This window comes from Bos grunniens, chromosome 15, assembly GCF_055505025.1.
Source record: "Bos grunniens cultivar Pamir isolate PY7600 chromosome 15, Bosgru_T2T1.0, whole genome shotgun sequence".
In the NCBI taxonomy this organism is placed as follows: domain Eukaryota; kingdom Metazoa; phylum Chordata; class Mammalia; order Artiodactyla; family Bovidae; genus Bos; species Bos grunniens.
The window spans coordinates 83002108-83070000 of record NC_141179.1 but is presented as its reverse complement, the minus strand read 5'-3'; the positions used below and the strand labels follow the sequence as shown (position 1 = coordinate 83070000).

Sequence of the window (67893 nt, the reverse complement as noted above, 5' to 3'; positions counted from 1 at the left end):
AGGTGTCATATTTTCTGCCATCCTGGTGCTTTCTAAATGTTGGCTGAATACATTTACATTCTTTTCTTCACAGGAAAGAAACCTTTCAGAACATCTTCTTGAATGTCTTGCATGCAAGACTTGTGAATGAGCACTGGGAGTTGGGAAAAAACGAGAAGAGCTTGAAATATGTTGAATGCTGTCTCCAGAATTTTGAAGGATTTGGTGTTCTGAGTTCAGAAGGGAAATCCATCTCTTGGTTTCTGACAGAACAGTCCTGTGAGATAAGAATGGGTTACACTTTCCCCAAATACCGAGGCCAAGGCCACATGCGGCAAATGGGTTGCCACAGTATAGCATTTTTTTTTTCCAAAAAAAAAAAAAAAAATACCGTTTTATATCCATGTGGCAAAAGATAAAGAAAAAACTCAACAGATATTGCTCATTTTTGGGTTCAAAAATGTTCTTTGTGGCTGGCATCAGTGGAAATGCACCCCAAAGAAATATTGTTGATGGTACCATTGTCCATTTCAAGTGTTTCTTATCAGGGGGAAAAAAAAAACGTCAGTGCAAACGAATGTGGTAGTCTACGAGCAACAAAGCCATCCGCTTATCTGGGGCTCGGGCGCTGCTCAGGCCACACTGCTGTAATAGTTTTGTCTTCTTTCTCTTGTATATTACAAAACATTAGAAGCTGGGCTCCTTGCTGTCATGCTTTTCCTTTACGGTAAAAAATGTCTCAGAGCTGAAATTACCCAGTGTCAATCATTAGTGCTAACATATCCCATTTTCTTCTTTGAAGAAGACTTCTTTCAGGGAAGAATTTTGCTTTTTCATGCCTTTAACCTGAAAACAAAATGCCTCCTTGGAAGTCTCTTCTCTGGTGTTCTTCTCTTTTTCCTACAAAGTTTCCCAAAGGATCTTTCAAACTGCTTCAGCATCATTACTTTTGGTCTTGGGTACCCTTAAAAGTGCTTTGAGGTACTATACTGAATTCAATTATGTGGCCATCAGTGAAAGTTTGGTTTTCTGACTAGCTTTTTATTACAGAAATTTGGTTAAGTCGAGTTGTATAGCATAACTTCATATTTTCAATAAGATTTTAGATCTATGCTGTATTAGTTTCCTATTATTGTTGTAACAAATTACCACAAATTTAGTGACTGATGATCCAGTGACATGATCTACCATATGATCCATCAGTCCCACTCCTGGATATATATCCTGAAAAACAATAATTTAAAAAATATACATGCACCCCAATGTTCATTGCAGCACTACTTACAAGAGCCAAGACAGTGGAAACAGTGTCAGACTTTATTTTTTTGGGCTCCAAAATCACTGCAGATGGTGACTGCAGCCATGAAATTAAAAGACTCTTATTCCTTGGAAGAAAAGTTATGACCAACCTATAAAGCATACTCAAAAGCAGAGACATTACTTTGCCAACAAAGGTCCGTCTAGTCAGGGCTATGGTTTTTCCTGTGGTCATGTATGGATGTGAAAGTTGGACTGTGAAGAAAGCTGAGCACCGAAGAGTTGATGCTTTTGAACTGTGGTGTTGGAGAAGACTCTTGAGAGTCCCTTGGACTGCAAGAAGATCCAACCAGTCCATTCTGAAGGAGATGAGCCCTGGGATTTCTTTGGAAGGAATGATGCTAAAGCTGAAACTCCAGTTCTTTGGTCACCTCATGCAAAGAGTTGACTCATTGGAAAAGACTCTGATGCTGGGAGGGATTGGAGGAAGGAGGAGATGGGGACGACAGAGGATGAGATGGCTGGATGGCATCACTGACTTGATGGACGTGAGTCTGAGTGAACTCCGGGAATTGGTGATGGACGGGGAGGCCTGGCGTGCTGTGATTCATGGGATTGCAAAGAGTCGGACACGACTGAGTGACTTAACCGAACTGAAGACATGGGAGCAACCTAAATGTCCATCAACAGAGGAATGGATAAGGAAGATGTGGTAAAAATGTACAACAGTGTATTGCTCAGCCATAAAAAGAAAAATAATGCCATTTGCAACAAACTGGATGGATCTAAAGGTTGTCACACTGACTGAAGTAAGTCCCACACAGAAAAACAAATATCACATGATATATGTATATGTGAAATCTTAAAAAGGGATACAAGTGAACTTATCTACCAAACAAATAGAGTCACAGATACAGAAAGCAAGCTTATGGTCACCAGGGGATAAGGGAGGAGAAAGATAAATTGGGAGATTGGGGTTGAGGTATACACACTACTATATATAAAATAGATAACTAATAAGGATCTACTGTGGAGCACAGGGAACTCTACTTGACACTTTGTAATGGCCTACATGGGGAAAGAATCTGAGGAGAGTGGATATATGTAAACATATAGCAGAGTCACCTTGCTGTACACCTGAAACTAACCCAAAATTGTAAACCATGTAAATCAACTATAGTGCAATAAAAACTATTTTAAAACCTTAGTGACATAGAGCATCAATTATTACCTTATGTTTCTGGCATTCAGAAACATAAAATGGGTCTTGAAAGTGAAAGTGTGAAAACATTAGTTGCTCAGTCATGTCCAACTCTTTGTGACCCCATGGACAGTAGCCCTCCAGGTTCCTCGGTCCATAGAATCCTCCAGGCCAGAATACTGGAGTGGGTGGCCATTTCCTTCTCCAGGGGATCTTCCTGACCCAAGGATCAAACCCAAGTCTCCTTCATTGCAGGAGGATTCTTTGTTTTCTGAGCCACCAGGGAAGCCCTAAATGGGTCTTATGGGATAAAAATAAAAGTGTTGGCAAAGCCAGCTTCTGGAGTCTTTAGGGGAGAATCTATGTCCTTGCCTTTTAAGCTGAAGAGTTTTCCACATCCCTAGACTTGTGACCCTACATCACTTTACCTTTTCTCCTTACTTCCATCATCTTTACATAGTCTTCTCTTATGTATTCTAATTTCCTTCTGTGTCCCTCTTACAAGGACACTTGTCATTGCCCTTGCAGGGTATTTGGTCCTATCCAAGAAGTCCACAAGACATTTGGTCCATGCCAAATGCCTGGAGAAATATCAATAACCTCAAATATGCAGATGACACCACCCTTGTGGCAGAAAGTGAAGATGAACTAAAGAGCCTCTTGATGAAAGTGAAAGAGGAGAGGGAAAAGTTGGCTTAAAGCTCAACATTCAGAAAACTAAGATCCTGGCATCTGGTCCCATCACTTCATGGGAAATAGATGGGCAAACAGTGGAAACAGTGGCTGACTTTATTTTTTGAGGCTCCAAAATCACTGCAGATGGTGACTGCAGCCATGAAATTAAAAGACGCTTACTCCTTGGAAGGAAAGTTATGACCAACCTAGACAGCATATTAAAAAGCAGAGACATTACTTTGTCAACAAAGGGCCGTCTCGTCAAGGCTATGGCTTTTCCAGTAGTCATTTGTGGATGTGAGAGATGGACTATAAAGAAAGATGAGCATGGAAGAACTGATGCTTTTGAACTGTGGTGTTGGAGAAGACTCTTGAGAATCCCTTGGACTGCAAGGAGATCCAACCAGTCCATCGTAAAGGAGACCAATCCTGGGTGTTCACTGGAAGGATTGATGTTGAAGCTGAAACTCCAATACTTTGGCCACCTGATGCGAAGAGCTGACTCATTGGAAAAGACCCTGACACTGGGAAAGATTGAAGGTGGGAGGAGAAGGAGACGACGGAGGATGAAATGGTTGGATGGCATTAGTGACTCAAAGGACATGAGTTTGAGTAAACTCTGGGAGTTGGTGATGAACAGGGAAGCCTGGCATGGTGCAGTCCATGGGGTCGCAAAGAGTCAGACACGACTGAGCGGCTGAACAGAACTGCAGATCAGGGAAGTTGGAAGAAGACTCGAGGAGCTGTGGGGATTGCAGACATGTTTATTCACCCAGGAAGCAGCAGCAGCAGCGAGTCTTCAAAGACTGTTACTGCTGCTGCTAAGTTGCCAGAGTCCAGCCCTGGTGGATCCAGGGAATTCGAAGGGGAGACAGCTTCAGCGATCAGGATATGATAGAATTAAAGATATAAAGAGTGGTTAAATAAGAACAACTCAGCAAGAAAATTCAGTGGAGAAAAGAGGCTGAATAATTCAGCCAGAAGGTGAGAGAAAGAACGACATGGGGAGACCAAGCTTCGGTGAACAAGGCCCGCACTTTATTTTCCAAAGTAGTTTTTATACCTTAAGTTATGCATAGAGGATAATGGGGGAAGGGGTAGAGTCATGCAGTAAGCCAGGCTTTCTTCCTGCAATCTCATCATATGCAAAAGTTTAAGTGATTTGCATCATCTTCTAGCCCGGAGGCCTGTTAACATTTTAAGACCCTTTCTTCAGAAAACTTATTTTTCTCTCAAGGTGATTAGTCAGGCGCCACCCTCCAAAAGCATTAAAGTTGCATTCCTATAGGGCAAAGGTGTGGTGGGATACAACAAGAAAAAGAATTAACTCAAGGGTCCAAGGTTACAAACATTAAAGCTACTACTTACACCAATTATATTAATCAATACACTGCCAGGGACACAGCAGGTAAGGGATATGGAAACTTGGCAGCAAACAAGTGAGAAACCCTTCACCAATACAATTTCTAATCAATCTTTTAACTGCTCAAAGGAATCTGTATTTAGACAGTTTAGAACATCTCATGCCTCTCACAGTTGGGAGGCTCTGAACAATCACATGTGGCCGAAAAAACTTATTCAGGCAGGCTAGAGGACTTCCAAAGGAGTTTGTAGGTTGAAACACTGTCACACCCAGGAACTTTATCAACTGGAGCTGTAAGTTAACTCTTTTTTCAGAGAGAGGTAGTGGGGGACAGCCCCCCATAAAGTCAGAGGTGTAGGTGAGAGCACAAAGCAGAAAGTAGGCAGACTCTGGTTTTGGGGGTAGATGCTCGAGAATTTCCAGGGGGAATCCTGAGGCTCCATCCTGCCTTTGCGTATGCCAAACCTCCTTCCTCATGACCTTTGCCACAGGCGGAGTTCCTCATGCTGGCTCCTGGCACTAAGTCACTTCAGTTGTGTCCGACTCTGTGCAACCCCAGAGACGGCAGCCCATCAGGCTCCCCCGTCCCTGGGATTCTCCAGGCAAGAACACTGGAGTGGGTTGCCATTTCTTTCTCCAATGCATGAAAGTGAAAGTGAAGTCGCTCAGTCATATCCAACTCTTAGCGACCCCATGGACTGCAGCCTACCAGGCTCCTCCATCTATGGGACTTTCCAGGCAAGAGTACTGGAGTGGGTTGCCATTGCCTTCTCCGCTTCAAAGACTACTGATACACTAAGACAGACAAAAGTGGCCCATGGCCCAGTGCTCCCAAGGTCAGCAGTATTGCTGTTTACAGAACATAAACATGCAGTGTGAGGCTGTGTGACAGTGGGGCAGGAGGTCCTGACTGACTCCGTGTTGTCACTTCATTTCTCCACAACATTCTATCTTTAATTAATGTTATCCCATTTCACATCCAAGGTAAGACAATTCCATTTGCTCCCTTTTGTGCTATTGTTAAAGTTCATCTTCTGCATTTACTGTAGCTCTGTTATTATTATTATTTTATAATATATATAATAATATATATAATATAATTATTATAATATTATTATAATACTGTATACAGTTATTATGTTCTTATTGTTTAGTCTCTAAGTCGTGTGCAACCCTTTGGTGACCCCGTGAACTGTACCTGCCAGGCTTTTCAGTCCATGTGATTCTCCAGGCAAGAACACTGGACTGGGTTGCCATTTCCTATTCCAAGGGCTCTTCCTGACTCAGGGATCAAGCCTGTATCTTCTGCTTTGGCAGGTGGATTCTTTTACCTCTGAGTCACGTGGGAAACCCCACACAGTCACTATATTTGAATTTAAAATAGTCAATTGTTTGTAAAGAATTTAAGAAAAGAAAGAACCGTAGCTTTAAACCACTTATATTGTCAATAGTCTCTCTGACTGCAGTTCCAAAATATCATTGAATTTAATTTCCTTTTGGTTTACAGACTATGTTTTTCTTGTAGGGCAGATATGCCTTGTTTATCTGAAACTTTTTTTTGGTGTGTTTAGCAAGGGTATTTTGTTTGATATGAAATTTCAGGCTTTCAGCATTTTTAAAATGTCATTCCATTGTAATAGGGAAGAATGTTTGTAATCTGCAAGTTAATCAATAAAGGGATGTTGCATGTAAGCTTAAATTATACATAATGGCCCATCTCTGTGAACCCTGCCTCCCAGGTAGGGAGTGTTAAACTAAAATACCTTTGTTTAGCTCACAGGAAACATCCCCGACTAGGCCCATGGGTGAGTGGCTGCAGGAAGGAAGAAAGGAACACATCCCTTCTGAGTCTGATTGGAACCAGGAAATGGTTGACTTGACTCCCTTCCCTTCTAGTATGAAAACAGCCTGAATCCTAACTCAGGAAAGATGATTCTTCGGGGCCTGAGCCCATCATCTTTCTGGTCTGCTGGCTTTCTGAATAAAGTCATTCTTTCTTGTCCCAACAACTTGTTTCTCGATTTGTTGGCATACAGTGCTAATGAAGAAACAGAACAGGCTCCATCTTGAAAGCAGGACTCCATCCTGGGCCAGACTGTGGACTGTGAGCTATATGCCCAGTATCTACGGAAATGACACACCAACTGGAAAACCAAGAACCAGGAAGGAAGAGCCCCAGGGCTCACATCTAGACTGTCCGTTGCCTAAAAGAATACCCTAATTTTCTGTGTGACCGAATAGAATCATACATTCTATTATGCTTATTGGGGTATGACCACAGGCCTAATGATAATTGTCCAGTGTTAACTCCCTAGGCTTAAGGTATACCAGTTAACTGATTGTATCTTTCTTCTCCTTTGTTCAGGCTAGTTTCACAGAATTAGGGGAGATGGGTTTGGGCACATACACTTAGGGTATATAAGGTTTTCACAAAAACCGGTCGGGGTCCTTGGCTAAGAGGAGACTCTGCCTTGGGCCTGCCGGTGTAATAAACTGCACTCCACTATCTGCATTGTCCTGAGTGAGTTTCCCAGAACTCGTGGCTACAACACAGCAAGCAGTGCACGGCTGGACAAGGTAACAAATTTTGGGGAGCCAACCAGGGGCCTTGCTGCCTGTGGCTAGATGCCCCGGTCCCCTCACCACCCTGGGAGGTTTCTGGGTGAGACTCTTGGCAGCTACGGATACCTGTCATTGCTTCAAAATTCCCCAAGGTGGCACTGGCTGACCCAGCGCTTGGCAGTCAGAGGAAGGAATCAACGTTGGGGAGAGGACAAACTCCCTACAGTGGGGTAGGCAGCTCCAGTGTATACACCCAGACACTTCATTTCCTCTCTGTAGGGGTTTTTCTCCAGAATAAGTCAGTTTTTTGGATTCGAGGACGGGTACCCCGTGGGAAAGAGGAAACAGTGCTTGAACTTTCACCCAGTTCGTGAACCAGTTCTCTGTTTTCTTTCTAGCATTTGTCTGCCATTTGTGTTTTGTCGGTCTTGAATTTGGCTTTAAAAGGGGGGAATGTTTCACTACCCCTATAGAAGGTTCCCCCGGGCACACTTTGGGCAAGCGCTCTAATGAGGGCCATGAACCCCTGACTGAGAGGAAGATATTTTATTGTAAGAAGGCGTGGCCGCAGTATGTGTCAGGGTCTCTACAAGGGGTTTTAGGTGGGGTTAGCACGGGGCCCTGTGTACCACGTTCTGTCCACAGTGCCATGTTAACTACATAGTTCGTGCTCTCCGGTGTTGTTGGTATATGTAAAACCACAAGACCAGACTTGGAGATTTATCTAGGATTTTCTGTTTGTCCTTTAAGGGTTTTCATCTCTTCGTTTGGTGCTGTTGCTCCAGGGTTTCTTGGGTGGCTCAGTGGTGAAGAATCCGGCTGCCAATGCAGGAGATGCAGGTTCAGTCCCTGGGTTGGGAAGATGCCCTGGAGGAGGGCATGGCAACCCACTCCAGTACTCTTGCTCCTGGAGAATCCCATGGACAGAGGAGCATGGCCGGCTACAGTTCATGGGATTGCAAGAGAGTCAGACATGACTTAATGACCAAGCAACAGCAATTTTTTCTCCATTTACAGCCAAATCAATTTTGTGATATTCAAAACTTTTACTGATGTCAAATGGAGGAAAGAAACAGCAGGAACAAAGCTCCTCCTGTCCAACAGTGGGATAGTCCCAGGGAAAAGAGAAAGGTTCCATTTGGTTCTTATAATCACCAAAGCCCCATCCTAGAATTCCTCCCGGTGGCTTGGTACCAAAGCAAAAGTGTATCCTTTTAATGGTTAGAAAGAACCAATGGCTATTTACAGCTTTACAGAGCTTTCCCCCCTATGGCTCTTCTGTGAAGAAGCAAGGAAGAATGATGAGGTCCTTTATGTGCAAGCATGTGGGCTGTTACATCAGGGAAAGGAAGAAAACGAAGGAAGTGAGAGTGAGGATATGGTGCTTCAAACCTTAACTCCTGCGGCTGAACTAGATGTCTCAGCCACTCCTGCTGCTCTGCTAATACATCCACCCCTTCCACCACCTTCCCTTCCTAGCCTGCCCCAATTCCTGACACCAGGGCTCAGGACTTCCCCTCCTTCTAGGGACCGCTTAGAAAATCCTGTGTTAGTTTCTGGGGCACAGGGACTTGGCCTGGTATTACCATCTAACACCCAACAGGGGAGCCAGTTTGGGCCAAGAGCCACTCCTAGGGCAGGACTGTCTCCGTGGCTATCTCAGGTGTGCGTGCTACGTCACTTCAGTTGTGTCTGACTCTTTGCAACCCCATGGACTATAGCCTACCAGGTTCCTCCGTCCATGGGATTCTCCAGGCAAGAATACTGGAGTGGGGTGCCATTTCCTTCTCCAAGGGCTGTTATCTCATCAGTTCAATCATTCAGTCATGTCCGACTCTTTGTGACACTGAGAACCGCAGCACGCCACCAACCCCTGGAGCTTACTCAAACTCATGTCCATTGAGTCAGTGATGCCATCCAACCATCTTATCCTCTGTCGTCCCCTTCTTCTCCTGCCTTCAATCTTTCACAGCATCAGGGTCTTTTCCAATGAGTCAGCACTTCACATCAGGTGGCCAAAGTATGGGAGTTCCAGCTTCAACATCAGTCCTTCCAATGAACACTTAGAACTGATTTCCTTTAGGATGGACAGGTTGGATCTCCTTACAGCCCAAGATACTCTTGAGAGTCTTCTTGAACACCACGATTCACAAGCATCAATTCTTTGGTAGTCAGCTTACTTTATAGTCCAACTCTCACATCCATACATGACTACTGGAAAAACCATAGTGTTGACTAGATGGACCTTCGTCAGTAAAGTAGTGGCTCTGCTTTTTAATATGCTGTCTAGGTTGGTCCACACAATCAAATGCCTTGGCATAGTCAATAAAGCAGAAATAGATGTTTTTCTGGAACTCTTTTACTTTTTCCATGATCCAACAGATGTTGGCAATTTGATCTCTGGTTTCTCTGACTTTTCTAAAACCAGCTTGAACATCTGGAATTTCACAGTTCTCATACTGCTGAAGCCTGGCTTGGAAAATTTTGAGCATTACTTTACTAACATGTGAGATGAGTGCAATTGTGGGGTAGTTTGAGCATTCTTTGGCATTGCCTTTCTTTGGGATTGGAATGAAAACTGACCTTTTCCATTCTGTGGCCACTGCTGAGTTTTCCAAATATGCTGGCAAATTGAGTGCAGCACTTTCACAGCATCATTTTTCAGGATTTGAAATAGCTCAACTGGAATTCCATCACCTCCACTAGCTTTGTTTGTAGTGATGCTTTCTAAGACCCACTTGACTTCACATTCCAGGATGTCTGGCTCTAGGTGAGTGATCACATCATCGTGATTATCTGGGTCATGAAGACCTTTTTTGTACAGTTCTTCTGTGTATTCTTGCCACCTCTTCTTAATATCTTCTGCTTCTGTTAGGTCCATGCCATTTTTGTCCTTTATTGATCCCATCTTTGCAAGAAATATTCCGTTGGTATGTCTAATTTTCTTCAAGAGATCTCTAGTCTTTCCCATTCTGTTGTTTCCCTCTATGTCTTTGCATTGATCGCTGAGGAAGGCTTTCTTATCTCTCCTTGCTATTCTTTGGAACTCTGCATTCAGATGCTTATATCTTTCCTTTTCTCCTTTGCTTTTCGCTTCTCTTCTTTTCACAGCTATCTGTAAGGCCTCCCCAGACAGCCATTTTGCTTTTTTGCATTTCTTTTCCATTGGGATGGTCTTGATCCCTGTCTCCTCTACAGTGTCACGAACCTCTGTCCATGGTTCATCAGACACTATATCAGATCTAGTCCCTTAAATCTATTTCTCACTTCCACTGTATAATCATAAGGGACTTGATTTAGGTCAACTCATGGTTTTCCCACTTTCTTCAATTTCAGTCTGAATTTTGCAATAAGGAGTTCATGATCTGAGCCACAGTCACTCCTGGTCTTGTTTTTGCTGACTGTATAGAGCTTCTCCATCTTTGGCTGCAAAGAATATAATCAATCTGATTTCAGTGTTGACCATCTGGTGATGTCCATGTGTAGAGTCTTCTCTTGTGTTGTTGGAAGAGGGTGTTTGCTATGACCAGTGCATTCTCTTGGCAAAACTCTATTAGCCTTTGCCCTGCTTCATTCCGTGTTCAAAGGCCAAATTTGCCTGTTACTCCAGGTGTTTCTTGTGGAAAATTCTGAAAGAGATGGGAATATCAGACCACCTGACCTGCCTCTTGAGAAACCTATATGCAGGTCAGGAAAAAACAGTTAGAAATGGGCATGGACAAAAGACTGGTTCCAAATAGGAAAAGGAGTATGTCAAGGCTGTATATTGTCACCCTGCTTATTCAACTTATATGCAGAGTATATCATGAGAAACGCTGGGCTGAAAGAAGCACAAGCTGGAATCAAGATTGCCGGGAGAAATATCAATCACTTCAGATATGCAGATGCCACCACCCTTATGGCAGAAAGTGAAGAGGAACTCAAAAGCCTCTTGATGAAAGTGAAAGAGGAGAGTGAAAAAGTTGGCTTAAAGCTCAACATTCAGAAAAGGAAGATCATGGCATCTGGTCCCATCACTTCATGGGAAATACATAGGGGAACAGTGGAAAAAGTGACAGACTTTAATTTCTTGGGCTCCAAAACCACTGCAGATTGTGACTGCAGCCATTAAATTAAAAGACACTTGCTCCTTGGAAGAAAAGCTATGACCAACCTAGTTCAGTTCAGTTCAGTTCAGTTGCTCAGTCGTGTCCGACTCCTTGCAACCCCATGAATCACAGCACGCCAGGCCCCCCTGTCCATACCCACTCTCGGAGTTCAGTCAAACTCATGTCCATCGAGTTGGTGATGCCATCCAGCCATCTCATCCTCTGTCGTCCCCTTCTCCTCCTGCCCCCAATCCCTCCCAGCATCAGGGTCTTTTCCAATGAGTCAACTCTTCACATCAGGTGGCCAAAGTATCGGAGTTTCCGCTTTAGCATCAGTCCTTCCAATAAACACCCAGGACTGTCTCCTTTAGGATGGAGTGGTTGGATCTCCTTGCAGTCCAAGGGACTCTCAAGAGTCTTCTCCATCATTACAGTTCAAAAGCATCAATTCTTTGGCACTCAGCTTTCTTCACAGTCCAACTCACACATCCATACATGACTACTGGAAAAACCATAGCCTTGACTAGATGGACCTTTGTTGGCAAAGTAATGTCTCTGCTCTTTAATATGCTATCTAGGTTGGTCATAACTTTCCTTCCAAGGAGTAAGTGTCTTTTAATTTCATGGCTGCAATCACCATCTGCAGTGATTTTGGAGCCAACTTTTTCACTCTCCTCTTTCACTTTCAACATGGTGGACAGCTCTGACAAAACGTGGTCCACTGGAGAAGGCAATGGCAAACCACTTCAGTATTCTTGAGAACCCTGTGAATGTTATGCAGGAGGCTAAATGCAAATGGGCAGCCTGCTGGGTTTCTCAGGAGTCCGTAATTGGTGAGATCACAGCCATCCCTATAGGGAGGATCCTCGACACCTTGGGCGGGCTTGGCAGTAACCACAGCTGAACCACACTGGGACCTCATGAGGGAAGGCTGCCCTTATTAGGACACCACTTATTATGCCTCGGACAGGGCTTTGAAAAGGGAAACCAAGGCTAAAGAGTTTGAACAATATTCAGGAAATTCAGCAAAACAAATGAAGACCTCTCTCAAGTTTTAGAAAGGATTTATCAAGACTACAGGGCTTCCCTGGTGGCTCAGACAGTAAAAAATCTGCCTGCCAATGCAGGAGACACAGGTTTGATCCCTGGGTCAGGAAGATCCCCTGGAGAAAGAAATGGCAACCCACTCCAATATTCTTACGTGGAGACGCCCATGGACAGAGGATCCTGATGGGCTACAGTCCACGGGGTCGTAGAGAGTCAGACATGACCGGGTGACTAACACACACAGATGCCATACTAATGCAGACTCGGAAGCCCCTGAAAATATAGAATGGTAAATTTGACCTGTTTTTGAGCAAAGTACCTCGATCAGGAGGAAGTTGCAAAGATTAGGTATTACATTTAGAATGAATACTTCTCAGTTGGTTGGTGTTGCTTATGAAGTGTTCAACAGGGAACAGCAGAGGAAAGATGCAAGGCAAATGCCACTCTCCTGGGGGCAGCATTTAACATCTGAAAGGCAAGTAACCTGGAGACAGGTAAAGCACTATTGAGGAAGGAAAAATGCCCTTAACGGCAAGAAAGACAACACGAAGTGATTGCCCTAGGCCAAAACATAAGAAGAAAAATGATAAAAGATGAGAGCCTCTCATACGGTAGAGATGATCACAGTAAGGAAGGACAAGGCCCACGGCTCCCTTGGACTTGAGGTGCCTAATTCCCCCCAGGAGCCCAGGATAAAACGGTGCGGGATGAGCTGATCAACTTCCTGGCGATAGACCTCGTCCTGAAGTTTTTCACCAAGAGCTTGGGGTCAGAGTCCCATCAGACTGCACTTTAAGCCTATACAGATGGTGCTCATGGAAATCCCAGAAAAGGAGACAGAGGTCTTCCCCGCTTTACCAAACTCACTCCCTCCTGGGTCTGTGAAAAGATAGCCACTAATATTTGTGGACATTTTTTTCGGTGTGGGTGAAAGCATATCCCACTTGGACAGAACGTCTCTGAAGAGGATGCCTGGGTCTTGAACAAACTGAAAGCTGAACACAAGCAAAGTATCGCCATTGATATCTCCCTGTGGACATTTGAGACTAGCAAGTACCGTCACTGATACCCCAGGACACAGGGACCTTATCAGAAACGTGATCACGGGACATCAAAGACTGATGATGCTGACCTGATTGCTGTTGCTGCTGGGGAATGTGAAAGAGGCGTCTCCACGAATGGGCAGACCCTTGGGCATGCCCTTCTAGCTTCCACTCTCGGTGTGACACATCTAGTTGCTGGACATAATGACAGATCCCACTGAGCCGCTTTACAGCCAGGAGAGACGAGGACTTCGCTAAGAAATTCAGCACCTGCATGAAGAAAATTGGCTCCAACTCTGACACGGTAGCATCCGTGCAATTTCTGGCTAGAAAAGTGACAACATGATGGAGCCAAGTGCTCACATGCCTTGTTTCAAGCCTTGGAAAGTCATCCCTAGAGATGGTAACGCTGGTGGGACAAAGTGCTAAAGGGTTTTATCAGATTCAAACAGCTGTAGATAAAAAAGGAAAGAGGATTTTTACCACTGACTGAAGATTCTACAAAATATTCATCTCCCCATTTGGCAGGAAATGGCCAGAGTGGTCTTAATCCTTTCCCCGCAAGTTTGTGGAATGAACATTAACAGTGGAGAAACCTAACAGGGAAGAACCTTTGTATTCTACTACAAGTTACTCACTAAAACAGTACTACCTTTAAGCTTAAATTGTATCTCTGGGAATGAGAGATGGGTATTACGTATAATCTACATAATTCCCTATTATCTCTGCCTCCCAGATAAGGAGCTTCAAGCTAGCATACTTTTGTTAAGCTCACAGGAAACGTCCTGACCAGACCCACCTGCGAATCACTGTAGGAAGGAAGAAATGAACAGGTCCCATCCAGAGGCTGACCCAAACTAGGAAATGTTTGATTTTAATCCCTCCCCTTTAAGTAGAAAAGAAGCCTGAGTTCTAGGTCAGCCAAGACGGTTCTCTGGGACGCAAGCCAGCTGTCGTTTTGGCCTGTTGGCGTTTGAATAGTCACCGTTCCTTGCCAGGACTGTCGTCTCTTGATTTACTAGACTACCGAGCTGCAAGCAGTGTAAGACTGGACTCACTGACACCACTGTCTTCCCGACCTCGCGCACCTTCTGAAAGCCAGCCACTGTGTGCACCTCTGTTCCCTTACATGTCACACGTGCTTTTCCTGTGGCTTCCTTTAAGGTTATCTGTCTATCTGGGATTTTTAATCGTTTAATTATGATATGTCTGGGGAGTGGTTCTCCTTCTGTTTCTTCCATTTGAGGTTTACCGAACTTACCCTAAAGGTGAGGGTGGGGGGTGGGGTACTTTCTAGGCCCTTTAAGTCTTTCCAAGTTCGTAATTTCTTATGGTTAACAAAAGAGCTCTGATTCTCTACATCTCTGTTCAAACAGTCGCCCTCTCTTGCTTTGCGGCAGGTATTCATGAAAATGGAGAGAGCGCAGCAGGCATTGCCTGTAGAGATCCTGCCTCCAGGATCTCACAGTTCAGAGTTGCTGAGGACTGGGTGGATTGGAAGGACCTGTGGGATCAGAAAGCAGCTCAGACCTCTGGAAAAAAACGAGCCTCAGGGGGGCACTCTGCCAAACACGGGACCTGGGAGGAGGGACTCCCCACACCCAGCCACCGAAGCGCAGCTTGGTGTGTGGGTTCAGTTAAGACTCTCAGCTCAGCAGGTTGGGGATCAGACCAATAAGCACACTTTTCAAGACCACAGTAGCCAGAAGATACGTGTCATCTTCTGGAATGATCTTCTGCCTCTTGTTTCTGGTGGGGATCTCCACAGAGACTGAGTGGGAAGACATTGTTACAGGTGAAAGCCAAGGAGGATCACTGCTCTGAGACGCCTGGCTCCTGTCTCCTCACTGAAGCGGATGAACCAAAACGTTGGATGTGGATAAGAATTTCTGAGTGCTGAGAGTTATATCAGGTGAAAAGGAAGTGGTTGCCTTTGAGAAATCTGTATCAGGCATGTACCATGTACGGAGCAGTGTCCTGATTCTGTAAGAACTTTTCCCTGGATAAGGACAGGCTTTTGTTCTGAATTGGTGCGTAAATGTGGCGTGATTTGGAAACTTCTTGTTAACAGCTGGCGTGTCAGAAAAAGTAACAGCTTCTGGGAAGAAGTATGTGGGTTTGGGTGATATTTATGGAACAGTTTGTAGACATACCATGCAAACATGATCTTATTCAATTCCCTAGAAACGTTATATGGTAGTCAGATTCCCCCCCTCCCCTTGGATAAATGATGGCCAGGGAAATTAAGTGCCCTTCTTAAAGTTTCCAAAAGACGAGGTAGACTGTAGTCAACAGACTACAATCCAGATGAGATTAATATTAATTTAAAACCATAAAAAAGAAATGTAATTTTTAAAATCTCAGTTATAATGCTCCTATATAATTTGGTGTTTCCTTCTAAATTTTTATCGTCTGTGATTTATGTGAATATGCACACAAAAAGGCCTCTAGTTATTTTTGCAGTGTCATGTCCCTCTTTTCATGTTCATCTTGAAGACTTTCTCACATGGCAACATATAACCTTCATGTGAAAATGGGTTTTAGAGTAGTAAAAGAACGATAGATCATATTTACATGAATTATATGTATAACAGGACACTGAGATTGTGTCCTGTACATGCCTGTGAGTTAATATTGTATTGCTTTCAAACTTTTTCAGAGTATTTTTCCTCATTTGAACTGTCTTCTTTGGATAAATTCCCAGTACTGGAATGGATTTGCCAAAGGTTTCAAACTGTGCTTCCCAGGACTTTGGCTGTTATCAAGGCTGGCACCCCCCTAAAACGAATCTCCTCAGTTTTAGTCAACTGCATTTATTGAACATCACATTTGTGTTCGTTTTGTGTGTGTGTGTGTGCATATATGCGAGTGCAAAAAGTTTTCCCAAATGTACTTGTCAGAACTTTAGTATTCTATCCCAGTAATCTGGCATCAAATTCAACTTTTCTTATTCTCGTGCAGTCTTTTTGTGAAATACTCCTAGCTAATGTGTGAATGGGCTTCCCAGGTGGCACGAATGGTAAAGAGCCCTCTTGCTAATGCAGGAGACATAAGAGACAGGAGTTCAATCCCTGGATCAGGAAGATCCCCTGGGGGAGGGCATGGCAACCCACTCCAGTATTCTTGCTTAGAGAATCCCATGGACAGAGGAGCCTGGAGGGCTACAGTCCATAAGGGTTGCAAGAGTCGGACACAACTGAAGCAACTCAGCACACATGCAATGTCTGATTAATGTTTAGAAATGATACAGTTCTACTGTCTTCATATTTTCCAAGATATGGCACAGGTACTTCTATTCTGGTCTGAGCCTTTTTTCCAAAGAAACATCTGGTAGGAATGCCCAAGCCCAGAATGTAGTTGGTTCTTCTACTGACACCTGTTGAATGAAAGAATGAGTCTTTTCCCTTGGTAAGCAGAGTGATTAAAGAGATGATTGTGTTTATGCAAGCATGTCATACATTAAATCAATAAACATTGAGTTCTTACTGTGTGCACGACAGTTTAATAAACATTGAGAATAATAGAATAAATTATTTAAGATCCTGCCCAGAGGACTGATAACCTAGAGGGCTGTAACAAGTTTTGATTGAAATGTGTACATAATCTTTGGGGGGTACAGAAAAAAAGAGTGATCTGTTCCTTTGGGATTGAGGAACTAAAGGGAGTCAATAGAGAGGAAAGGGAAATTTGAGTAAGACTTTGAAATGGGAACAAAAGCTGGATTTTGAAGGTCTTCTGGAATTAGGGCCTAAATAAAATGAAGACAGTCCAGACTTGTTAAATCAGATACTGAGTTAAAGAAATATTCTGTGGTCTTGTGTGGAAAAGAAGGACAACAGAGGAGACTAGCAGACTTCACCTTGTAGTAAAGAAAATATATATTTACAGGACTTAAGTGATTCCTACCAGCCTCAGTGACTGCCCACAGCAGCTACAATCAAGATACAAAGACCACTTCAGAAAATTAACCTAGACTGGATTAAAGGCTTAAATGTATTAAGACCTGAAATCATAAAACTCCAAGAAGAAAACATGGTGTGGGTGGGTGGGAAACTTGACCGTGGTCTTGGCAATGATTTTTTTGGTTATGACAACAAAAGCTCAAGTATTGAAAGCAGAGAATAAACACGTGGGGCTATATCAAACTAAAAATTTCTGCACAGCAAAAGAATCAACAAAATGAACAATCTATGGAATAGGAGAAAACATTTGCAAACCATTAAGGGGTTAATATTCCCCTGTCCCAGGTGACAGACAGGCTGAAGGTAGACCCAGGGGACAGAGAAGCACTTCCAGCCCAGCTACTACCTTATATTTTGAGTTACTGTGCCACGTCCAACTTTGTGCAACCTGCCAGGCTCCTCTGTCCGTGGGATTTTCCTGCAGAAATACTGGAGTGGTTGCTATTTCCTCCTCCAAGGGATCTTCCTGACCCAGGGATCGAACCAACATCTCCTGAGTCTCCTGCATTAGCAGGTGGATTCTTTATCACTGAGCCACCTGGGAATCCCTGAGGTTAGCTGCAAAATGCCCGCTGCTTTAATTTTGCTCTCCGGGTTTTCTACTGGGAAATATTGAGGGCAGGAGGAAAAGGAGGCAACAGAGGATGAGCTGGTTGGATGGCATCACTGATTCAATGGACTTGAGTTTGAGCAAACTCCAGGAGATAGTGAGGGACAGGGAAGCCCGGCGTGCTGCAGTCCATTGGGTCACAAAGAGTCGGACACAACTGAGCAACTGAACAACAGCAACCAGGTTTTCCATAGGAATCTCTCCGTGCTGTGCTGTGCTTAGTCGCTCAGTCGTGTCCAAGTCTTTGTGACCCATGGACTGTAGCCTGCCAGGCACCTCTGTCTATGGGGATTCCCCAGGCAAGAATACTGGAGTGGGTTGCCATGCCTTCCTCCAGAGGATCTTCCCAACCCAGGGATCGAACCCAGGTCTCCTGCATTGCAGGTGGATTTGTTACCAACTGAGCCACCAGGGATGCCCAAGAATACTAGAGTGGGTAGTCTATCCCTTCTCCAGGGAATCTTCCCAACCCAGGAATCAAACTGGAGTCTCCTGCATTGCAGATGGATTCTTTATCAGCTGAGCTACCAGAGAATCTCTGTGGTCCACCCTAAGTGGAAACATAAAGGGAAGGGAATTCTGGGAAATGTAGTTCAGCCTAGCTGAGGTGACACCTCATTTGTTGAATACATTAAGTTCTCAATAAATATTAACACTTATTGAGTGATTGAATAAGTGAATGACTTATAGATAAATAAAGCAATACTTAGGTTTCCAGTCTAGTCACAAAAGTCTATTTAAATTATAATGAAACTATACCAAAATACCATCTAATAAAAAATCAAAGCCAGACTTTGGTAAGGAGAGACTTTATTTGAAAGGATTATTTCAAGAGGGAAAAGGAGTGCTGAAATAGGAAGAGGGTATTATTTCAACAGAAGAACTCTCAGATGGTAAGATCTACAAACATCTGAAAGGTCAGGCAGAAAGGGGTTGTTTCATGGAAAGGAGTCAGCAAAGTTTCATGGAGGATCATTCTGAATGCCAGTGTTGGCTTGGGCTGAGGGTGGATCACAGCCAGAGGACTGGGTGCAGGAGAGAAGACGTATTAACGTTTTGTCAAGCTTTAATCTTTGTTAAGCTGTTAGAACACTTTGTTGTGATTGTTAAGCTGGGATAAACCGTCCACCTAACCATGTAGGAAGGGAGAGTAAACAGAAAGAATCCAGTTATCTGCCCTTTTAATGGGATTGTTTGGCTTTTTGTTTGTTTGAAGTTTTTTTTATGTTGACTTCTATGAGCTGTTGAAGGTGGGGAGTTTGAAGGATTAGTACCTGGCCTTGTCACAGACAACGTGAGGGTCACGGTGAGTCTTAAGCTCAATGGGAGAAGGGCAGTTCCTTGCAGGAAGACACTCAGAAACACGAAGGGAGTGGCGGGTTTTTTGTTCTGTTTTGCTTTCTAACCATTGCTGTTTCCCAGGAAACAGGGACTTGGGCATCTTTGTGTGTCTTCCAGCACTTCTCATTCCTTGTCTGTCGATCCTCTCTTAGGTTAAGGGACCTGCCAAGATGTTCCATTTACAAGGCCCACAACTGCTGCAGATGTTAGAGAAATCCTTGAGGAAGAGTCTCCCTGAGTCCTTAAAGGTGAGAGTGGAGCATTCTTAAGGGGAAAGGGCTAGGGACAGCTTGAGGGAAGGCGGGAAAGAGAACAAGGAATCCCTGAGCACTACTCTGTGCCAAGCTCACCCACCTGGCTGCTCGTTTGGTTTACCTCACCTATCTGCAAGGCAGCTATGTCATGTCTGTAGAACCAAAGGAGAAAGGCAGGCTCAGTCATATGACCTGACCAAGATCATGCCGGTGGTGAGTGGCAGGGCTATGATTTGAACCCATTGTGATCTTTGTTGTGTGATGACGCCAAAGCTTTCCCTCGTGCCCTTCAGCTCATGTTATGTAACTCTGGAAGTTTGTTTTTTTTTTTTCCCAGAATTGGCAAAGTCAATGTTTATTCTTAGCAAACAATCAAGTGCCTGATGAAAAGTTATTCATTATGGTTCTTCTTTGTAATTAATAATTGGTCAAATTCTGTTTTTCGTCAAACCCCAAGGATTATGTTTAACTTTGAATGAGACAGAAATTGTGTTTAACGAATGATCTTGTACCGTAGAGAAGTGGAAGTGTTTTTCTTGCAATAATATATATTACAAAGGGAGTAGGCTATTACTAGAGATAAAGACTGCCACTATTATGATAAAGGAATCAATTCACAGAGAAGATGTAAGAAAACCTGAAATGCATACGCCTGGCAACAGAGGCTCAAAGGACACGAGACAGAAACTGAGAAAACTGAGAGAAGAAATCTGGAAGGACACAGGCGTGAAGAGCTCAGCACTTCTCGCTCAGTGATTTGTAGAATAAGCAGAAAACCTATAAATACATATGTGAACTTATTGTATATGAAATACTATGAGCCAACTTGAATAAACTGACATTTATAGAATACTTCCCACAACCATGGCAGGGTACATGCTATTTTCAAGTGCACATGGAATGTTTAGCAAAATAGACCATATTTTTTAAAATTTTAGAAGAATTGAAGTATAGCAAGTACGTTCTTGAGCAATATAGAATTAAACTTAAAAAAAAAGCCCTGAAAGATATCTGGAAAATACCTGAATTTCTAAAAGTATACAACACACTTCTAAATAAGTCATGTTTAAACTTACAAGGAAAATTAGAAAACATTTTAGTTGAATGAAAATAACAATACAAGGTATGAAAAGCTTTGGGATGCAACTAAAGCAGTTGATAACCGAGAAACAGATAGCATTAAGTGCTTATACTAAAAAAGAATAACAGTCTAGGGACTTCTCTGGCAGCCCAGTAGTTAAGACTTGGCACTTCCAGTGAGAACGATTTTCAATACTAAGTCCATACATTTCACTTTGTATATTCTGTGAAAAGCATGAATTACCAAAGGTCACTGAAGAAGAAATATGCAACCTGAATTGCCCTCTATCCATTGGAGAAATTGACTTTGTAGTTTAAAACCTTCCAACAAAGAAAATTCCATGCTCAGATATTGTCAGTGGCAATTTCTACCACACACGGAAGGAAAAAATATCACTTCCACAAAAACCCTTGCAGAATAGAGCAGAGGAGAAAACACTTCCCAAATCATTTTATGAGTCCAGAATTACCCTGACACCAAAACGAGAACTACAGAACAATACTCTTTGTGAACAGAGATATCCATTAACAAAATAATATCAAGTCAAATCCATCAACATATCAAAAGGATAATACATCATAACCAAGGGAAGTTCATCTTGGAAAGGCAAGGCAGATTCAACATTCAGAAATCAATCAGTTCAATTCACTGTTATCAACAGACTGGAGAAAAGCCATAGATCTTCTCTCAGTAGATGCAGAAAAATGTTTGACAGAATGTAATATTTCTGATAAAAATAAAACTCTCAGCAAACTCGAAATAGGAAGGAATTTCTTCAACCTGATAAAACGTGTACTGGAAAAATCTATGCCTAAGATTAATCTAAATAGTGAAAGATTTAGTATTCTTGCTAAGGTCAGTAGCAAGGGAAAGATATTCATTCCCACCACTCCCGGTGGGAATGGTACTAGATATCCTAATCAGCACAATAAGACAAGAAAAAGAAATAAGAGAAATACATATTGGAAAAAAATAAAATAGTGTTTATTCACAGATGGTATAATTGTCTAATGAGAAAAATCTTAAGGAATCTACCAAAATCCCAAAGCTCCTAGATGTACAACTAGGTTTAGCAAAGGCCTTAGGGTGAATACACAAAATACAAAAATTTGTTTTCTGTGTACTCGCAATGGACAATTGGAATTAAAAATCAATACAATTTATAAGATAGACAAAAATAATAGACAACAACAACAAAAACCCTTAAGTATAAACTCTGTTAGCATACAGGGCTTGTCTGGAAAATAAACGCTTTTCCTTTTAGTGATGAATCACAGCTCCAGACTTCTCAGGGCAGCATGAATATGATGTAGAATTTAGTAGAGTTAATTATACTGATCATGCTGATGGGAAACCTGAAAGGAATAGCATCATATTATATCCTTTTTTGGCCGGGGTTTGGGGGGAGCTTCCCTTGTGGCCCAGCTGGTAAAGAATCTGCCTGCAGTGCAGGAGACCTGGGTTCCATGCCTGGGTTGGGACAATCCCCTGGAGAAGGGAACGGCTACTCACTCCAGTATTCTGGCCTGGAGAATCCCATGAACTCTTTAGTCCACGGGGTGGCAAAGCGCCGAACGCGTTTTCTCCTTGGTGCCCTGTCACCTTGTCTAGGGGTCATGTGTAGGCTGTGCCACGGGCGCTTAGTGTAGCCAGAGGCACGCTACACTGAGGGGTAGGGCAGGGAGCTCTTGAGAGGAACAAGGTCAGGAGTCAGACGGCTTTGATCCCACAAATTCATTGTTTTCTGGGCAACACTGCAAAAATCTCAGTGCTCTTGCATGTAAAATGAGTAAAACCAGAAAGTAAATACTCTTGGTAGACACTCCTCAACCTTGAACAGGGTTGTGTGTGTGTGAGTCGCTCAGCCGTGTCTGACTCTTTGAGACCATGGACTGTAGCATGCCAGCCTCCGCTGTCCATGGGATTCTGCAGGCAAGAATACTGGAGTGGGTTGCCATTTCCTTCTCCAAGGAATCTTCCCAACCCAGGAATCAAACACAGGTCTCCCACTTTGCAGGCAGATATTTCATCAGTTGAAACACCAGGGAAGCCCTAAGCAGGGTTATCATTACCTTGCAGAGATGTTTGGAGGGTTAACTAAGATATGATAAAATTAATAGCCAATATTTCTTGCTGCTGCTGCTGCTGTTGCAAGTCGCTTCAGTCGTGTCTGACTCTGTGCGACCCCATAGACGGCCGCCCACCAGGCTCCCCAGTCTCTTGGATTCTCCAGGCAAGAACACTGGAGTGGGTTGCCATTTCCTTCTCCAATGCATGAAAGTGAAAAGTGAAGTCACTCAGTCGTGTCCGACTTTTAGTGACCCCATGGACTGCAGCCGACCAGGCTCCTCCGTCCATGGGATTTTCCAGGCAAGAGTACTGGAGTAGGGTGCCATAACACTTGCCAAATATCAGGAACTACACCATGTATTCAGTATAACCTCAAAAGTATTTTTTCAGGAGGAGGAGGAGAAGGAACTAAATCAGTTAGGTGCCTGAATAATTTTTGTCTTTACTGGAAAATTTTTCCAAGTCTACTTGGAAAATTTTTCAAGTTAATTGTTTTCTTTTCTGCTCTATGTCTGGGGTTTGAATTGTTATTTACTTTTTGTGTTAAGTGGATCTCAACTTTTTGGAGAAAATTCTTGGCACGACTAGTCTTAGCCCAACTCTACTGTAAGGCAAAGTAACTCTCAATATGAGATCCTCAGTTTTAATGAGGTTCTTTTCCTCTCTACTCACCTGATTCTTTGATGACATAGCTTTTTCCCCATAAGCAGAAATCTAGGATATCTGTAAAATTTATTCTTGTTACAAATGTATGACCTAAAACTCATTGACTAGTTGCTAATAAGTCTCAGGTGAGACAAAAATCTGAGTATTGCAGCCTGAAGGACTGCCCACCTATCTCCCAAGCAGAGGAAACTAAGTGGGTCTAGCTCACCTGTGAGCTTCAGTCCCTTCCATTTGCAGTGGCTGCCTGAGTCACTATGTTCCGGTTAAATGACACTATCATGGGCACAGAAATGTGTATATAAATGCCACTGGTTCCAAACGTCATGTGGAAAAGCATGTATTTTATTTTCCTTAAAACTGCATTTAATTTCTATATTGAGCATCTGCTAATGGCAGAAATTTAATTTATAAAAACTCAGTAAAGTCGAAGTTTGAAAAACAAAGTCAAAGTTTGCCTCTTCCTCTTTTGCCTTAGTCTGACATTAACATTTCATGGTAAGAGTAGGGAAGCATGGGGTGAGAGGTGGTCCTTTGTCACTGAAATAGTCACCATTTCCTTGGGCCCTGGTCTTTGGCATTCTTCCATGCCTTCTGCTAAGGCATCTTGTTTCAATGCATCTAGGTCCTAAGGTCCACCCTTGTATGGATTGCTGTTTTTCCTCTCCCCACAACCACGTGGCTCATTCCAGTTTGGACAATCTCTTTCTCAGCCTCTTCAATGTTTTGAGGGAACCAATGTTTGAACCGGTGGTTGCAAAGATTAAAAAAATTGCCCAATAAGTGTTGTCCTTGGACCTTGGCCACCAAAGCTTGTGTTGTTAACACCATGCTTTGTCTCTACTTTTTACATAGATGGGAATTCATTTAACCTTTATGGAAGGTGATTCAGAGATGTGTGCAAGAAAAATAAAATATTTAAACAACAGTTGGTGTTTGACCCAGAAATTCCCCTTCTAGAATTTGTAATATCAGACATATTTGCAAATATTGATGCAAAAGCAATGTTCATTGAAAAATAAACTGTTAAAAATAAGAAAACGCTGAAATGACCAGCAGTCAGACAGTAAAGTTGAAGTAGTCCTTCCATATAATGGATGTTATGCAGCCATTAAAAATGATTGTATAGATTTCTGTTTATTGATGTGGAAACAAGCTCATAGTACAGTGTGTATGTGTATGTGAGGGGGACAGATGTTAAGTTAATATGTATTAGGTAATTAATTTCATGTTTAAGAACTGTATGTGTGTGTGTTAGTCACTCAGTCGTGTCCAACTCTTTGTGACCTCATGGACTGTAGCCCACCAGGCTTCTCTGTCCATGGAATTTTCCAGGCAAGAATACTGGAGTGGGTTGCCATTCCCTTCTCCAGGGGATTTTCCTGACCCAGGGATTGAACCCAGGTCTCTTGCGTTGCAGGCAATTTCTTTAGTTTCCCTGACTGAGCCATCAGGGAACCCTGAAAACTATGTGTGTGTGTAAATAAATGGAATAAAATGGAAAGATATAACACTAAATTCTACAACGTGTTAGTAGATGATTTTAATTTATTCATTTTATTTACCTGGATTTTAAAATACACTAATAAAATTTTTGATCTTCCCTGGTGGCTCAGACAGTAAAGAATCTGCCTTCAAGGCAGAGATCTGGGTTCTATTCCTGGGTTGGGAAGATTCCCTGGAGAAGGAAATGGCAACCCACTCCAGTATTCTTGCCTGGAGAATCCCATGGACAGAGGAGCCTGGTGGGCTACAGTCCATGGGGTCAAAAACAGCTGGACACGACTGAGCGACTAACACACACGCACACAGTATAATGTTCTCACAGTTTGACCCCAAAGTCTATTTCCATTTGGAGTAGTAAAGTAGAACCTGAAGACCAAAATAAAGGTATACTAGGTACTTAACCTAATTTCATAGAAAGAAGCCTTGTCCTGATCAAACAGGGTGCTTCAACATCGCTTCCTGATAAGCTGACCCTCTCACTTTCTCGGGATACGGCAGGTTTACGGGACCGTCTTCCACATGAACCAGGGAAACCCATTCAATCTAAAGGCCCTGGTGGACAAGTGGCCTGATTTTAAGACCGTGGTCATCCGCCCTCAGGAGCAGGTAAGGGGCCAGGGGCAGACTGAATGTGCATCTGTGTTTGCATTTGCTATGCGCCCACCAGGTGCCTGGCAATGTGGAAGACCCTGTGGATACAGAAGCGAAATGCAGTGACAGCGAACAGGCCCCTGTGCTCAAGAGCCTCAGAGTCTGGAGGGAAGCAGACAAGTAAAGCAAATGCAGCGAGGTGTGACAAGGCACAGTAAATATCGGAGAAACAGGAGGAGCACTGGCCAAGAGACAGTTAGGCTACAGAGGTCAGGATGCGGGGCAAGGACCAGAGAGCTTTCACGGAAGACGTTTTGCCAAAAGGGAATTTTGAAGAGTAATAGGTTTTTAACAGGTTGACAAGAACAGAGGTTGCGTTCTAAGCAGAGAAAGGACCCCAACATGTGTGAAGGTAAACATGACAACACTGTGTGCGAAGCCGCTTCGGTCATGTCTGACTCTCTTCGACCCCATGGACAGCAGCCCACCGGGCTCCTCTGACCATGGGGTTCTCCAGGCAAGAACGCTGGAGTGGGTTGCCATTTCCTACTCCAATGATAACATTAGGGAAATAAAAAGAACAGATTATGATGCTTGTATTTGGGAATATATTTTCAGTACTAGACTTTTAAAAATCACTCAGACTAAGTTGTTAATCTGTTTCAAATATAAATATGTTATCATATCAGATCAGATGAGTCGCTCAGTCGTGTCCGACTCTTTGGGACCCCGTGAATCGCAGCATGCCAGGCCTCCCTGTCCATCACCAACTCCTGGAGTTCACTGAGACTGACATCCATCGAGTCAGTGATGCCATCCAGCCATCTCATCCTCTGTCTTCCCCTTCTCCTCTTGCCCCCAATCCCTCCCAGCATCAGAGTCTTTTCCAGTGAGTCAACTCTTCCCATGAGGTGGCCAAAGTACTGGAGTTTCAGTTTTAGCATCATTCCTTCCAAAGAAATCCCAGGGCTGACCTCCTTCAGAATGGACTGGTTGGATCTCCTTGCAGTCCAAGGGACTCTCAAGAGTCTTCTCCAACACCACAGTTCAAAAGCATCAATTCTTCGGTGCTCAGCCTTCTTCACAGTCCAACTCTCACATCCATACATGACCACAGGAAAAACCATAGCCTTGACTAGACGGACATTTGTTGGCAAAGTAATGTCTCTGCTTTTGAATATGCTATCGAGGTTGGTCGTAACTTTCCTTCTAAGCATATTGAAAATGAAGTATAAAAATTCCCACATCAAAAATATGTAACTGTATAATATCATTTGATGAATTATTTGGAAGTAAAATTTAAATGTATAGTGATTTTTTTAAAGTACCAAATTAAACAGAATACAAAAGTAAAGATAGTTTAATTATTGAAATCTAAAAAGGGGATAATATTCACTTTTTAATACAATCTTTAAAAACCAGATTGTTCGTGGTATTAATGGGAAGGGCATTTCTGGGCAACAATTTCCAGCTATTCTGCCCTTGTTGGGTAGTTGTTCTTTGATTTCTTCCTTCAGCTTCAAAATAATCTCATCATCTTTTATTTGTTAATGTTGAGACAATATTTTTGAGCAAATTTTGTTTTAGCTTTTTTGGAAATATGAATTATTTTTTAAACAGTGCTTTGCAGTTTACATTTTTAAGGCATCCTGGGTCTTCATTCTGCACAGCTTTATCACATGTGAGAATTCTAATGCAAGGTTACCTGTGTCCATTTCAATATTGTCTTCATAATCCATTTGTTCTAAGACTCTTTGAAACAGAGTAACATTTACTCTTGCAACTGAAGCTTGTCTTTAACAAGATTTCGTTCTTTCTCCTGAGGATTGTAAAATCACTGAAGAATGCACTCTAAACTGGTAAGTGCTTGGTTGATTTGAAATTGTCATGCAGCAGAAAAATACCTTCATCAAGCTTTTCTTACTTGTAAGTGGAATCATTCATTAAATCCATGACTTAGTCGTATGGTGAAAATGATTCAGAAATGATGATAGCACACCAAGAAGAACAGCGATATTTAGTTTGTCAAATAGCACTGTATACTGAAATACCAAACAAGTGTTCCAATCACTGCATATGATCAGTTTGATTTATTTATATTACCCAACCACACAGGAGATGGCAGATGACTTTGATCATTATACCAACACCTACCAAATCTATTCCAAGGATCTCAACAACTGTCAAGAGTCCCTTGCCACATCAGATGTCATCAACTGGAAACAACATTTGCAGATCCAAAGTACGTAAGAGATCTGGGATCTGCCCACTGAGGGGACTGCTCATATCTATACCTGGAGTGTCACTGTATCCTGAGTACATCCCCTACAATCAGTATTTCCTACTAGACCCCAGACACTCAGCTTGATGGTGACACCCTGTGTCAGCTAACACCATCTCTTCAGTGGAGTTGAATTCAAACATTGCAAACTAGAGGGTTCTTTTAAGAACATGTGAGAAATGTTAGTTCTTGTTAGATGAGGATTCCTGATGTTTTGCAGACATATTGAAGATCCCTTAGGGTGACTGGGTGTGAGAGCAGAGCTCACCCTCTGGCCTTCTTGCTGTTTGTTGTTTAGTTGCTAAACTGTGTCCAACTCTGCAACCTCAGGGACTGCAGCCTGCCAGGCTCCTCTGTCCATGAGATTTTCCAGGCAAGAATACTGGAGCGGGTTGCATTTCCTTCTCCAGGGGATCCTCCTGACCCAGGGATCGAACCTGCGGCTCTTGTGTCTCCTGCACTGGCAGGTGGGCTCTTTGCCACTGAGCCACAATTGGAATGATAAGTCCTTGTGCCATAGACACATCCCCAGTCACAGGAAAACCTGTCACTGTTGGAGTCAGACTCCCTTGGGTGACATCCCTGTTCCGCCTACTATTTGCTTCGTGATCTTGAGCAAGTAGTGTAACATCTATTTTTCAGTCCCCTCACATATAAACAATGAAGATAATAGCAGTACCTGAAACTTATGTCTGGCCTTCCCAAGGGGCACAGTGGTAGAGAAACCGCCTGCCGATGCAGGAGATGTGGGTTCGATCCCTGGGTTGGGAAGATCCCCCTGGAGGAGGCAACCCACTCCAGTAATCTTGCCTGGAGAATCCCATGTACAGAGGAGCCTGGCAGGCTGTGGTCCGTGTGGTTGCAAAGAGTTGCACATGACTGAGCATGCATGCAATACATATGGTTAATGTAAGGATTAAATGCGGTATTAGACCAACACCAGGGCATGTCGAAGGTTGGCTACTATTTTTTTTTAATTTATTTGGGTGGTGCTGGGTCTTTGTTGCTGCCCGCAGGCTTTCTCTAGTTGCAGCAAGTAGGGGCTGCTCTTCGTTGCGGTGTGTGGGCTTCTCGTTGCCATGGCTCCTCTTGTTGTGGACCACAAGTTCTAAGAAAGCGGGCTTCAGAAGCTGCACCACACAGGCTTAGGCCCTCCAAGGCATCTGCCCGGATCAGGGACCGAACCCATGACCTCTGCATTGGCAGGCGCATTCTTAACCACTGGACAACCAAGGAAGCCCACGTTTTGCTACGATTTTTTGAATGCCACGTGTCCTCGATTCCACAGTATTTCTAGTGTTATCTCTGTATTGGGTAAGAGCAAACAGGTTGAGGCAGTGATGAGGCCATGGTCACACGGTCGCTTGCAATACCAGAAACAAAGTTGCTGACTTTCAATCCTGGACGAGTTTGCTGGGAACCTTCCAGAAGCATCTACAAGGGCAGTTACTTCTCCCCTAACTTTACCCCTCTCTAGGTTCACAGTCCAGTCTGAATGAGGTGGTACAGAATCTTGCAGCCACTAAATTTGTTAAGGTCGAGCACACACAGTGCATTCTCTATGTGATGCCGGAGACAGCGAGGAAACTTCTTCCTTCCCTGCCAGAGACAAAGAACTTACCTGTTGGATATGGCGCACCCAAAGCCATGTGAGTTTGAAAAAAGATGCTCTTTCACCATTGCAGTAGCCTCCCAACTTCTCTCCCCATATTCACTCTTGGCTCCCCGCAATCCATTTCCAGAGCGATGCTTTTAGAGTGTGATGTGGATTACATCCATTCACCTGCCGAAGAGCCACTGAGGTTTCTCAGCTTGCTGTTCTTCAGTCGTTAAATCATGTCTGACTTTTTGCAACTCCACAGACTACATACAGCACGCCAGGCTTCCCTGTCCTTCACCATGCCCAGGAGTTTGCTCAAACTTATATCCATTGAGTCGGTGATGCTATCTAACCATTTCATCCTAGTTGTCCCCTTCTCTCCCTGCCCCCAATCTTTCCCAGCATCAGAGTCTTTTCCAATGAGTCAGCTCCTCACATTAAGTGGCCAAAGTACTGGAGTTTCAGCATCAGCCCCTCCAATGAATATTCAGGACTGCTTTCCTTTAGGATGGACTGATTGGATCTCCTTGCAATCCAAGGGACTCTCAAGAGTGTTCTCCAACACTACAGTTTAAAAGCATCAATTCTTCAGCACTCAGCTTTCTTTACAGTCCAACTCTCACATCCATATACGACTACTGGAAAAACCATAGCCTTGACTAGACGGACCTTTGTGAGGAAAGTGGTATCTGTGTTTTTTAATATGCTGTCTAGGTTTGTCATAGCTTTTCCTCCAATGAGAAAGATGGTTTTTTTTTGTTGTTGTTGTTTGTTTGTTTGTTTTGTGGCTGCAGTTACCATCTGTAGTGATTTTGGAGCCCAAGAAAATAAAATCAAAGTCAAACTCCTTTATGAACTTCCAAGGTCCCATAAGACCTGGAACTCATCACCTCTCGGACTTTATCCTGTCGCCCTTCCTCACTCCCACCAGCGGCTCTGACCCTCTTTATGCAACTTGATCCCATGCACCCACACATGGCTTTGGGCCATTGCATTTCCACTTTGTCTTCCCACAATGTCCTTCCCTCTGATCTTCATATACTTGCCTCTTTATTGTCATTCATACTCTCAAATGCCATTTCTTCAGAGATGCCCAGTCCTCTGCTCCTCTCTGCGTTAAAATGACTGGAAACGTTTTACTCACAGTATCATACATCACTGCCCATGGAGTTCTCCAGGAAAGAATACTAGAGTGGGTTGCCATTTCCTTCTCTAGTGGATCATGTTATATCAGAACTCTGTGCCATGTCCCGTTCATTTTGACTGGTTCTGCACAGCATGGCTCATAGGTTCATTGAGTTACATAAGCCCTTTCGCCATGACAAGGCTGTGATTCATGAAGGGGTGTAGGGGCGGCAGAGGATGAGATGGTTAGACAGCATCGCTGACTTAATGGACTTGAGTTTTAGCAAACTCCAGGAGACGGTGGAGGACGGAGGAGCCTGGCGTGCTACAGTCCATGGAGGCACTAAGGCGGTGGACATGACTTAGCGACTGAGCAACATCCCACGAACACCTGAAAATGCCTCCACATCTATAGTCTCATTTGATTCTGTTGTCCACCTCAGAGGTAGACAAGATTGGAGACATTATCCCTATTTTCCTGACAGAAACAGGCTTGGATGATGAAATAGCTTGTTCAGGTCACGTGGATAGTTAAGGGTGTGATGGGCTTGAGTACAGATCCCCTAGTTCCCCATCTCGAGACCCTTTCCAAAGCCCTTTACAGCCTGAAGACGACTTCAGGCTCAGTGTTCTGTGCTTCTGGGGCTCCTGCACTCCACATCACACCCCTTCTCTGGACTTCAGTTCCCATAGTGGCCAAGGACCCTCTGACAACAACATTCTACGGTTCCATGATTCCTAAGCTCTGGCTTTACCCACAGTTGCTAGCATGTGCTTTGGGGCACTCATCTATTTTCTGTTAACCTAGTTTTCTTATGGGTAAAATGCACTCTTGTCAATTCCCTCATTAAATGCTGAGTCGCTGCTTTGCCGACAGCAATCGTACTTAACTTTTAGATACTTCTGACTGGAGTAACAGGCAAATTTGGCCTTGGAATATGGAATGAAGCAGGGCAAAGGCTAATAGAGTTTTGCCAAGAGAATGCACTGGTCATAACACTCTCTTCCAACAACACAAGAGAAGACTCTATACATGGACATCACCAGATGGTCAACACCGAAATCAGACTGATTGTATTCTTTGCAGCCAAAGATGGAGAAGCTCTATACAGTCAGCAAAAACAAGACCAGGAGCTGACTGTGGCTCAGGCCATGAACTCAGTATTGCCAAATTCAGACTGAAATTGAAGAAAGTGGGGAAAACCACAAGACCATTCAGGTATGACCTAAATCAAATCCCTTATGATTATACAGTGGAAGTGAGAAATAGATTTAAGGGACTAGATCTGATAGGTAGAGTGCCTGATGAACAATGGATGGAGGTTCGTGACATTGTACCGGAGACAGGGATCAAGCCCATCCCTAAGGAAAAGAAATGCAAAAAAGCAAAATGGCTGTATGGGGAAGCCTTACAGATAGCTATGAAAAGAAGAGAAGTGAAAGGCAAAGGAGAAAAGGAAAGATATAAGTATCTGAATGCAGATGTCCAAAGAATAGCTAGAAGAGATAAGAAACCCTGCCTCAGCAATCAATACAAAGAAAAAGAGGAAAACAACAGAATGGGAAAGACTAGAGATCTCTTCAAAAAAAATTAGACATACCAAGGGAACATTTCATGCAAAATTGGGCTTGATAAAGGAGAGAAATGGTATGGACTTAACGGAAGCAGAAGATATTAAGAAGAGGTGGCAAGAATACACAGAAGAACTGTACAAAAAAGATCTTCATGACCAAGATAATCACGATGGTGTGATCACTCATCTAGAGCCAGACATCCTGGAATGTGAAGTCAAGTGGGCCTTAGAAAGCAACACTACGAACAAAGCTCGTGGAGGTGATGGAATTCCAGTTGAGCTATTTCAAATCCTGAAAGAGGATGCTGTGAAAGTGCTGCACTCAATATGCCAGCAAACTTGGAAAACTCAGCAGTGGCCACAGGACTGGAAAAGGTCGGTTTTCATTCCAATCCCAAAGAAAGGCAATACCAAAGAATGCTCAAACTACCCCACAATTGCCCTCATCTCACATGCTAGTAAAGTAATGCTCAAAATTCTCCAAGCCAGGCTTCAGCAGTACGTGAACCGTGAACTTCCAAATATTCAAGCTGGTTTTAGAAAAGGCAGAGGAACCAGAGATGAAATTGCCAACATCTGTTGGATCATGGAAAAAGCAAGAGAGTTCCAGAAAAACATCTATTTCTGCTTTTTTGACTATGCCAAAGCCTTTGACTGTGTGGGTCTCATCAACTGTGGAAAATTCTGAAAGAGAGAGGAATACCAGACCACCTGACCTGCCTCTTGAGAAACCTATATGCAGGTCAGGAAGCAACAGTTACAACTGGACATGGAACAACAGACTGGTTCCAAGTAGGAAAAGGAGTACATCAAGGCTGTATATTGTCACCCTGTTTATTTAACTTATACACAGAGTACATCATGAGAAACACTGGGCTGAAAGAAGCGCAAGTTAGAATCAAGATTGCCGGGAGAAATATCAATAACCTCAGATATGCAGATGACACCACCCTTATGGCAGAAAAGTGAAGAGCCTTCAAAAGCCTCTTGATGAAAGTGAAAGAGGAAAGTGAAAAAGTTGGCTTAAAGCTGAACATTCAGAAAACGAAGATCATGGCATCCGGTCCCATCACTTCATGGGAAATAGATGGGGAAACAGTGGAAAGAGTGTCAGACTTTATTTTTCTGGGCTCCAAAGTCACTGCAGATGGTGACTGCAGCCATGAAATGAAAAGACGCTTACTCCTTGGAAGGAAAGTTATGACCAACCTAGATAGTATATTCAAAAGCAGATACATTATTTTGCCAGCAAAGGTCCGTGTAGTCAAGGCTATGGTTTTTCCAGTGGTCATGTATGGATATGAGAGTTGAACTGTGAAGAAAGCTGAGCACTGAAGAATTGATGCTTTTGAACTGTGGTGTTGGAGAAAACTCTTGAGAGTCCCTTGAACTGCAAGGAGATCCAACCAGTCCATCCTAAAGGAGATCAGTTCTGGGTGTTCATTGGAAGGACTGATGCTGACGCTGAAACTCCAGTTCTTTGGCCACCTCATGAGAAGAGTTGACTCATTGGAAAAGACCCTGATGCTGGGATGGATTGGAGGCAGGAGGAGAAGGGGACAACAGAGGAAGAGATGCTTGGATGGCATCACCTACTCGATGAACGTGAGTTTGAGTGAACTCCGAGAGTTGGTGAGGGACAGAGAAGCCTGGTGTGCTGCAATTCATAGGGGCGCAAAGAGTCGGACATGACTGAACGACTGGACTGAACTGAACTGACTGCAGGTAGGCACAAGTCCTGGGTCCTTATGGTGTAATTGGTCTTATATCAGTTTCTGAGGAAGGTACGATTGATAAGTTCACTTTATAAAGGAAGGAGGCAGAGAGACAGCATGTTTCCTGTTTGAAATCACACAGCTTTTGAATTATGAATCTGGGTAGCCTTGTTGCAGAATCTGTGCCTTTCCCTGCACTCTCAAATGCATCATCTGAAGACAATTTGGGGGCAAACAATATGTATAATACTTCTCAGTATGTGTGACTTACGAGTTTTGTTTTTTTCCTTCTTGTCAATAGTAACCAGGAGATGTTTAAGCTCTCATCAATGGATCCTACCCATGCCACTTTGGTGAATAAATTCTGGCATTTTGGTGGCAACGAGAGGAGCCAGAGGTTCATCGAGCGCTGTATCCGGGCCTTCCCCACCTTCTGCCTTCTGGGGCCTGAGGGGACCCCTGCCTCCTGGTCCCTGATGGACCAGACGGGAGAGATCCGGATGGGGGCCACGCTGCCCGAGTACCGTGGCCACGGGCTCATCTCCCACATGCTGGCTGTCCACACCCGGGCTCTGGACCAGCTCGGCATCCCCGTGTATAACCACACGGACAAAGCCAACAAAATCGTGCAGAAAGTCAGTCACAACCTGCATCACATCGCCATCCCCCATGGGTGGAACCAGTGGAACTGTGAGCCCCTGTAAAGTGGGCCTCCACCTGAGACAGCACCGGGTGGGCTGGACATGTGGCCAGAGAGGCAGAGGGCTGGGTGGGAAGGAAGAATGAATCCTCATCAGCGGGGAAGCAGCGTGGGCTGTTTGGGGTGGGAGAGCGGTGAACGGTCAACAGAACCCCAGAGTCCCTGCTCACTGCTCACCCACGGACTTCCCTTTGGGTCTTGCACACCTTCCTGCTTCCTCCACATTCTAACCCTGGCACCCACCACGCTATTCTGTGCTTCTATGAGTTCAACTTTTTTTCTTTTTAAGACCCCCATGTATAAAGAGGGAGGTGATATATGTATAATTATGGCTGATTTGTGCTATTGTATAGCAGAAACCAACACAACTTTGTAAGGCAATTTTCCTCCAATTAAGAAATAAATTAGAAGAATAAAGTTAATGCTTTGAAGAAATATTTTTAAAAAATGTCTAAGTGATATCTGGCCGTATCCCTGTTCCTGTCTGGTTTATTTCACAGGTCCATAAGTTTCTTGTAACACTTATGGCTAGTAAGGAAGTGCCCATAATCGATAAAGGATGAATGCAACTCCCTATTCCAGTGTTCCCCTACTGTTTCCAGTACTGTCGAATTTCTCTCTATTTAGAGTATACGGGGCTCCCCCGGTGGCTCAGTGGTGAAGAACCCACCTGCCAATCCCTGGGTCGGGAAGATCCCCTGGAGGGAAAACGGCACCGCACTCCAGTGTTCTTGCCTGGAGAATTCCATGGACAGAGGAGCCTGGCGGGCTACAGTCCATGGGGTTGCAGAGAGTCAGACACAACTGAGCAACTAAGCACAGCACAGCACAAAACTTTAAGACAACAAGATGCTCACATCTCTAATGAATTAGTGTAACACGGGTATGATTATCGGAGAAGAGAGATACTGGGGATGGATGTATCAGTGGTAGAAAAAAAAAAATTCTCCAAGCCGATACATTGAGGAAGAAGTACTTCCTCATTTTAGGAAGATGAACTGAAACTGCTGATCTAAGACAGGATTTTTATATCACATCTGTGACCATCATCATATCACTGGAATTTCCTGAGTACTGAGAACATAAAACAGCACAGATTCCCGTAATAAAGTACATTAACTACTTACTTTGAAGGATATTTTCACTGAACGTAGAATTTTTTCAATGTTTTTCCTGAAGCCTTTTTTATGCTCTTGATGCACTTCTTTCTAACTTTGTAGTGATAAGAAGCCAAGGGCGATTGTTGTTGTTCCCTCAATGCAATATGTCCTTTTGTCTCTGACTGCTTTGTCCCCCTACTTTTAAATTTTATGTATTTATTTTCCTGTAGCTGAAAAATAGTATGAGATCTTAACAAATATTTCAGTGTATGGGACAGTGTTGTTATCTGTGAACACAGTATGGTAGAGAGGGCCTCTAGAACTTTTTCATCTTACACAGTGGATACTTTATACTCAATGATAAGCAGCTCATCCTGTTTCCCTCTCCTCCTAACTACCACTCCACTTTTTGTTTCCATGAGCAGCATTACTTTGGATACCTCAGGTAAGGGGAGTCATGTCCTTCTGGGACTAGCTTAGTTCACTCAGCATAAAGTCCTCAAGTTTCATCCACGTTGTCATATATTGCTGTGTTTCCTCCTTTTTCAAGGCTGAGTAATACTCCACTGTAGGTATGTACCACACTTTCTGTATCCATCATTCTGACATTTAGGTTGCTTCCTTATCTTGGCTATTGTAAAATAATGTTGTAACGAACATGGGAGTGAAGAGAGCTATTCCACGTCTTCTTCATTTCATCTGCCAATGGACATTTAGGTGGATTCTATGTCCTGGATATTGTAAATGGTGCTGCTATGAACACTGAGGTGAACGTATCCTTCTGAATTAGAGTTTTTGTCTTGTCCATGTATATGACCAAGAGTGGGATTGCAGGATCATATGGTCCGTCCATTAGTTTTTCTAAGGAACCTCCATACCATCCTCCATGGTGTCTGCACCAATTTACATTCCCACCAAAATGTAGGAGGGCTCCTTTTTCTCCACATTCTCTCCAACGTTTGTTATTTGTAGACTTTTTGATGATGGCCATTCTGAGACAAAAGCGCTTCCACAGCCTTTAACCTTGGAGGAAGACTAATGAATAATTTAGCAAACGTTAACCCTAGGAGACAAGATGGAGCAATAATATTCTAGGAAGGCAGAGGTAACCGTGTGTAAACTTGTGCTGTGCTGGTCTATGGACTGAAGGAGCGTACAAGCTTTTTTGACTTTCCAGACATTAATCACCCTTGTCCCTGCTCCTCTGATCAGAGTGACTCCTTCCTTCCATAAAGAAACTGCCCACTGACCCGTAAACAAGGATAAGAGTGATGAGGACAATGACCCAGATGATTCAAACGTCCTTCCTTGGTTGTTTCACCCAGTGGACTATCTTCTCTATGAACCCAACTTTCTTTTCTGAGGGTGGTAGGACAGGTGTTCACATGGGATCCAGGGTACTTTGGCATGAAAGGCTCTGGACTGAAATTCTGTCTAACTCAGCCACACTGAGCCTTAGTTTCCTTTTTGATAAAAGTGAAACTCAGGCCCAAGTTGCCCCATTGTGGAGATGTTTAACTGTAGCCTCAGAATGGACAGAGAAGAGAACACAGCTCATCCTAGGAAAAGGAGGATCCTGACAGCTTTAGGATTCTTGCAAATGATCTGCTCTGAATATACATAAAAAGGGAGATCAAATTATGCAAATCACACTGGAGCCCTATCTTTCCCAATATCTTACTCATTGCAGGTGCTTGAGAATGCGAAGTGCTTCCCTGGGGGTTCAGTGGTAAAGAATCCACCTGCCAATGCAGGAGATGAGGTTTGATCCTTGGGTGGGGAAGATCCCCTGACAAAGGGAATGGCAACCCACTCCAGTTCCTTGCCTGGACAGAAGAGCCTGGAGGGCTACAGTCCATGTGGTTGCAAAAGAGTTGGACACGAGTTAGCAACTAAACAACAGCAACAACAGAGACCAGGAAGGGGAGGAGGGAGGTACTGTCTACCAAGTGTGACCTGGGATCCAGCCTATTGGTTTCCTGCAGCTTGGATTTCAGAGTAACGGCAGGGCCTTTGGGCAAAGAGCAGCCTGGTGTTTCACAAAGAGGAGCTCACGTGCACACTGGCAGCCTCCCAACCTTTCAGAACCCGTTCCCGCAACACGAGACCCAGACGGCAAGGGCTGGATTTCATGAACACTGGCTCCTAACTGTTTGCCTCAGTGCAAGGTCCACATCGCAAGCCTCCGCTTAGCAATTTCTGCAGAAAGCACCCCTAAAGGCACTCAGCAAGACACCACCAAACTGACTGCATCAAAGAGAAATTTCATCATCTACAGAGGGCTCCTCTTCAGGTGTTCCCGCAAAGCTTGGTGTGAAGACAGCTTTCCAGGTAAGTACCCGTTCCAAAAAAAAGGATAATCATTGCTCTGTGACATCTTCTCCACTTACATAAGACAAATCAAAGTGCTCATATTGTCTTATGCTCAGAATACGATGATAAATATAAGAAAAAGGAATAGCTGGAACTTAAGAAAAGTGTATCCAGCACCTATTCTGGAAAACACAACTTGTTACGTACCATGAAAAAATCTTGCATTTTCCAGATCTGAACTAATAAAGGAATGAGGAAAGATCTGGACTTTTCCCAGAAGTGTGTGGGTAAAAGGAGCACTTCGCTATGGTTTTTCCTGTGGTCATGTGTGGATGTGAGATTTGGACTGTGAAGAAAGCTAAGTGCCTAAGACTTGATGCTTTTGAACTGTGGTGTTGGAGAAGACTCTTGAGAGTCCCTTGGAGTCCAACCAGTCCATCCTAAAGGAGGTCCAACCAGTCCATCCTAAAGGAGATCAGTCCTGGGTGTTCTTTGGAAGGAATGATGCTAAAGCTGAAACTCCAGTACTTTGGCCACCTCATGCAAAGAGTTGGCTCATTGGAAAAGACTCTGATGCCGGGAGGGATTCGGGGCAGGAGGAGAAGGGGACGACAGAGGATGAGATGGCTGGATGGCATCACTGACTCAATGGACATGAGTTTGAGTGAACTCCGGGAGTTGGTGATGGACAGGGAGGCCTGGAGTGCTGCAATTCATGGGGTCGCAAAGAGTCGGACACGACTGAGTGACTGAACTGAAATGAATTGAACTAAATACGTGAAGACGACACTCTAAACATCACCCTGTTTAATCCTTCTGGTCATATTTTAAGATAGGCAGCATTTTGTCTCTTTAATGATAAGAAAGTTGTTGTACTTTATGTTAGAGAGGAAATGAGCAGATGAGTAAGGACAAGAATACAGAACAGATCTGCTGTAATAAACTTGTTTTAAAGAATTCACTTATATTTCTACCACCACAATCCATCTTTTTGTGTTCTCTTTTGAATTTATGCCTACGTATGTGGTATATGGGGAAACAGTGGAAACAGTGTCAGACTTTATTTTTCTGGGCTCCAAAATCACTGCAGATAGTGACTGCAGCCATGAAATTAAAAGACGCTTACTCCTTGGAAGGAAAGTTATGACCATCCTAGATAGCATACTCAAAAGCAGAGAGATTACTTTGCCAACAAAGGTCCGTGTAGTCAAGGCTATGGTTTTTCCAGTGGTCGTGTATGGATGTGAGAGTTGGACTGTGAAGAAGGCTGAGCGCCGAAGAATTGATGCTTTTGAACTGTGGTGTTGGAGAAGACTCTTGAGAGTCCCTTGGACTGCAAGGAGATCCAACCAGTCCATTCTGAAGGAGATCAGCCCTGGGATTTCTTTGGAAGGAATGATGCTAAAGCTCCATTGATGCATCCAGTACTTTGGCCACCTCATGCGAAGAGTTGGCTCATTGGAAAAGACTCTGATGCTGGGAGGGATTGGGGGCAGGAGGAGAAAGGGACGACAGAAGATGAGATGGCCGGATGGCATCACTGACTCGATGGATGTGAGTCTGAGTGAACTCCGGGAGTTGGTGATGGACAGGGAGGCCTGGCGTGCTGCGATTCATGGGGTCGCAAGAAGTTGGACACGACTGAGCGACTGATCTGATCTGATCTGATTGGATCTGATGTGGTATATGAGCTTTTTCTCGCTCGTCCCTGTGTATGAAGAAGAGGTGACCATCATGGAGCTGTATCATAGTCCATATTTCCTTCCTCTTAGCTGCACACTGCGCTTTTGTTCAGTCCTTGCTTATTATGATCATGTAGCTTAATCAGTTTCTGCTGAGAGCGTTTTTGCTTCCTTTTGGATTGTTTTCTTTGGGTTAATTTCTTCTTCTGGGAATAACTAAGTCAAAGGTTTGGATTTCGCTCCCCAGGACGCTGCCTGTTACCCAGTTCTGCAGCTCAGGGTGAGCGTGTCCAAAGCCCTGTAGTCTGTCCAGATTCCTGTTTCGGTTGCTTTCAGTCTACTTGATTTATGAATCTCGAGCTCAGTTGTTTTCAGTCTACCCACCAAGCTTGGTTTTTGGTTCCTGTGTGCATCCATAAAGGATGGTTCTAAACCCTATGCTTTTCAGGAAATACGGTGATATTACACCCCACAGACTGTTTAAAACTTTGTTGAAGTATAGTTGACTTATAATGTTGTGTTAATTTCTGCTATACAACAAAATTCTCCAGTTACATATGTTGAACACATATATATTTTTATATATTCCTTTTGACTTTCCTTTCCACTATAGTTTATCACAGGATGTTGAGTATAGTGCCCTGTGCTGTATGGTAGATCTTTGCTCTTGACCCTAACATCCTATATGTAATAGCTCACATCTGCTAACCCCACACTCCCAATCCTTCCCTTCCCAACCACCATCCCCCTTGACAACCGCAAGTCAGTTCTCCACGTCTGTGAGTCGGTTTCTGACTCACACATATGTTCCCTCATGTCACATTTTAGATTTCACTTCCGGGTGATAACACACGGTATTTATCTTTCTCTTTCTGACTTCCTTTACTTGGTATGATAATTTCTTGATCCGTCCATGTTGCTTCAAATGGTATTATTTCATTCTGTCTTATGACTGAGTACTATTCCACTGTGTATATATATGTGTGCGTGTGTGTACATATATTGTGTCTTCCTTGTCCATTCTCTCAATGGGCGTTCAGGGTGTTTTCATGTCTTGGCTGGTGTAAACAGCGCTGCTGTGAACAAAAGGTGCATATATGTTCCTGAACTACAATTTTGTGTGAATATATGCCCATGAGTGGGATTGCTGGATCAAAGGGCAACCCTATTTTTAGTTTTTTGAGGAACGTCTATACTGCTTTCCATAGTGGCTACATCCATTTACATTCCTACCAGAAGTGGAAGAGGGTTCGCTTTTCTCCATAGCCTCTCCAACATTTATTATTCGTAGACTTTTTAATGATGGCTATTCTGACCTCACCCCACAGGGGTCATCTTATACTCGGGTAACTCCTTATGAGTTGCCTCGAGATGAAAGGTAAGATTAGCCTTCAGGAATGCTATCCTTTTTATAGTCCTAAGATGTTGAAATAGGGCTTCTCTGGTGGCTCAGTGGTAAAGATTCTGCATGCCAATGCAGGCGACATGGGTGTTACCCCTGTTCCTGGAAGATCCCCCATGCCATGGAGCAAGTAAGCCTGTGCACCACCGCCACTGAGCCTGTGCTCTGGAGCCCGGGGCCATGACTACTGAGCCCACGCGCCCTAGAAACCATGGTCTATGATAAGAGAAGCCACTGCAGTGGGAAGCCCAAGCACTGCAGTGAGAAACTAGCATGCTGCAGTGAGAAACTCCCGCGCTTAAATGAGAAGCCCGCGCACGGCAGTGAGAAACTCACGCTGGGCAGCGAGAAGCCCGCACACTGTACACACTGCAGGGAGAAACTGGCGCCTGACAGTGAGAGCCCACGCATGGCAGTGTGAAGCCCCCGCACTGCAGTGAGAAACTCCCGCACTGCAATGACAAGCCTGCACACGGCAGTGAGAAGCCTCCACACTGCAGGGAAAAACTCACTCACTGGAGGGAGAAACTCGTGCACTGCAACTCCAGAACAGCCCCGGCTCGCTGCAACTAGAGGAAAGCCTGAACAGCAAGGAAGACCCAATAAAACCAAAAGTAAATAGATAAAACAAATAAATTTAAAAAAAAATCCTCCAATACACAACAAGGCTCTGGACTTTTCTTTTTTTTTTTTTTTTTTCTTTTAAATTTTATTTTTAAACTTTACATAATTGTATTAGTTTTGCCAAATATCAAAATGAATCCGCCACAGGCATACATGTGTTCCCCATCCTGAACCCTCCTCCCTCCTCCCTCCCCACACCATCCCTCTGGGTCGTCCCAGTGGACCAGCCCCAAGCATCCAGTATCGCGCATAGAACCTGGACTGGCAACTCGTTTCTTACATGATATTCTACATGTTTCAATGTCACTCTCCCAAATCTTCCCACCCTCTCCCTCTCCCACAGAGTCCACAAGACTGTTCTATACATCAGTGTCTCTTTTGCTATCTCGTACACCAGGTTATTGTTACCATCTTTCTAAATTCCATATATATGCGTTAGTATACTTTATTTATGTTTTTCCTTCTGGCTTACTTCACTCTGTATAATAGGCTCCAGTTTCATCCACCTCATTAGAACTGATTCAAATGTATTCTTTTTAATGGCTGAGTAATACTCCATTGTGTATATGTACTACTGCTTTCTTATCCATTCATCTGCTGATGGGCATCTAGGTTGCTTCCATGTCCTGGCTATTATAAACAGTGCTGCGATGAACATTGGGGTACACGTGTCTCTTTTCCTTCTGGTTTCCTTGGTGTGTATGCCCAGCAGTGGGATTGCTGGATCATAAGGCAGTTCTATTTCCAGTTTTTTAAGGAATCTCCACACTGTTCTCCATAGTGGCTGTACTAGTTTGCATTCCCACCAACAGTGTAAGAGGGTTCCCTTTTCTCCACACCCTCTCCAGCATTTATTATTTGTAGACTTTTGGATCGCAGCCATTCTGACTGGTGTGAAATGGTACCTCAGAGTGGTTTTGATTTGCATTTCTCTGATAATGAGCGATGTTGAGCATCTTTTCATGTGTTTGTTAGCCATCTGTATGTCTTCTTTGGAGAAATGTCTATTTAGTTCTTTGGCCCATTTTTTGATTGGGTCATTTATTTTTCTGGAGTTGAGCTGTAGGAGTTGCTTGTATATTTTTGAGATTAGTTGTTTGTCAGTTGCTTCATTTGCAATTATTTTCTCCCATTCTGAAGGCTGTCTTTTCACCTTGCTAATAGTTTCCTTTGATGTGCAGAAGCTTTTAAGGTTAATTAGGTCCCATTTGTTTATTTTTGCTTTTATTTCCAATATTCTGGGAGGTGGGTCATAGAGGATCCTGCTGTGATGTATGTCAGAGAGTGTTTTGCCTATGTTCTCCTCTAGGAGTTTTATAGTTTCTGGTCTTACGTTTAGATCTTTAATCCATTTTGAGTTTATTTTTGTGTATGGTGTTAGAAAGTGGTCTAGTTTCATTCTTTTACAAGTGGTTGACCAGATTTCCCAGCACCACTTGTTAAAGAGATTGTCTTTAATCCATTGTATATTCTTGCCTCCTTTGTCAAAGATAAGGTGTCCATATGTGCGTGGATTTATCTCTGGCTTTCTATTTTGTTCCATTGATCTATATTTCTGTCTTTGTGCCAGTACCATACTGTCTTGATAACTGTGGCTTTGTAGTAGAGCCTGAAGTCAGGTAGGTTGATTCCTCCAGTTTCATTCTTCTTTCTCAAGATCGCTTTGGCTATTCGAGGTTTTTTGTTTTTCCATACAAATTGTGAAATTATTTGTTCTAGCTCTGTGAAGAATACTGTTGGTAGCTTGATAGGGATTGCGTTGAATCTATAAATTGCTTTGGGTAGTATACTCATTTTCACTATATTGATTCTTCCAATCCATGAACATGGTATATTTCTCCATCTATTAGTGTCCTCTTTGATTTCTTTCACCAGTGTTTTATAGTTTTCTATATATAGGTCTTTAGTTTCTTTAGGTAGATATATTCCTAAGTATTTTATTCTTTCCGTTGCAATGGTGAATGGAATTGTTTCCTTAATTTCTCTCTCTGTTTTCTCATTATTAGTGTATAGGAACGCAAGGGATTTCTGTGTGTTGATTTTATATCCTGCAACTTTACTATAGTCATTGATTATTTCTAGTAATTTTCTGGTGGAATCTTTAGGGTTTTCTATGTAGAGGATCATGTCATCTGCAAATAGTGAGAGTTTTACTTCTTCTTTTCCAATTTGGATTCCTTTTATTTCTTTTTCTGCTCTGATTGCTGTGGCCAAAACTTCCAAAACTATGTTGAATAGTAATGGCGAAAGTGGGCACCCTTGTCTTGTTCCTGACTTTAGAAGAAATGCTTCCAATTTTTCACCATTGAGGATAATGTTTGCTGTGGGTTTGTCATATATAGCTTTTATTATGTTGAGGTATGTTCCTTCTATTCCTGCTTTCTGGAGAGTTTTTATCATAAATGGATGTTGAATTTTGTCAAAGGCTTTCTCTGCATCTATTGAGATAATCATATGGTTTTTATTTTTCAATTTGTTAATGTGGTGTATTACATTGATTGATTTGTGGATATTGAAGAATCCTTGCATCCCTGGGATAAAGCCCACTTGATCATGGTGTATGATCTTTTTAATGTGTTGTTGGATTTGGATTGCTAGAATTTTGTTAAGGATTTTTGCATCTATGTTCATCAGTGATATTGGCCTGTAGTTTTCTTTTTTTGTGGCATCTTTGTCAGGTTTTGGTATTAGGGTGATGGTGGCCTCATAGAATGAGTTTGGAAGTTTACCTTCCTCTGCAATTTTTTGGAAGAGTTTGAGCAGGATAGGTGTCAGCTCTTCTCTAAATTTTTGGTAGAATTCAGCTGTGAAGCCGTCTGGACCGGGGCTTTTGTTTGCTGGAAGATTTTTGATTACAGTTTCAATTTCCTTGCTTGTGATTGGTCTGTTAAGATTTTCTATTTCTTCCTGGTCCAGTTTTGGAAAGTTGTACTTTTCTAAGAATTTGTCCATTTCTTCCACGTTGTCCATTTTATTGGCATATAATTGTTGATAGTAGTCTCTTATGATCCTTTGTATTTATGTGTTGTCTGTTGTGATCTCTCCATTTTCGTTTCTAATTTTGTTGATTTGATTTTTCTCCCTTTGTTTCTTGATGAGTCTGGCTAATGGTTTGTCAATTTTATTTATCCTTTCAAAGAACCAGCTTTTGGTTTTGTTGATTTTTGCTATGGTCTCTTTTGTTTCTTTTGCATTTATTTCTGCTCTAATTTTTAAGATTTCTTTCCTTCTACTAACCCTGGGGTTCTTCATTTCTTCCTTTTCTAGTTGCTTTAGGTGTAGAGTTAGGTTATTTATTTGACTTTTTTTCTTGTTTCTTGAGGTGTGCCTGTATTGCTATGAACTTTCCCCTTAGGACTGCTTTTACCATGTCCCACAGGTTTTGGGTTGTTGTGTTTTCATTTTCATTCGTTTCTATGCAAATTTTGATTTCTTTTTTGATTTCTTCTGTGATTTGTTGGTTATTCAGCAGCGTGTTGTTCAGCCTCCATATGTTGGATTTTTTAATAGTTTTTGTCCTGTAATTGAGATCTAATCTTACTGCATTGTGGTCAGAAAAAATGCTTGGGATTATTTCTATTTTTTTGAATTTACCAAGGCTAGCTTTGTGGCCCAGGATGTGATCTATCCCGGAGAAGGTTCCATGTGCGCTTGAGAAAAAGGTGAAATTCATTGTTTTGGGATGAAATGTCCTATAGATATCAATTAGGTCTAACTGGTCTATTGTATCGTTTAAAGTTTGTGTTTCCTTGTTAATTTTCTGTTTAGTTGATCTATCCATAGGTGTAAGCGGGGTATTAAAGTCTCCCACTATTATTGTGTTATTGTTAATTTCTCCTTTCATACTTGTTAGCATTTGTCTTACGTACTGTGGTGCTCCCGTGTTGGGTGCATATATATTTATAATTGTTATATCTTCTTCTTGGATTGATCCTTTGATCATTATGTAGTGACCTTCTTTGTCTCTTTTCACAGCCTTTGTTTTAAAGTCTATTTTATCTGATATGAGTATTGCTACTCCTGCTTTCTTTTGGTCCCTATTTGCATGGAAAATCTTTTTCCAGCCCTTCACTTTCAGTCTGTATGTATCCCGTGTTTTGAGGTGGGTCTCTTGTAGACAACATATGTAGGGGTCTTGTTTTTGTATCCATTCAGCCAGTCTTTGTCTTTTGGTTGGGGAATTCAACCCATTTACGTTTAAGGTAATTACTGATAAGTATGATCCCGTTGCCATTTACTTTATTGTTTTGGGTTCGAGTTTATACACTGTTTTTGTGTTTCCTGTCTAGAGAATATCCTTTAGTATTTGTTGGAGAGCTGGTTTGGTGGTGCAGAATTCTCTCAGCTTTTGCTTGTCTGAAAAGCTTTTGATTTCTCCTTCATACTTGAATGAGATCCTTGCTGGGTACAATAGTCTGGGCTGTAGGTTATTGTCTTTCATCATTTTAAGTATGTCTTGCCATTCCCTCCTGGCTTGAAGAGTTTCTATTGAAAGATCAGCTGTTATCCTTATGGGAATTCCCTTGTGTGTTATTTGTTGTTTTTCCCTTGCTGCTTTTACTATTTGTTCTTTGTGTTTGATCTTTGTTAATTTGATTAATATGTGTCTTGGGGTGTTTCTCCTTGGGTTTATCCTGTTTGGGACTCTCTGGGTTTCTTGGACTTGGGTGATTATTTCCTTCCCCATTTTAGGGAAGTTTTCCACTATTATCTCCTCAAGTACTTTCTCATGGTCTTTCTTTTTGTCTTCTTCTTCTGGAACCCCTATGATTCGAATGTTGTAGCGTTTAATATTGTCCTGGAGGTCTCTGAGATTGTCCTCATTTCTTTTAATTTGTTTTTCTTTTATCCTCTCTGATTCATTTATTTCTACCATTCTATCTTCTAATTCACTAATCCTATCTTCTGCCTCTGTTATTCTACTATTTCTTGCCTCCAGGGTGTTTTTAATTTCATTTATTGCATTATTCATTATATATTGACTCTTTTTTATTTCTTCTAGGTCCTTGTTAAACCTTTCTTGCATCTTCTCAATCCTTGTCTCCAGGCTATTTATCTGTGATTCCATTTTAGTTTCAAGATTTTGGATCAATTTCACTATCATTATTCGGAATTCTTTATCAGGTAGATTCCCTATCTCTTCCTCTTTTGTTTGGTTTGGTGGGCATTTATCCTGTTCCTTTATCTGCTGAGTATTCCTCTGTCTCTTCATCTTGTTTAAATTGCTGAGTTTGGGGTGTCCTTTATGTATTCTGGCAGTTTGTGGAGTTCTCTTTATTGTGGCGTTTCCTTGCTGTGTGTGGGTTTGTACAGGTGGCTTGTCAAGGTTTCCTGGTTAGGGAAGCTTGTGTCGGTGTTCTGGTGGGTGGAGCTGTATTTCTTCTCTCTGGAGTGCAATGAAATGTCCAGTAGTGAGTTATGAGATCTCTATAGTTTTTGGGTGACTTTGGGCAGCCTGTATCTTGAAGCTCAGGGCTGTGTTCCTTTGTTGCTGGAGAATTTGCTTGGTATGTCTTGCCCTGGAACTTATTGGCCCTTGTGTGGTGCTTGGTTTCAGTGTCGGAATGGAGGCATTTGATGAGCTCCTGTCAATTAATGTTCCTTGGAGTCAGGAGTTCCCTGGAGTCAGGGTTTGGACTTAAGTCTCCTGCTTCCGGTTATCGGTCTTATTTTTACAGTAGTTTCAAAACTTCTCCTTCTATACAGCACCATTGATAAAACATCTACATTAAAGATGAAAAGTTTCTCTACAATAAGGGTCACTCGGAGAGGTTCACAGGGTTACATGGAGAAGAGAAGAGGGAGGAGGGAGTTAGAGGTGACCCAAATGAGATGAGGTGAATCAATAATGGAGAGAGTGGGCTAGCCAGTAGTCACTTCCTTATGTGCACTCCACAACTGGACCACTCAGAGATGTTCACGGAGTTATACAGAGAAGAGAAGGAGGAGGAAGGTGACAGAGGTGGCCAGAAGGATAAAAGGGGGGAATGAAAAGGAGGGAGACAGATCCAGCCAGTAATCAGTTCCCTAAGTGTTCTCCACCGTCTGGAACACACAGAAATTCACAGAGTTGGGTAGAGTAGAGGGGTTAGGGAGGAGACACAGGGGAACTGGTGGAGAAAAAGGAGAGTCTAAAGGGAGAGAGAGCAGTCAAGCCAGTATTCTTGCTCCCTAGTGAAAAATGGGTCCTGAAGATTGGGTTCTTAAAGGTATAAAATTGGTAACAATTACATAAAAGCAAAAATTAAAAATCTAGAGTAGAGTTTGGAATTTCAAAAATACGATGTTAAAGAAAAGAAGAAGGAAAAGAAAGAGAGAAAAAACGAACAAACAAAAACAAACAAGGTCGCGAAAATTGTAAAGAAAGTACAGGTACAAAATTGATAACTAATACCAAAAAGCAAAAATTAAAAATCTAGAGTAGAGTTTGGAATTTCAAAAATAAAATGTTAAAAAAAAAAAAAAGAAGAAGAAGAAAAATAAAGAGAGAAAACAGACAAACAAAAACAAACAATGTCACAAAAATTATAAAGAAAATACAGGTACAAAATTGATATTATTCAGATATACAATGTTATATAGAAGAAGAAGAGAAAGAAACAGAGAAGAAGAAAAAAAGAAGTCACAGAAATTATATATAAAAAAACTATAGGTATAAAATTAATAACAAATACCAAAAAGCGAAAATTAAAAATCTAGAGTAGAGTTTGGAATTTCTAAAATACAATGTTAAAGAAAAGAAGAAAAAAAAAACAAAAAACAAAAAACAAGGTCAAAAAATTATAAAATATATATATATGAAGTTTGCTGAAGAAGAAAAAAATAGGGTCTTTTTTTTTTTTTGCAAAGTAATAGGTTATAAAAGTGAAAATTAAAGGAACAATAGAGGACTTAAAATTTTTTTTTAATTAAAAAAAAAGAAAGAATGATTGTAAAAATAATAAAAATATATCTAGGACTTTCTTGGTGTTGTTGTGGGTTCAGTTAATTTTTGGCTCGTTCCTTGGTCAGACTTATATTTCTCAAGATCTATAGGCCCCTTCCTATGTAGTCCGTAGTAACCACAGGGTTTTGGTCTATTGCCTGTAGCTTCCAAGGCGTTTCCCTCTGTTATATCTTCTTCTATTTGCTAGTCTCTTCAGTATCTGGTTTCCGCCCTGACACAAAGGGGACAGTGGAGGACACTTTTTTTTTTTTTTTTAGGCTTACTTGTTCAGTCGCGCTGTGGGGAGGGAGGGAGGAATGCTGCAAACAACACTGGCATGGGCTCGCAGTGCCTCAGCCACCCTGGGTCTGCCCCCGCTCACGGCGCATGTAGCCACCCTGCCCACACTGCTCGGGCTCTAGGTTGTTCCGCTGGGAACAATCCGAGGCTGGCCCTGGGTTGCATGCACCTCCCAGGTCCAAGCCGCTCAGGTTCAGGCACTCGGGTAGTCCTCAGAGGCGCAGACTCAGTTGGGCCTGCGTTTTGTGCTCTTCCCAGGTCCCAGCAGCTCAGGTGATGAGGTGTTTGGCAAGCGCCAATGCTGCGACTTAACGCCTCCCCGCCACTCGGTTATCTGGGTGTAAAACCGGCGCACCTTCTCAGGCAGATGTTGACCGTCCAGACCCCAAAGAAGTTTTAGTTAGCAAAGAAGCCTGCTTACAGTTTTATAGATAATGTCTCTCTGGGGCTGCGATTGCCCCCTTCCGGCTCTGGCTGCCCGTCACCGGAGGGGGAAGGTCTGCAGCCGGCTATCTCTGTTCAGTCCTTTGTTCCGTGCGCGGGCCTGGCAGTCTTAGGTTAAGACTGGCTTTTCGCGTGGTAGATATCCCACAGTCTGGTTTGCTAGCCCAAATTATTTCGCTCAGATAGCGCTCAGGGTGTTCAGGCCAGATTCTTACTCTCAGCGATGCAGCCCGCGCCGCGCCTCCCTGCCCAGCCCCCGCTTGCTAATGGCAGATGCAGGCGTCTGTGCTGCTTCTCCGCTGGGGGAGTTACCGTAGGGCTCGCAATATGCGAGTTTTAATTGTTAATTTATTTTTTCTCCCTGTTATGTTGCCCTCTGTGCTTCCAAAGCTCGGCACAGATTCGGCAGTGAGAAGGTTTCCTGGTGTTTGGAAACTTCTCTCTTTTTAAGATTCCCTTCCCAGGACGGAGCTCCGTCCCTCCCTCTTTTGTCTCTTGTTTTTTTGTCTTTAATATTTTTTCCTACCTCCTTCCGAAGAGTTGGGTTGCTTTTCTGGGTGCCTGATGTCCTCTGCTGGCATTCAGAAGTTGTTTTGTGGAATTTACTCAACGTTTAAATGCTCTTTTGATGAATTTGTGGGGGAGAAAGTGTTCTCCCCGTCCTACTCCTCCGCCATCTTGGCTCCTCCTCCCTGGACTTTTCTTTAAGACATACCTTAGTAAAAAGCAACTGGAAACCTTTCCCATGTCCAGCATATATTATGTACTCAATACATATATGTTGATTGGATTAATCAATCTCTATGTTTCTGGAACGTGGAGTTACTAAACAGGTAAATACAGCATTTCTTGCATCAAATCATCCTCATCACCCACTTACTGAGGGCATGTTATGTGCCGCATGACAGAGAATGAGATGGTTGGATGGCATCACCAACTCAATGGACATGAGTTTAAGTAAACTCTGGGAGTCGGTGATGGACAGGGAGGCCTGGCATGCTGCGGTCCATGGGGTCGCAAAGAGTCGGACACGACTGAGCAGCTGAACTGAACTGAGTGCAAGAAGTGTAACAGATAGGATAACAAATAAGACGAGGTTCCTGCCCCAGAGGCAAATACAGTCTGGAAAAGTAAACTCTAGCCCAGAGTAACAAGTTATGTAATGCAGGTATGCAAAAACACTTACGAGAGCAGAGAAAATGGAGTGATTGTTCTGTCTGAAGTAAGAAACAAACAGGGATCATCATCCAGTAGAAACTATCAGATCAGATCAGTCCCTCAGTCGAGTCCAACTCTTTGCAACCCCATGAATCCCAGCACTCCAGGCCTCCCTGTCCATCACCAACTCCCGAAGTTCACTCAGACTCACGTCCATCGAGTCACTGATGCCATCCAGCCATCTCATCCTCTGTCGTCCCCTTCTCCTCCTGCCCCCAATCCCTCCCAGCATCAGAGTCTTTTCCAATGAGTCAACTCTTCTCATGAGGTGGCCAAAGTACTGGAGTTTCAGCTTTAGCATCATTCCTTCCAAAGAAATCCCAGGGACTTCTGATATCCTTCAGAAAGGACTGATTGGATCTCCTTGTAGTCCAAGGGACTCTCAAGAGTCTTCTCCAACACCACAGTTCAAAAGCACCAATTCTTTGGCGCTCAGCCTTCTTCACAGTCCACCTCTCACATCCATACATGACCACAGGAAAAACCATAGCCTTGACTAGACGAACCTTTGTTGGCAAAGTAATGTCTCTGCTTTTCAATATGCTACCTAGGTTGGTCATAACTTTCCTTCCAAGGAGTAAGCGTCTTTTAATTTCATGGCTGCTGTCACCATCTGTAGGGATTTTGGAGCCCAGAAAAATAAAGTCTGACACTGTTTCCACTGTTTCCCCATCTATTTCCCATGAAGTGGTGGGACCGGATGCCATGATCTTCATTTTCTGAATGTTGAGCTTTAAGCAAACTTTTTCACTCTCCACTTTCATTTTCATCAAGAGGCTTTTGAGTTCCTCTTCACTTTCTGCCATAAGGGTGGTGTCATCTGCATATCTGAGGTTATTGATATTTCTCCCAGCAATCTTGATTCCAGTTTGTGTTTCTTCCAGTCCAGCGTTTCTCATGGTGTATTCTGCATATAAGTTAAATAAACAAGGTGACAATATACAGCCTTGACGAACTCCTTTTCCTATTTGGAACCAGTCTGTTGTTCCATGTCCAGTTCTAACTGTTGCTTCCTGACCTGCATACAAATTTCTCAAGAGGTGGATCAGGTGGTCTGATATTCCCATCTCTTTCAGAATTTTCCACAGTTTATTGTGATCCACACAGTCAAAAGCTTTGGCATAGTCAATCAAGCAGAAATAGATGTTTTTCTGGAACTCTCTTGCTTTTTCCGTGATCCAGTGGATGTTGGCAATTTGATCTCTGGTTCCTCTGCCTTTTCTAAAACCAGCTTGAACATCAGGAAGTTCATGGTTCACATATTGCTGAAGCCTGGCTTGGAGAATTTTGAGCATTACTTTACTAGCCTGTGAGATGAGTGCAATTGTGTGGTAGTTTGAGCATTCTTTGGCATTGCCTTTCTTTGGGATTGGAATGAAAACTGACCTTTTCCAGTCCTGTGGCCACTGCTTAGTTTTCCAAATTTTCTGGCATATTGAGTGCAGCACTTTCACAGCATATCTTTCAGTATTTCGAATAGCTCAACTGGAATTCCATCACCTCCACTACTATCACAACATTGTAAATCAGCGATACGCCAACAAAAAGTTTTAAAAACAAATACAATGTGAATGAATGAGCCAGTTCTTTGACACATGGATCAAAATAGACATTTCATCTTTAGGTATTGAAAATGGGACTATGTATTTGCATGGTTTTTCTATATCAATATGTATAAATAGGTTTATAACTAGAGATGATTAGACTATAAGCTGTATACACGTGAGAAATAGAAGAGAGACACTGAAGAGGGCTCTGGCAATCAGCACAGAACTCGCTCCTCTTGCTCCTGAATCTCCTCCAGCTCCTCTCACTCATGGCTGTTTCCTGGTTGTCTCTCTAGGCTTACGTGTCTTGCATGATGTTCCTGCTGCAAGGTGCCCAGATGCTGCAGATGCTGGAGAAATCCTTGAGGAAGAGCCTTCCTATGTCCTTAAAGGTGAGAACGGCAAATTCTTGGGGAGTTTTCCCCTTGGGGAGTGAGGACTAAGAAGTTCCTGCGAATGAAGAAGAGAGACTAGTGTTTGCTAAGTGCCTATTCTGTGCCAGGCCTTAGAGCATGTTTCCTCTGGTTTAACATGCATAACCTCTCTGCAATATGTTCACTGTTATGCCCACATCACTGCTGTGAAGATGGAGGCTTGGTGAAGTGATTTGCCCGATACCCCAGATAGTGAGCTGCAGTGCTATGGTATGAACATAGGAATGCCTGAGACCTAACATTGCTTTTTTTCTCCAAGTTGAATAAAAAAGTGTTCCCTTGCTCCTTTTTAAGAAACATTCCATAATAGCACTGGGAATTTGCCCAGAGCTCTCCTACAAAATTAGCTAAGACTGCATGTTAATTTTTAATTTTTTCTCCCTAAAGGAACAGTTGCCAGATCATGAGCCGCCTTTGAAATTACCAATGAATCAATTTCTATTTGACTTAAATTTCCAAGTTTCTCTGAACATACTGCACATCAGGCTATTTTGATAGTCAGGCTGACACTGAGGATCTCTGTTCACCTAGTACAATTGATCAGAAACGTTAGGATTAAATAGGGAATACTCATAAATGTCCCCATCCAGAACTGTTCCATAGCAGCTCTACTGATTGGCCGAGGTCCTCGCCTTAGCAATGAAAGGGATGGTGTCCGTTCCAGTGGAATTTAAATGCAACCATGTGTCTGTGGGGAGTTTGAGCAAATTCTGGGCCATCATGAAGGACAGGGAGGTCTGCCGTGCTGCAGTCCATGCGGTTGCAGAGTCAGATATGACTGAGTGACTGCACAACAGCAACAGTGTGTGTGTGTGTGTGTGTGTGTGTGTGTGTGTGTGTAAAATCGTTTTTCCCTGAAATATTTTTTGTTTCTTAGGTCAGATTAGAAACTAGATTTCTACTGTTTTGTCAGACACTCCTACAAGATGCATACAGTTGAGATTAGGTAAATGCATTTTTCACCCCCTCACTCTCTAATAGATTTTTCTGCTTCTTCTTTCAGTATAAAGGTGGAAAGTGCTGGCAGTATTTTATTTCTAGATCATATGGCTTCATTTATTAGAAATAGACTAAGGGGGGTACTCCCTAATGGTCCAGTGGTTCAGACACCACACTCCAAGGCGGGGGCCCAGTTCCGATCCCTGGCCATGGAACTGGATCCCACGTGCCAAGCTAAAGGAGCACGGGCAGCAACTAGAGACGTGCATTCTACAACTCAGACCTGGGGCAGCCAAATAAATATTGAAAAAGAGAAAAATGGACGAATGAAACAACTCACCCTGTCTTTAAATTACTGCCTGAAAATGACTTCAGATCAACTAATTTAAAACTAAAAAACCACCCCCTTCAGTGGATCCCACTAAATACAAATCTCTGTTACCTTTCACTTGATAAATCCTTAAGATCCAGGCAAACTCTCAGAGAAACAGTCAATTTTTTCTTAGAGATAAGATCAATCATACATTTTAAGAACATTTGCTTAAGATATTTTTTATGGTGAGTAGCTATTTTTTAATATTCTTCAGCCTAAAACTTTCTCCTCGAGTTAAGTGGACTCCAAACATTTCGAGAAAACTGTTGGTGGGTCCAAGGCCCTTATGCGGACCATCTCTGTGTTAAGAAAAGGTGGTCCTCTTGGGTCCCCAGCTTTCCTGAAGAAACAGCATTGGTTGTATATTGGAGATGCACATTATACCCTAGTTCAAATCTATGGTACTTGTTTGCCAGGTACTTTTAATGGAACTGTAACCTGGAACTCAGTACTTGAGTCTCAGTTCAGATAATGTCCATCTGCCCTTCTCAGTGTTGGCTATTCAGTACATTTTATTGTGTGTGAACTCCAGTTGAGTCAATTTAGAGTAGTTGCCTGACTCACTATGTTCCGAGTTCAATAGAAAAAAGGTTTTAATTAATTCAGCCAGAGGAATAAGAAAGAGAACAGTTACACGTATTTTCAGATCTTGTAATGAATCATATATTAATATAAAATGGTTTTACAGACTTCCCAGGTGGTACTAGTGGTAGAAAATCTTCCTGCTAATGAAGGAGACATAAGAGACACAGGTTCGATCCCCGGATTGGGAAGATCCTCTAGAGTAGGAAATGGCAACTCACTCCAGTATTCTTGCCTGGAGAATCCCATGGACAGAGGAGCATCGTGGGCTGCAGTCCACGGGGTTGCAGAGAGTCAGACACAACTGAGCGACTAAACACAAGCACATAAAATAGTTTTACACCCCCAGGTGCCGATGTGTAAAAACACTCCACTGAATTTCTATTTCAAGCCTCCATTCGTGGCTGAAAACAATACATTCAGGTAAGATCAGGCAACATAGACTTTTCTCCTCTTTCTCCATGATCTAACATCAATAGTTCATGTGAGGTGGAGAGTGGTAGGAGGGAAAGACGTTGAACAGTCTTTGGTCACCATTAACCACGGTAGAAGTCATTCAACTGGATAACATGTTTTTTTTTTTTTTTCCACCTTTGGTCTCTGGCAGTTTCCATGCTGGTATCTGCAGAGGTTTCATGTCCACAAGAGTCACGAGGCCCATGGCAGAATTCATTCACTGCTGCATTCCCCACCCCTCAAACAACTAGAGTATTTAAGACCCAAGGGTGCCCTCATACATTCTCTCCTTGCTCTTCCCTCTCTCTCAACAGCCTGTGCAACACGGTGGGGCTGGGATTCCAAGACTGGACTCAGGCCGCCAGATTCCACAGTCCATTCTCTTGAGCATTTTGCTGTAGCCTTTGCTTATTGGTGGGAGGAAATTGCCACCAAGGGGTTATGAAGACATGTGAAAGAGTTTTAAACGTGTCCATAAACTTTCAACTAGTAATTACCTTCTGGATAATGTAAGGAAATAGCAGGTGCCCATGCAAAGATGTCTGTGCAGGCATGCTCTTTGAAGAACTATCTGTTAAAATGAAAATTTGGAACCAGCTGTAATGACCTTTAACAGGCAAAGGTACAAATGAATTGTGGTACTGATTCTATATAATGGAATCCTCTGCAGCAATTAGAACATAATTTAAAAATTTTTATATTTATGAACATAGAAGTACTTCCACAATTTATTCAGTGGGGGGAAAGATCATGTATCTGATCATTTTACATTTGTAAAATTGTGTATGTCCATGAAGTTCTCTGGTGGCTCAGATGGTAAAGAATCCACCTGCAATGTGGGAGACTGGGATTCGATCCTTGGGTTGGCAAGATCCCCTGGAGGAGGGCATGGAAACCCACTCCAGTATTCTTGCTTGGAGAATCCCATGGACAGAGGAGCCTGGCAGGTGGCAAAGAGTCAAACATGAGGTGTCAAGAGTCAATGAGGTGGCAAAGAGTCAAACACGACTGAGTGACTAAGCATAGCACATGGGTATGACTAGAAGACAGTCTGGGAAAAGATAACAAACCCTACAAAAAAAAAAAAAAAAAGAGTGATGTTCTTAAGATCACTAACTTTGTTTGTCCAAACATTTTGCCATATGCATATATGAGTTATATTTATTGTTGTTCAGTTGCTCAGTCGTGTCCAACTCTTTGGGTCCCCGTGGACTGCAGCACACCAGGCTTCCCTGTACTTCACTGTCTCCCAGAGATTGCTCAAACTCACCTCCATTGAGTCAGTGATGCCATCCAACCATCTCATCCTCCTGCCCCCAATCCGTCCCAGCATCAGGGAGTTTTCCAATGAGTAGCTCTTCACATCAGGTGGCCAAAGTATTGGAGCTCCAGCTTTAACATCAGTCCTTCCAATGAATATTTGGGGTTGATTTCCTTTAGGATTGACTGGTTTGATCTTCTTGCTGGTCAAGTGACTTTCAAGAGTCTTCTCCTGCACCACACTTTGAAAGCATCAATTTTTTGGTGCTCAACCTTCTTTGTGGTACAACTCTCACAACCATACATGACTATTGGAGAAACCATAGCTTCGACTAGACAGACCTTTGTCAACAAAGTGATGTTTTTAATTTTTAATATGCTCTCTAGGTATGTCATAGCTTTTCTTCCAAGGAACAATCTTTTACGTTTATGGCTGCAGCCACCATCCACAGTGATTTCAGAGCCCAAGAAAAGAAAATCTGCCACTGCTTTCATTGTTTCCCCATCTATTTGCTATGAAGTGATGGGACCGGATGCCATGATCTTAGTTTTTTGAACGCTGGGTTTTAAGTCAGCATTTTCACTCTCCTCTTTCACTTTCATCAAGAAGCTCTTTAGTTTCTTTTCATTTTCTGCCATAAGGATAGTGTCATCTGCATATCTGAGGTTATTGATACTTCTCCTGGAAATATTGATTCCAGCTTGTGCTTCATCCAGCCTGGCATTTTGCATGATGTACTCTGCATATGAGTTAAATAAGCAGGGCAACAATATATAGCCTTGATGTACTCCTTTCTCAATTTGGAACAAGTCTATTGTTCCATGTCCGGTTCTAACTGTTGCTTCCTGACCTGCATACAGCTTTCTCAGGAGGCAGGTAAGGTGGTCTGGTATTCCCATCTCTTGAAGAATTTTCCACAGTTTGTTGTGATCCACATAGGCAAAGGCTTTAGTGTAATCAATGAAGCAGAATTAGATGTTTTTCTGGAATTCTCTTGCTTTTTCTATGATCCAATAGATGTTGGCAATTTGATTTATATTAGATGGGCAGAAAATTTTCTCATTTCAGGTAAAAAAAAAAAAAGGTTTCACGTGGAGATTGTTGACATAGATGCCCTATTTGTCTTTTTTCCACTATAAAATTTCATGATTTCATAGAAATAGGCCTTGTCCTGATCAAAGAAGGTACTTTGCCATCCCTTCCTGATAGGCTGACCCCCTCACTTCCTCTGCACACTGCAGGTTTATGGGACCATCATGTACATGAACCATGGAAACCCATTCAATCTAAAGGCCCTGGTGGACAAGTGGCCTGATTTTCAGACCGTGGTTATCCGCCCTCAGGAGCAGGTAAGGGGCAGGTGTGGAGTGAACGTGTTATGTTTATCTTTGCTGCGTGCCTAGCATGTGCCTGGCAGTGTGGTGGACCCTGGAGACACGGAGATGAAACACAGTGACAGTGAACAGGCCCCTGTCCTCAAGAACCTCAGAGTCCGGAGGGAAATATAGATAGATAAATAAATGATAATTTAGCACAAAGTGTACAAGAACAGAAAATGTAAAGCATACAAAGAAATCACTGGTGAAAACTGATGAGCTGTGGAGGCTGAAGACGGAAGTTGCAGAATCAGGTGAGAGACACCTCTGAATGGATGTTTCATTGGAACTGGATTTTGTTGATAAATACATCTTTGTTAGGCCGAGAAAGAATGGAGGACATTCTAACCAGAGAAAGTAGCAAGGACAAAAATAGGAAGGTATACAATAAGACAGTTAGCTAAGGTGATTATAAAAGCAAACTTATATTAGAATTTCTGTATGCATTTTGGAAAAATATTAAAAAGTCATAAAACTATATAGTTTATACATTTCAAAGACAAAACATTCTAAGTTCATTAAAAATATCCAGTAAAATTATAGCTTTATAAATATATAAATATACTTTCCCTAAAAATAATGTTATTTAAAAACTGGAAACAAAAAAACATATTTAATGAATAAACATATTGATAAACACTGAACTGAAATAAAATTATTTGATCTTTTGTCTTCAATGGGATATTATAAACAAAATTTGATAATGATGTCATTGCTGAGTTGTGAATGTATTTTTATGAAACGTATTCCAAACATTTTTTAAATTCTATAATTTTCCACTAGCTGTTATGTTTTTCTGTGACTTTTTCATGCACATAATCTCACCCCCTTTTTAATAATTTGACAGGATTTTTCTGCATAAGTGATTTCATTGTTTTTCTGTAATTACAGTTTGTTCAACTAGTTTAATATTGTGAGTAAGCATTTCTAATAGGTTTTCATCTTCTTTTTCCTAATTAAGTATAGATAGAAATTTCAACCCAGAATTATCAATATCTAAATTGTCATGCTCTAGTTGATATGTTCAACAAGTATTTGAAATAAGAAAAATTTATTCTTGCAACAGAAACTTTTCCTTGTCAATTGCTTTTATCCCTGTTGAGAAAATGAAAATATAGAAAAGTGCTTTCTAGATAGTTGTGCCTTTGTTTGAGAGGACATTTTGACACAATGTATATAATATTCTTCAGTTTTTCATCATAATTTGAATACCTGAATAGTTTATAGCTTATACCTCATAGCTTAAATGATTCAGAAAAATTTGTAGTGCACAAATACAGACAGCAATATTTTAGTACTGAAAAATACCACAGTTTAGTAGATTTTAGGGAAAAAAGGGTTAAAATTATGAAAAATAAGAAATTTATTTTGTCCCCCATTTCTTTATGACAACAGGACATGAAAGATGACCTTGATCACTACACTAATACTTACCATGTCTACTCTGAAGATCTTAAGAATTGTCAGGAATTCCTTGACTTACCAGAAGTCATCAATTGGAAACAGCATCTGCAGATCCAAAGTAAGTAACAGGAATGGACTCACCTCTCCATCCTAGCAATTTCTTCTTGTCATCTATGTCCTTTCTCCAAGCTCCAGACCCTCCACCTGCTGTCAACAGTTTTGTTGTTGTTGTTCAACTACAACTGTACATGTAAAGGGGAAGAAACACCCTCCAAGCTTGTATGGGATGCTATAGAGGACTGTACATAGTCCCCGGATAGCCAAGGATTTGTGCCACACTTTGCAGACATAAGCAGGATATCTTAGGATGGTTGGGTATCAGAGCAGAGCTTTCCCCAGGGACTTTCCTGTGGCTCATCCAGGAAAGAATCCCCCTCCAATGCAGGAGACCTGGATTCAATCCCTGGGTTGGGAAGATCCCCTGGAGAAGGGAACGGCTACCCACTCCAGTATTCTGGCCTGGAGAATCCCATGGACTATACAGTCCATACAGTGTCACAAAGAGTCAGACATGACTGAGTGACTTTCACTTCACTTGCAGACTTTCAACCTTCACTTGCAGGGTGCCTTAGGATGGTTGGGTATCAGAGCAGAGCTTTCCCCAGAGAATTCTGTTCTTAGATCACCTCTCAGGTCACAGAGAACAGCTGTCATGGTTATGAGCAACCCCTGCAGAGTCAGACCACCTAGAATGGCATTTGCCTGTGACTTTGCTATGTGATCCTAGCCAGAGACATTATCTGAGATCATGATTTACATATATAGAATTGAGAATAATCAGTTCAGTTCAGTTCAGTTGCTCAGTTGTGTCCAACTCTTTGTGACCCCATAGACTGCAGCATGCTAGGCCTCCCTGTCCATCACCAACTCCTGGAGCTTTCTCAGACTCATGTCCATTGAGCCAATGATGCCATCCAACTATCATCCTCTGCCATCCCCTTCTCCTCCTGCCTTCAATCTTTCCCAGCATCAGGGTCTTTTCAAACAAGTCAGTTCTTCTCATCAGGTGGCCAAAGTATTGGAGTTTCAGCTTCACCATCAGTCCTTCCAATGAAGGACCCAAAACACAGCAGTGTTGAAAAGATTCAATGAAATCTTGACCAGGAATTGCTGAGTACAATGCCCGGATGTTTCAGTTCATTTCACTGCATAGGAAAGCTCATAAATCTGTGAACTGACAGGTGGGCTGGGCTTGGCAAGGCGGTTGTTCTGTTGGTCTCCTCTGGGTTTTCATATGCAACTGCAGTCAACTAATGGGTGGGCCATGGGCTGGTTTCTCTAGCATGGCCTAGCGTATGTCTGAATGATGGTCTGACTGTCAGGGCTGGCTACTTGTGGTCATACAATAGGCGCACACATCCTCAGCAAGCTAGCCTAGGCCTATTCACGCGGTGTTGATCTCAAGGAAACAGAAATGCAAAGACATGGTGAGCCATAACGTGCAAGCATTTTTAAGCCCCTCCCTGCATCAATATACTCTTTCCCAATTGGTGAAATCCAGTCATATGGCCAAGGTCAGATGCAGTGCAGGAGGGGAACTATTCCAGGGAATGGATACAAGGACATGTGGGCAAACTGAGGACCATCCCTGCAGTCATCTCTGCAATCATCTACCGTACTGGAAACACAGTAAGTTCTCCATAGATGGTGGCAACTCTAATGATGATAGCTCACCTTCTTTGGTCATCAGAACCACATGGTTATGTAGCCCAGGAAACTTAGGTCTAGGTATGACCATGACTGAATGAATTCCTAGACATGTTTTCAATTTTGTAAAACAAGGAAAACTGTACAGATCTTGACTACATAACCCCAGTCATACAGCAGCACCACCAACGTGTGAGTGGCTCAGACCTGTCCAACTCTCTGTGACCCTATGGACTGTAGATTTTCAGGCTCCTCTGTCAGTGGAATTCTCTAGGCAAGAATACTGAACTGTGTTGCCATTCCTTTCTCCAGGGGATCTTCCCAACTCTGGATCGAATCCGGGTCTCTGGCATTGCAGGCAGATTCTTTACTGGCTGAGCCACCAGGGAAGCAGCCCCAAGCCCATCTCCAAAGTTTTCTGTCTATAAACCCTCAGATACTCCTACTCCACTGGAGAGCTTTTCCTTAGAATGGACTTAAATCATGGCATGTCTCCTTATAATCCCATCTAGGTACACAGTCCAGCCTGAATGAAGTAATACAAAATCTTGCAGCCACGAAATCCTTCAAAGTCAAGCGATCAAAAAACATTCTCTACATGGCATCTGAGACAATAAAGGAACTGACTCCATCCCTGCTGGATGTAAAGAACTTACCAGTCGGCGATGGCAAACCAAAGGCTATGTGAGTTTGATAAAAGCTACTCTGCACCACTTACACCTCTCATACACAAGTAGCCTCCAGCCTTGTCTGCCTGCTTTTACCCTTGCTCCCCACAATCCATCTTCTTCAAGGCAGCCAGAATAAGCTTTTTGAAAAAATGTAATTCAAGCCGTGTTTCTCCCTGCTTAAAATAGGCCACCAGGTCCTCTCCTCTGGAGCGTGTCAGGCCTGTGCTGCCCTCTCTGACCTGTCTTGCCCTTCTAGCTCACTCAGTCCAGCAACAGCAGCCTCTTTCTCATCCTCCATCCTCACAAGCTCAGCCACAGTCCAGGAGTCTGTGTGCCCTCTCTCCTCCGCCTCCTCTCTCTCTATAAGGATGATAGAGGTGGGGACAGATGCAAACCTCTAAAGTCACAGACTGTGCTTTTCTCTTGGAACACCCACAGCTGACCCAGAGATGTTTAAGCTCTCATCTGCAGATCCTAGCCACGCGGCTGTGGTGAACAGATTCTAGCTTTTCGGAGGCAACGAGAGGAGCCTGAGGTTCATTGAGCGCTGTATCCGGAGCTTCCCCAACTTCTGCCTGCTGGGGCCCGAGGGGACCCCTGTGTCTTGGTCCCTGATGGACCAGACAGGAGAGATGCGGATGGCAGGCACCCTGCCTGAGTACCGGGCCCAGGGGCTCGTCACCCACGCCATCTACCAGCAGGCCCAGTGTCTGCTCAAGCGGGGCTTCCCTGTGTATGCTCACGTGGACCCCAAGAACCAGATCATGCAGAAGATGGGTCAGAGCCTCAACCACATGCCCGTGCCCTGTGACTGGAACCAGCGGAACTGTGAGCCTCTGTGAGCGGCCCTGAGCAGGAGCCAGGGTGGAGGGGTATGAGGACGTGATGGGGGGCAGAGCGCGATGGAAGGAAGAATAAATTGTGGCTGCGATCACCATGAAGGCGTTGTGGCTGCGGTTGCCATGAAGGTGTATGGCTGCGGTCACTGTGAAGGCGTGTGGCTGCGGTCACTGTGAAGGCGTGTGGCTGTGATCCCTGTGAAGGCATGTGGCTGCGGTCACTGTGAAGGCGTGTGGCTGTGATCCCTGTGAAGGTGTGTGGCTGTGATGTGTGGCTGCGATCCCTGTGAAGGCGTGTGGCTGTGATCACTGTGAAAGCATGTGACTGTGATCCCTGTGAAGGCGTGTGACTGTGATCATGTGAAGGCGTGTGGCTGCAGTCACTGTGAAGGCGTGTGGCTGCGGTCACTGTGAAGGCGTGTGACTGTGATCATGTGAAGGCGTGTGGCTGTGATCACTGTGAAGGCGTGTGACTGCGATCATGTGAAGGCGTGTGACTGCGATCATGTGAAGGCGTGTGACTGCGATCATGTGAAGGCGTGTGGCTGTGATCACTGTGAAGGCGTGTGGCTGTGGTCACTGTGAAGGCATGTGGCTGTGGTCACTGTGAAGGCATGTGACTGTGATCATGTAAAGGCGTGTGGCTGTGATCACTGTGAAGGCGTGTGGCTGTGGTCACTGTGAAGGTGTGTGGCTGTGGTCACTGTGAAGGCGTGTGACTGTGATCATGGGAAGGCATGTGGATGCGATCACTGTGAAGGCGTTTGGCTGTGGTCACTGTGAAGGCGTGTGACTGTGATCATGTGAAGGCATGTGACTGTGATCATGTGAAGGTGTGTGGCTGTGATCACTGTGAAGGCGTCTGGCTGTGGTCACTGTGAAGGCGTGTGACTGTGATCATGTGAAGGCGTGTGACTGCGATCATGTGAAGGCGTGTGGCTGTGATCACTGTGAGGGCGTGTGGCTGTGGTCACTGTGAAGGCGTGTGACTGTGATCATGGGAAGGTGTGTGGATGCGATCACTGTGAAGGCGTGTGGCTGTGGTCACTGTGAAGGCGTGTGACTGCGATCATGTGAAGGCGTGTGACTGCGATCATGTGAAGGCATGTGGCTGTGATCATGTGAAGGCGTGTGGCTGTGATCACTGTGAAGGCGTGTGGCTGTGGTCACTGTGAAGGCGTGTGGCTGTGATCATGTGAAGGCATGTGACTGCGATCATGTGAAGGCGTGTGGCTGTGGTCACTGTGAAGGCGTGTGGCTGTGATCATGTGAAGGCGTGTGACTGTGGTCACTGTGAAGGCGTGTGACTGTGATCATGTGAAGGCATGTGACTGTGATCACTGTAAAGGCGTGTGGCTGTGGTCACTGTGAAGGCGTGTGACTGTGATCATGTGAAGATGTGTGGCTGCAATCCCTGTGAAGGCCTGTGGCTGTGATCCCTGTGAAGGCATGTGGCTGCGGTCACTGTGAAGGCGTGTGTGCTTGGAGCCCTGGGGAGGCCATGTGAATGGCCAGCAGGCCCGCTCCTGGCCCTGCACTCAGGTCACGATGGGCTTGCCTCAGAGGTCTCCACCTGAGCAGTGGCCGGTCCTCCTGTGGTGGGTGCACACATTCTGCTCCCCACACTCCTGGCATCCCTGCCAGGCTTCCTCATCAGCCACATGTTGCCCTGAATGGATTCCCCTGGGACTCTTAGGGCAGAAGTGGGGAGAGCCTCACCACTTTTTCCAGAAGGATAATACCTCCTGGCCTTTATGACCTAGTCCTGAGTTTCTGTGGCTCTTCCCTTAGTGAAGAGCAAGTAGACTCTACTCATTAGGTCTGTTGAGGTCACCTCTCTTCTTTCTGCTTCACAGGTACATTAAACATGTTACATGCAGGGATACATGAGATACTACGTTAAACACCACATGCGTGATGTAGCAGGGAGCCTTACTAAGAAAAAACATATCTGTTAGCCTGCCCACTCCCTACTGTCACTCCAGAGAAAATGATTCAATGTTGTTTCTGAAAGCTGAGCTTCTTAAAGCCACCAGACACCCTCAGACAATGAAGAGATGCTGTGCTGTGTTTAATTGTACAAGTTGAAGCTCAGCCGTTCGTGACGGGGACAGCATGAGTGAGCCTGGGGAGAGGACAGTGGGCACAGCCAGACGCAATGAGGCTGGGACTTATTGAGAATGCAGCTGAGGATGAGGGTGGCACAGTGTGCATTTCTGCTGCTCCTCTTGAGCTTGGCACCTCACTTCAGGATGCCCAGTTCTGTGCGGGTCGACTGTTGTCTCAGGGGAGAGTCTGGTTTCTGGTGTGCTGAGCTGCTCCTCCTGGTCAGGACGGGTTAGGGGGAGAGCTTCCTGCCCCAGCCCTGCAGCAGCCTGAGCACCAGAGCCGGCAGCAAACAGCAGCTGCAAGAGGGTGGTCGCCAGGTCAAGAACCTGCTTCCGCTGGTCCGTCTAAGCTTGAAACTCGGCTCTGCAATCGGAGGTTAAGGCCCCCACTCACACATATGCACACATACTCAGTACACGCATGCATGCATATACACATGCTCAGTACTCTGTTTTTGCTCCCAGCACCCTGATTTTTGCTCCCAGCTTTTAACAGTAGCAGTTGGGTGTTTGTGGTCTTTTGTGGTCTTTTGTCCATAATTTGCCTCAACTTAGTGTGCACACACTTATTTTAGTCGCTTAAAGTTTGCTCCCCAAAATAGCATCATTGGCATTATTTGAAAATTCTTAGACTCCATCCAAGACTCCTCTAAAAGATAAAGTCTAATAAAGTCTCCTGTTTTTGTGATTATAGGAGAAAACACCCTTGTACCTATAAGATACACGACATATTTAAAGATTAAAGGGTGAAGTCTGAAAATGTTCCAAACGTTAACAATGTGACTCTATGTAAAGAGTACCTGGTGTTCATTGTACAATTCTTCAACTTTAATAAGCTTGAAATTCTTCCAACATATAATCTTTAAAGCATTATTAAGCATTAGAAGCTTTCAGATTATCCTTTGATAAGAATAATCAATAATATTCATCAACTTCTTTTAGACTCATTTCTGTTAATTTTCTTTCTGTAATCTTCTGTGTATTATTGTGGGTTCAGATGAATTCATTTCTGTATTTTACAAGCATTAGTCTTCTTTTCACACTCAAATTATAACTTTGGCCAGGGGTATAGGACAACTGCTGTGTTCATTTGACATGATCTTATTAATTTTTAAATAAACAGATGCAGAGTACATCATGAGAAACGCTGGACTGGAGGAAACACAAGCTGGAATCAAGATTGCCGGGAGAAATATCAATAACCTCAGATATGCAGATGACACCACCCTTATGGCAGAAAGTGAAGAGGAACTCAAAAGCCTCTTGATGAAAGTGAAAGTGGAGAGTGAAAAAGTTGGCTTAAAGCTCAACATTCAGAAAACAAAGATCATGGCATCCGGTCCCATCACTTCATGGCAAATAGATGGGGAAACAGTGGAAACAGTGTCAGACTTTATTTTTCTGGGCTCCAAAATCACTGCAGATGGTGATTGTATCCATGAAATTAAAAGACACTTACTCCTTGGAAGGAAAGTTATGACCAACCTAGATAGTATATTGAAAAGCAGAAATATTACTTTGCCAACAAAGGTCGGTCTAGTCAAGGCTATGGTTTTTCCTATGGTCATGTATGGATGTGAGAGTTGAACTGTGAAGAAAGCTGAGTGCTGAAGAATTGATGCTTTTGAACTGTGGTGTTGGAGAAGACTCTTGAGAGTTCCTAGGGCTGCAAGGAGATCCAACCAGTCCATTCTGAAGGAGATCAGCCCTGGGATTTCTTTGGAAGGAATGATGCTAAAGCTGAAACTCCAGTACTTTGGCCACCTCATGCGAAGAGTTGACTCACTGGAAAAGACTCTGATGCTGGGAGGGATTGGGGGCAAGAGGAGAAAGGGATGAGGATGAGATGGCTGGATGGCATCAGTGACTCGATGGACGTGAGTCTCAGTGAACTCTGGGAGTTGGTGATGGACAGGGAGGCCTGGTGTGCTGCGATTCGTGGGATCGCAAAGAGTCGGACACGACTGAGTGACTGATCTGATCTGATCTGATCTATTAATTTTTAAGTATTTTCTTGCTTTACAGCATGAAAATTTCTAACACTAAAAAAAAATTTTTAAATTAGTTAAGTCTTATGAAGAACCTGCTTTCCCCGAAAATGGAATCAGCCGCTTTTCCATGTTCCAGTGTTAAAATGGTATTTGAGACCAGAATCTTTACAGATTTACAGATTATCATCTGTAGAATCTGAAGAGATATGGCACACTTCCTACTGACTTGCTTTAAGGACAAATTAAAGAATTCCTATAAACTACCAAACACAGTGTCTGATTCTTTGCAAATACTCAACAAATTTTTATCATTGTTGTTACAATTTCACTGGAAACATTCGGGAAACTCTTGAAGCAAGTATGTCCCTCAAGATAGGAGACATGCACAAATATTGCTGGCCTGCACTCTAGGGCATCTGCAATGAGAAGCCACCACGAGGATAAGCCCTTGCACCACAGCTAGAGAGCAGCCTCCCGCTTGCCACCACTAGAAAAAAGTCCAGGCCCATCAGCGAAGACCCAGCACAGCCAAAAGATAAATAAACAAATCTTTAAAATATACATATACAAAATAAAAAAATATATACATATATACTTAGTGCAGTTAACACAGATAAAGTAATTAGCACTTTCTTGCTGTTTTAGAATGTCTATTTAGCATTCGATTTACCTATAAGCATCTCTTTATAGTTGATTTGCTTGGATAAAAATTCAAACAAGAGCTCCACCATTTTTTTTTCCTCTTTTTATCACCACTTGTGTGTTGAAAAAAACTGGGTTGTTTGTCCTGTAGATATTCCCAAATTCTGAATTTTATTTGTTTTTCCAAAGCCTACGTGTTGTTTAACCTGTTCTCTACCACCTGCATTTTCTGTAAACTTGCAGTTATATCAAGAGTCTTGATCAGGTTCGGTTTTAATTCTACAGCAAGAACATCTCATAATTGTGTTCGTGCACTTTCTACTGTGCCACATTAGGGTGAATGTTAAGTGTCTTTGTTTCTCTTTTCTGATGATCAGATGAATGTAGGTCCAGATACTGTCAGACTTTTCCAACCATTATAATGCTCCCCAATAGCTATTCCTCAGTAGTCAAGTATGGATATGAGAGTTGGACCATAAAGAAAGCTGAGCACCAAAGAATTGATGCTTTCAAACTGTGGTGCTAGAGAAGACTCTTGAGAGTCCCTTGGACTGGCAGGAGATCAAACCAGTCAATCCTAAAGGAAATCAACCCTGAATATTCATTTAGAAGGGCTGATGCTGAAGCTCCAATACTTTGGCCACCTGATGGGAAGAGCCAACTCTTTGGAAGAGACCATGATGCTGGGAAAGATTGAGGGCAGGAGGAGAAGGGGATGACGGAGGATGAGATAGTTGGATGGCATCACTGACTCAATGGATGTGAGTCTGAGCAAGCCCGGGTGATGCTGAAGGACTGGGAAGCTGGTGTATTGCAGTCCATGGGGTCACAGAGTCAGACATGACTGAGCGACTGAACAACAGCAACGGTCTTGTGAAGCACCCCAGGACGTGAAAGAGGTGTTGGCACGTGTGAGCATAAAGATTGCACCATACTGAGGACTGACCTTTTGTCATGTGACCCTTGGCCAGGGACCGGAACTCTTGCTTCCAGTGAATGATCACTGGTGGTTCAAGCAATTCCTGGAAATTCTCCAGAGGGTTGGAATAGACTTCACTGATGTTGCATTCTGTGAGGGTTAGAAAGAGAAAAAGAAATCCATTGATAAGATTTGGGGAAAAAAATGTTGAGGAACCTGTGGGAAGTTATTCTTTTCACAAATAATGAAACTGTGGACCAACTGTGCCTCCTGCCATATCCGAAGACAAAGGACACTGTGGCCACCAGCCACGCCAGCCATGCCGCGCCTCCCACAATCAAAGGCGAG

General features: G+C 43.1%; 3 protein-coding genes across 9 annotated transcripts in view; all 3 read left to right on the top strand.

Annotated features, from left to right (window-relative positions):
- Nucleotides 1-12968, top strand: part of LOC147358843 (glycine N-acyltransferase-like protein 2) — a 17983-nt gene extending 5015 nt beyond the window's left edge. The window contains exons 4-5 of the mRNA XM_086338231.1: nucleotides 74-330; nucleotides 12856-12968. Coding sequence (XP_086194357.1) covers nucleotides 74-330; nucleotides 12856-12968 — 370 coding nt within the window. The remainder of the gene's footprint in view (nucleotides 1-73; nucleotides 331-12855) is intronic.
- A 1173-nt stretch (nucleotides 12969-14141) lies between these two features.
- LOC147358842 (glycine N-phenylacetyltransferase) lies at nucleotides 14142-34864 on the top strand. 7 transcript variants are annotated; one of them, XM_086338785.1, is made up of 6 exons: nucleotides 14142-14379; nucleotides 19281-19376; nucleotides 25201-25308; nucleotides 27409-27535; nucleotides 29052-29223; nucleotides 33890-34736. In XM_086338785.1, the coding sequence occupies exons 2-6, from the start codon at nucleotides 19299-19301 to the stop codon at nucleotides 34290-34292; spliced, it is 888 nt and encodes a 295-aa protein (XP_086194911.1). In that variant the 5' UTR covers nucleotides 14142-14379; nucleotides 19281-19298; the 3' UTR covers nucleotides 34293-34736. The 7 variants fall into 7 exon arrangements, with proteins under 7 accessions (XP_086194911.1, XP_086194909.1, XP_086194905.1 ...); XM_086338783.1 differs by having other exon boundaries at nucleotides 14151-14257; XM_086338779.1 differs by lacking the exon at nucleotides 14142-14379 and adding an exon at nucleotides 14884-15127 and having other exon boundaries at nucleotides 33890-34864.
- Nucleotides 34865-37539: 2675 nt separating this feature from the next.
- On the top strand, nucleotides 37540-61980 carry LOC147358841 (glycine N-acyltransferase-like). Its single transcript, XM_086338742.1, is given in 7 exon segments — nucleotides 37540-37719; nucleotides 52140-52235; nucleotides 57130-57237; nucleotides 58660-58786; nucleotides 60888-61059; nucleotides 61317-61324; nucleotides 61494-61980. Coding segments are annotated over 6 exon segments (891 nt in total). The 5' UTR covers nucleotides 37540-37719; nucleotides 52140-52154; the 3' UTR covers nucleotides 61889-61980.
- Nucleotides 61981-67893: the final 5913 nt, after the last annotated feature.

Excerpts from the sequence above, each read along its gene's own strand:
- LOC147358842 (XM_086338779.1), top strand. The coding sequence starts at position 19,299 with ATGTTCCATTTACAAGGCCCACAACTGCTGCAGATGTTAGAGAAATCC. Across the intron at positions 27,536-29,051 it reads ACAACATTTGCAGATCCAAA|GTTCACAGTCCAGTCTGAAT; the intron begins GTACGTAAGAGA and ends ACCCCTCTCTAG. Across the intron at positions 29,224-33,889 it reads TATGGCGCACCCAAAGCCAT|TAACCAGGAGATGTTTAAGC; the intron begins GTGAGTTTGAAA and ends TCTTGTCAATAG.